The sequence below is a fragment of the Lycium barbarum genome, chromosome 8 (genome assembly GCF_019175385.1).
Source record: "Lycium barbarum isolate Lr01 chromosome 8, ASM1917538v2, whole genome shotgun sequence".
Taxonomy (NCBI): Eukaryota; Viridiplantae; Streptophyta; class Magnoliopsida; order Solanales; family Solanaceae; genus Lycium; species Lycium barbarum.
In genome coordinates this window covers 129,717,969-129,790,057 of record NC_083344.1, presented here as the reverse complement: position 1 = coordinate 129,790,057, position 72,089 = coordinate 129,717,969, and the positions used below count along the sequence as shown (strand labels likewise).

The following is a 72,089-nucleotide window of genomic DNA, read 5'->3' as shown; positions in this document are numbered from 1 at the left end:
GTACCATATTTATTATGTGAAGATAAATAGTAATTAGTATATAGAAAGTAAGGATTTTACAAAGTGCTGTCTTGTAATTAATTTAACGATTCCAGACCCGAAAATGAAACGATGACTAACCGTTTAAAATTTGTGATAAAGTAATGCTCGTAATGTTTTAAAAAAAATAAGAGTAGTGAAAATAATAGTAGTGAAAATAAAGTATTTAGCTCGTTAGTAAATTTAGAAACCCGGGTAAATGAAATAGGAGAGGGACAAAATTGGGTGTCAACACATATTAAACTGTTGTATTTGCTATTCCGCCATGTCATTTATTTGTTATGTTTACTAAAATAAATATACTTAAAGTATTTATATTTAAAAATAAGATAGAATAAGTAAAATGAGTTAAATCGAGAATATTTACCAAAAAATTAAAAAATAGTATTTCTTCGTTTAAATAGAAAATCAATTTCTACTTTGTTTCGTTTTAAACATGTAAAATTAATTTAATAATTTGAATTAGAATTATCCAAATCAAAATTTGATAAAAAAATAATAAGTAGTTTACACCTTTAAATTAATCGAATTAAAATTGAAAATATCAACTGATGCTTAAATATTGCTATTGTTTTATCTCAAAGAGAGAAAAATAGTTTCATTTTAAACAAGTCTTCTCTTTTAAAAAATATTAATAAATTTACCGATTTTGTATTCGCAGCAAACATTAATATAATAAAATTTTAGATACGGATCACAAACTATAATGTTATATTAATCGTGTTTTGAACATAATATATTATATATATAATCACTATTTAAAGACAATTACATACACATAGATGCATTATAATCTAAAGTGTTGGACCCGTGCGCAGCACCGGCATAGGCGGTCTAGTTGATTGAAATATAAGCCCGAATCCAAGATTTTGGTCGTCCTCACGGGGGTGCATATGACATTTCCTAAGTTCCTCTTTGTCTTTGAGTTACGAGGCAAATGCAACAGCCTTTTGATTTCTACATTTAATGAATGACACGTCTTGTACTAATTTCAATATTTGTGATGTTTCTCCATTATTAGATGTTGCTGCTTTTGATTTGTTCAATATTGCCACGTGTTGTATGATTCTAATATTGTTGTTGCTCTATTATTATGTTGCTTTAGTTTCTTAAAGATTGCTTCACTTTTTGTTTTTTAATTAATTTTCATCTGATATTTTATATTCATATTGAAGCCTCCATTAATTTAAATTCGGCCCACGTAAAGCTTATTTAAGGGGAAATAGCGTATTTTTTCGTATTCAGAGCTCGGACCTAAAACCTCCAATTAAGAATGCGGCAATTAAGGGTGAGCATGGTGCGGTATATACCGATCACCATACTGAAACCAATTTTTTTATACCGCGGTTTGGTATTATGGTTTAGTACGGTAGTTGGTATGCAATTCTAAAAATGTTGGTATTTGGTATTTATAAAGAAAATATCGAATACCGTACCGAAGTATATAAGTTACATATACAATTCATATATATTAGTATTGCAATAAACTATTATTACTATAAAACTAATTTTTTAGACATTGAACTTTTGACTGATCTATGTTGATTGAAATGTCATTTTTGTGTAATTGTTTCACAAATAGGATTAATTGTACTCTCTTTCGAATATTTTTACATGTGTATGGTGTTAGTACGATATAATTGAGACGTTTCTTGAATAACCGAAGGCATAATTTTTTATTATATGAGTATTTGTAACTCGAAGTCGAACAAACTATAAAACCAATTTACCATACTGAAAAATACTGAAATAGAATTCAAATATATCAAACCATAACCAATTAATTCGATATGATAATGGTATAGTATTTTTAAAAATCGAAATTATCGTACCGAAGTTCCAAGTACCGTACCATACAATATCATGCCCACCTCTATCAGAGATCCTGTTCATCCCTCCACTAGCCACAACCTTTGCTATGACACAATTTGGTGAATAAGCCACTCGCATTGCATGTACCTGATATTTCTCTAATTTGACTAGAGGTGATTTTTAAAGGTTCGACACATTAAAAAAAGTCAATTAGTAATATTAATTAAGTGAGTTATTTCACTTAAAGATCATTTATCTCTCTTCAAATACATCTTAAATTTTTGTTTAATCATTTACTATACAAAGGTAAAAATAAAATAAAAAAAGAATAATACTTTCTTGCTTTATTGAAATCACTTATTTCGGCCAAATTTTAAAAGCTAAAACTTCACTTAGAAATGAACAGAGAGAGTAGCTTTGGAGCTTGTAGAAAAATAGTATTTGAGGAGTAAGTATCGGCAGAGGCGGACCCAGGATTTTGAGTTCGGGGGTGCTGGACTCAGGAATTTTGAGTTCGGGGGTGTTCTATTAACTATTTATATCTGTTTCCTTTATATTTTCTATACAATTATACACTCCGTGATTAAGTTTAATGGGTGCCGGAGCACCCAAACTTTACACATGGGTCCGCCCCTGAGTATCGGCTAACTCTTTGTTAGCGATCGTGGTAATACATAGAATGCAAGCGTTATTCGAAATGATTGGACGTGAAGTATTTGTAGGTCGCTTTTTAATTAATATTGAATTACTCTTTCAATAATTTGATACACAAAGAACGGGAAAGACATGAAAAGTAATTACAAATTTACACCCTCAATTTCAGAATAAGTGTTGTTTTTAACTTAAGCACACCTCTTAAGAAAACTACTAATTCCTAGAAAGTAAAATTTATTTTTACTAACTTATCCCTAATAAACACATTGAAAATGACGTACAATTTCCTTTATTTAAATAAGGGTAATATTGAAAGAACATCATTAATGCCTACTTGATTATATAAAAAATCAACTTATTTTGAAATAAAATGAAAAGATAAAAGCATTTTGAAATAGAGGAAGTAATTTCTAATATTAGTTTTGGGCCCGGGCTTAGCACGGGCCAAACGTCACTAGTGTAAAGTATCTATATCTATATATTAAAAAAAAAAAAGGTACAAGCAATGTGATTAAGCCAAGTGACAAACTAATAACAAGCCACTTGGCAATTTTAAGACAAAATTAATGAGAATTGTAATAAGACTTTTGAATTTGAATAAAAGATTAAAAAAATTGAAATTAAAGATAAGACTCAATCTTCAAAAGTAGAGTAGATTTCAAACTCTAAACAACATCATAGTCGGATGTTTATCCCCTTTTTCTTTTTTCCATCATCTACTTACATGACAGATACATATGAATCTCCCAAACAATATGGCAACCAATTATAATGATATCAATTTACTCAACACATTGTATTGATTTTTCTGAAACCAAATCGCATCCATAATATAAAAATAATATTATAAAAGTTTCATTACTTAAAATCTATATATATATAATAGGAGAGGTACAAACAATGTGGTTAAGCCAGGTGACAAGCTAATAAAAAGCCACTTGGCAATTTTAAGACAATGTTAATGAGAATTGTAATAAGACTTTTGAATTTGAATAAAAGATTAAAAAATTTGAATTTGAATGAAAGATAAAAAAAAATAAAAAAAATTGAAATTAAAGATAAGACTCAATCTTCAAAAGTAGAGTAGATTTCAAACTCTAAACAACATCATAGTCGGATGTTTATCCCCTTTTTCTTTTTTCCATCATCTACTTACATGACAGATACATATGAATCTCCCAAACAATATGGCAACCAATTATCATAATTGTAATGATATCAATTTACTCAACACATTGTATTGATTTTTCTGAAACCAAATTCCATCCATAATATAAAAATAATATTATAAAAGTTCCATTACTTAAAATATTAAAAAAATTATTCATAATTCAAAACCTTAGTGTAGAGATATAGGTAAATCCAAACCGAAACCGAATTTGATTTTATCTGTAAATCTCTTAGATAAAAATTGTTATCAAATTCAAAATATATTTGACTCGATATATGAGTTTTTAAATAGAAAGATAGAATTTTCTTATTTGAACTTAAAGCTAAAAGAAATTTGAATTTTAATTAAAAGATAAGATTCAAAATTTGAGTGTGGTTATTATATATTCCAAGACAATGACTTTCTCTACAATCATTATCTCAAAGTGCAGTTAGTTTTTTGACCCTCTTTTCTCCTAATCGTGCTTTATAACTTTTTTGATTTTGGCTTGGCTTCTATTTGTTTATGGGAATTGCATGAGGAATTCTAATGCATGGAATTGGACGTGAATCTAGAGCCATCTCCTCTTTAAAGGTATTCTATGTTTTTTGCTTTCGACATCGCCGGAAATCTTTATTCTTGAAAAACCATAAAGGTTTTATCTCAGAAACTTTACCATTTCTGCATATGTTTACTTTTGTTAATTTACAGACTGTTTACAACGTTGCTTTCTACAACTCGGTCAGTTAATTTATAGATCTTTTATCATTTCTGTATATGTTTCCATTTGTTAATCTTAACACTTCTATAAGTCTTATCTACTTCTTATAGGTATATTTATTTTTGACTTGCATAATTTGTGCTGCAAATTTGGCGTAAATTCAGCTTTTATCTTTAAGAGGTGATATAGTGCATGATGCTCAAAATTGTGCTCTTGATGAAGATTATGTGAATTGAAAAGTCTTTATAATGAGAAAGACTAAGAGGTATGATACATCCTTTTTATTTATTTTTTGAATTTTCAATCAAATGTTTTGATATTCATTAAAAAAAATGGTGATAGATAATTTGCTAATAGGCAAAGAAGCTGAAGAGACCCGAGTCCTTACACGCAAGGCAAGGCAAAATTCATGGCAATTTTGATCTTAAAAGAAATTGTTAGTCTCTATGTTTATGCATTTTAATTTGTCGATTCTTTTTTCTCATTATTGTAGATGTTTTAAAGATGTCATTGGCACTGATGAGGCTAGAAACAAAAAAGGTATTGTACCCCTACATTCAAATCGTTTTTTACGGAACGAAAAGGTGTCACAAAATTATTTTATATTTGTGAAAGTATAAATAACGAGGCCTTTATACGTTCATTGCATTAAGTTCTTGGCATCTATATATGACTAAGATCATATAATTTTGAGTGACTGAGATTTGGTTTTTATTGTCATCATAGATATCTTTAGAAAATTTATATGTTATTAACCACTAAATTAAAACTTATAAGCTTAAAGGACCGTCTCCAACATTGTCTAATCTAAATGTCCTAGCAGGTGGGATAGTTTAGTGTTATTATCTACAGTGAAAATGGTGCAGACTAGCCATTTTTCAAGCCTGTAATTGAAAAAGAGCAGCAATTTGTATATAATTGAAAAATAACCATTTTCAAAATTAAGTGGAAAGATGATAAAAAATCACATGACAATGTAATTATACCAATTATATGGATTAATACATTATTGACAAAGAAGGAACAAACAAATATAAAAGTAGGCTAAAATTTTAGTATAAAAGCACCGAAGGATAAGACTAAATATTTAAATTTAATATTAGATTTTTTTGACACGCAATTAAAAGAGAGGCGCTTGCAATATGGTTAAGTCAAGTGACAAGCTAATAACATAGCCACTTGGAAATTTTATGATAATGTTTATTATAAGTCACTGAGTTGTAATAGCGCATAATTTAAATTTAAATGAAAGAAATAGCACTTTAGAAAATTTAAACGGAAGAACGGTAAGGATATGGATTTTAAATTAGAGTTGATGAAGTGATAAAATAGTTTGAATTTGAAATATAGGATCGTATATCTTCTATTAATATTTTGAATTAATTGGTCAGATAGAACCGATTTGAACCTAATCTTGCATCAGATTAAAAAGAAAAGGAAATAAGAAGGTAAAGAGCATTTGAATTATTGATGTAGTCTTCTTCCAATATTTATTTGATTTTATCACTTCTTTTAATATCTTCTTTTTCCTGTTATTTCTTCTCTTCGTCTAAGTTTAGTAGAACTGAAATTTTGAATTCTTAGAGATTTGATTTGTTTCAGGAGATTGGCATGCTGCTACTCAAAAGTAATAGATTCTTTTCTGGAAGGTATACAAACTTGAAGAGTATCTGGTGAATAAAAACGATTTGATTTCTTGAAAATATTTTTATGAAAATAGATCTAATTTCTTGAAAATATTCTTATGATACACAACAAAGTTCAGTAAAGAAGCTTGCATGGACATCCTAATGGTAAGAAAATACGATTTGAAATATCTTCATTTTACACTGATGATATAAAGTACTATATGTTGCAGTATTTTAATGATAGGAAGTAGTTTGGGAAACGTCTACTTTATGTGATAATGTAAATATACGGTTTGCGCATTATGGAGTTCGTTATATCAAGAGCTTTTGCAGGGTATGATGGTTCAAAGTTGAATAATATATTTATAAGTAATTTGCACAAGTTATACTCAAGAGCTTATGCTCCCTCAAAGTATCAAAGGTGACAAGTCGATAACTTAAGAAATGATATACTGGTTGGTGACTACTTTACTTTGAGTACTATTAGTTAGATTAGTGTACCAGTACAAGTTTTGTTAGTTGTTTTAAATCTCAATTTTTTTTTATCATAGATGAGTTATCTATAAGTTATTCAGTATGGTTATTAGCAACTTAATTTAAAATTTTGGCTAATTTTAATTTGTTCTTTTAGTACGTATGAGGCTCCTAAAACATACTCATCACTTTATTGCTTACCTTTACACATATGTGTTTGGTATGTGCTTACGTTTAGATTGACCAGTGATCCGTGCAACTGATAAATCAATAAGAAATATTCCTACTAAAGAAGCCTCCGAGATATATTGCATCAAATGATGTGATGCAAAAAAGTTACATTTGATTAAAAAGATAAAAGTATTTGAATTGAGTGAAAAAGTAATTTAGTTTGAAATTGAAAGACAAACAATTGGTGAATGGTAAGTTTAACCAATAATATTTTTTGCAATCAATATAATAAATATAGAAATGTATACATCAAAAAATATAGCTCGACAAGTGGCAATATGGTATTGGAACACGTGGCAGTAGAAGGTGGAACATTGCAAGTTGTCTTATTTAATTCGAGTAACAAGCTCCGGAGACATCCGGAGCAAATCCACGAAGGCAAATTGCGTGGGGTCATTAATAAGAGAATAACGTTACATGACTTGTCCAGATATGAAAGCGTTACAATCTATAATTAAAGCTGCATTTATTATTCATTATTAGTCTTTGGTAGGATTTAATCACAGCTTAAGAGTTGATGTATTTGCATTATAAAAAGAGCCTAACAACCCTTGAAAAGGCATCGAATAACAATCATTTATAATCATTTCTTTGAATTCGGTCTTTACAATTAGCTATTTTACTTATTCTTTTGCACCGGAATAGTTATCATTTTCTAAGAGCCGGAGCGAATATTTATTCCACCGGAGGAAACCCACGAAAGGATTTGCACCCAGGATCAACAGAGCTCAGACTTAATTATTCTATTATTGCTTTTTTGCCATCTTATATATCTTTTACTCGACCAATTTAATTATCATTGGCTTTATTTCATTCATTTATAACAAAACAAATTGCGTATCATTTAAACCACAAACAAATTTAACTGTTCTCTTTTTAGGGTAAACAAGAAACTTTTTCCATCAGGAGTAAAACAACCTAAGTACTAATCTATTTATATTCTAGACTACTTCAAATTGCAATTTCGAATAAAATATGACATTATTTTAATTATAGGTAAAATGTGAAATAAACAAATTAATTAAAGTATCATGTAGGAAAAAATGTACAGAGAGGGGGGATAGATAATGTAAGGATATTTATCATTTGAATTAAATTAAAAAAAAAAACTAAACAAATAATGTACAAAAAATTTATTGATAAATTTGGACAATTCAAGAATTTCCTAATTGCTTACCATCAAAATATATATGATCATAATGCTAACTATTTGAATATATGTAAGAAAGAAAGAAAAAGTTATGTGAGAAAGAACGAAAAAGTTACTCAACGATTGCTTAATTCGTTTCTTTTAGTTTATTGATATTTGTTATTGGATACACTATAATGAGAAACAAGATAACGATTCAAATTTCGTTAGAGCAAATATAATTTAATAGTTGAATAAGTTATATAGCAATTTGCAATTAATATTATTCTTTCATATGGGCCGCGCATCGCGCGGGTACGAAAACTAGTATATAAAAAAGGAGAGGTATAAGCAATGTGGTTAAGCCAAGTGACAAGCTAATAACAAGCCACTTGGCAATTTTAAGACAATGTCATCTAAGTTATGTAATAACTTAAAATTAATCAATTTAATATTAACTTAATAAAGGACATTTAAAGATAAATATAATAAAATCTATATTCAAAATTTAAAACCTAGAGATTAGCCTAATTTGGTGGAAGAGAAACTATACTAAGTTTATCATTATAAGTAATGAAAACTTAAATATATTTTTATATATAAGAGTCTGTATATCCATTAGATTTTTTAATATTATTTAAGTGTAGTAGTTATCCGTACACTTTTATATGTACATATATATGAATAAGAAAATGATTCTTAATTAATGAAAATAAGTTTAAATTAATAATATTGAATTTGAAGATAATGATTCATTTATTAATTTGAATTTAAAAATAATTTCATAAAGATAAAAGTCGGTAAAGGTTTACGTATTTCCGCATAAAGAAGATCAATGCAGATTAGATTATTATGCATCTTCATTCTTTCAAAGATAAGGATTTACATGTTTTTAAAATACTAAGTACATACTAATTCGTATTCAAATTAAATTTGAATTGACCCAAATTCATATATATCTTTTTAAATTCTTTTGTGATTACCTTGCTTATCTACAATATGAATTTGAGTTTAAAATTAAATTTTGTTACAATTTGAATTGAAAGATAAATATCTTTTTACTTCTTTATCATTATCCACTTATCTTCAATTTGAATTTTGTGTTGAAAAACAATTGTATAAATTAATGAAACCCTAGCATGAGGGACATTGCTCTTCCTAGCCGCATGCCTCCACCATTGTTGGCATTTACACTCTCATAATTAGGTCCAGAAGTTCAATATGAATGTTGTTAAACTTTGTGGTATCATATACAACGTCATAAATTGTTTATTTTTGTATATTTCCACATGAGAATGATCGTTAAATGACATTATAGATTATCTTTTGGTGATATTGCATAGTTTCTCTCTTTTCTTGGAAGGTTTGCTTAATTTATTAGCCATGAGTATTTTTATGTCACTTATTATCTATTATTTTTTTCTTGAAAGCTTTTAATCCCCTTTTACTTTTCTTTATTGTATTAGGATGAATTAAGGTTTCATATTTATATCTATGATATGCTTCTTTTCATATTCTTGCTTAATGTTGATTGACATATTTTTTCTCTTGTGACATCATTTAACTTTTGAATGAATTAGGTGCACGAACTAAAGTCAAATACATTTTAATGGTGGTAGTGGTTGACTATACTCAACAGTGACACAACAGAACTAGAAGGTGGCTCATGGAGTAAAAGAGAAGAATTGTGTACTTACTTCATGCCTTAGTCAGCCATTAAAGCAGACACATTTGCTATGGAGCAGGTTTCTTACAATTTCTTAATAGTTAAATTTCTCTTTTGAAATTCTATGCAATTTTATGGAGTTCAATTAATTCCTTTTTTTGTTAAAAGACAAACTGTCTAGATCATCGGCACAAAGAAGAGAAAGCATGAACAATTAATAGAAAATATTACCTAGCTAATAATTCTAGATCAATAAAGTCAAAATTAATAAGTTGGGAAATCTTATAATCTAACCCTATCTTGAAGCTACTTTGCTACTTATCTAAAGTTAAAAATTAAAAACACAGTTTATATGTTAATTAAATTAAAAAGAGATGACAGACGTAATCTTATGAAAGCTATATTTACAATTGTAAGTTCTAGATTAAAGTCCAAAGGTAAAATAATAGTAATGCTTAGCGACTTCTATACTAAATTGAAAAAGAAAACATGAAAATATTTGCTGATAAACAAAAATTAGCATGATAGTGAACATGTTTGAAAAAATACAAGAGCAAAAAAGCCATGACGAAAATTTTGAAGAAAGAAAAGTATCGAAAACAAATCAATAAATTTAAATTCATGTATAGATAGGATAAATATTACAATTTAGAAATTATCTTGCCTTCTTTCCTTTAAAAACAATAATGTAGCATGTATAAGTATGGTGAGGGTTTAGTCATTTCTAATTGCACGTACATAGCATGTATTAATATGTGATCCTATAACTTGAATATATGATTTTTTAATGTTTGAAAAAAGTATCACTGTTTTCATTCATCTCATATATTTCTGAGTCTTTTGGAATTTGATTTTGAAATGGAATGTAGTTCCAATTTGTTAATGTCTTGCGATCTGGGGTCTCTTTGCTATCTTGAGGCAATTTAATTTATACATTTGGTTTCTTAACGATCATTTGATTTCTAATTCATTTATCCCTTCATCCTTTCTCAAATGCTATAGAAATGCAATACTATAAATCAAGATTATGGACAACAGTGAAGTACGTATTTATGCTCAGATTTACATGTAAAGGTAAGAATTATAAAGAGCTTGGACTTATTAAGAAGCTAAATCTAGATGGAATGAATGCACGGTCCTTGGATTTATTGATTGTCATTTTTCTCGCTGGGGACTACATGTCTTTGACCGTCGAACCATTTTGTTTATTCTATTCAAGCCTAATCTCTTATAACTAGGTTCTAGACAAAGTTTGCTAATTCTCAATTTTCCTACTTTGTGCTTGGGAATTCCAATGGGTGCGGGCATGGGCGGAGCCACCTTGGCTTGAGGGGTGTCAAGCGACACCCCTTCGCCGGAAAATTGCATTGTATATATAGGTGAAATTTTGATTTTATAGGTATGTATACTACTGTTGACACCCTTTAACACAAGTTGAAGGCTTAGTGTAACGGTTAAGGGGTTGCAAAAAGTCTTTAGATCACGGGGTTCAAACCTAGGTCACGACATTTCTACATTTTTTGACACCCCTTAATATGAATCCTGGCTCCGCCACTGGGTGCGGGAAATAAAATGTTGGATCCAAGATATCACCTACTTGATGACAAAAATTAATGTAATATTTAATCAAAGAATGTTTATTTGTGGTAGATTTGTTTGTACATGTTTATTTCATGGAAAAGAATTTGGTGAAATTGCAAATAATATGGGAAAGAGTATATATTATGCAAGAAATAATGAAGATTCAAGTAAATATGCAAGGAAAAAAATTATTTTCATATTGTTTAGTGAATATCCAAACCAGTATTGAAAAAGAATATTATGGGAGAATATATTATGGAAGATTACTTTCAAGATATGTTCTCTAAGCTTAATGGAAGGACTAATATTAGAAATTCAAATTTCAAATATAGAATGACTTACTACACTAAATAAGAGATACTTGAACAATATATTTTTGGAATTTCTATTATATCTCTCCACTCTTTTTTTGTCTTAAACGATCTGCGCATCGCGCGGGTACGTATACTAGTATATAAATAGACACAGTACACGTGGGAACTTACAGAATATCTGATACTCTTTTTGGAGTCCGACAAATTCAAATTTTATAAAAAACTTCGACTTAAGGAGATATAATGCTCTCAGCAAAGGCAATTTCATTTCCAGAACTCAAATCCGAAACCTTTAATTAACTCAAATCCGAAACCTTTAATTAACGATAAAAGAATATTTACCCTCCCACTAGAATCAAATGTTAGTAAGATATTTTTCTCCCCTCACGTAGACTTTACTTTCCTTTTCACAAGCCTCTTTCCTAGCTCAAGGACCCAGCTAGGTTCATCACTTAAAAACTTCTGACTTTTGAGCTTCTAATAGCACATGCAGTTTGAAATGTATTCTATTATCATTTCTTTTCCCCCTTAATTTGTCAGTGAGGACGATTTAATTTAAAAAAGAAAATCCACATGGAGCATTTTTAAATATTACGTGAAAAATGTCACTATCATTTTAAAGCTATTATTCCTTTTGCACTACAAAAAATGAGTAATTTGTGGAGGTTAAAAGTTGCAATTCGCGGAGGTTTTAACCTTCACTAGTTGCTAACGGAGCTCAAAACCTCCGCGAATTGCATCTCTCAACCTCCATGAATTATCCATTTTTTTGTAGTATTGGACGGAGCACATGCAATTCGCAATCTAAACAGAATTTAAAAGTTGTGGGATGTAAAACAAAAGGATTAACAAGTACACTGAACATCTTTAGGAATAATAATTCTTTTTTATGTCTATTTTCTTAAGTTTCTCTTTATTTTTTCTTTACTTTTTATATTGTTTAGATCTTTCTAATCTACGTAAAGTGACTATGATTTTTTGTTTATAGTCTTTGCTTCGCTTTGACAATCAAGGGACTAATTTTCATTTGAAAGAAAATTATGTACCTTTTTTTGTTGAACCACCAGATAAAGTATAGAGAAGTATCTTGGAATCCTGCTTACTACTTAAGTAAAAGGAAAGAAAATAAATATAATTCTTGTATTTGCCATTACACTGACTAAGATAATTTATTCTGAATTTCCTTTTCAACATAATTTAGTAACTAAAGTTAAAAGTCTCATCTAGTTGTAACTTACCCAACTACCTCATGCCAAATCAGACTCATAAATCTTTTAAGAAGTTAAAATAGTCTAGTAATCAAAACTTTTAATAACATTAGAATTAGAATGTTATCCATAAATGTAACATGTGAGGTGATTAGCTTGGTAGCTTTTTTCAATCTAAAAAGTTGGCTCACTATTTACATTTAAATAGCCTTTAGATCTTCTAGTGAGTTAGGCTATCACTTATTGCTTTCACTTGGTACAAAATATAAACATCACCAGATCAAACATTTCCGCAGATACGAGCAAACTTCTATAAATGAAAATCTAAGATAACAAAATTCAAAAATAATTAACAAATCGTAATGTTTGAATACTAGGGTCTTGGCAAAACTTCCTATCACTAATAAATTTATCTCCATATTTTGCCTTTCATGGCTTTGGTCTAATTGCAAGATACGATATCGAGTTAGACGTGCGTTACAGGTTTCAACTCTACCGCGATAGTTTGGCTATAGAAACAAAAAAAAAATCGTTTTTTTTTTTGAAATTTTTAAAGTTGAAGTAGGAGTTGGAGTTGTGTTTGGCCATAGTTTTTGAAAATAATATTTGGTTGTTGAGATGTACTTTTTCTAAAAAACATGAAATATGATTTATACCCCTCAATATCTAAAAACTAGCAAAACCACCCATAACAATTAATAAACATAACTAGTGCGAGAAATATATATAGCAATTATACTCGAGATTACTTTATGAAGTGCTCAAAACTTATGGTTTCTTTCCATCAAAAGACTGTAACTGGGAGGATTATTAGTGTATACAGAAAAATATAAAGTGAAAACGAAAAAAGTAAATAATTCTCATTGTCAAACGGGTCCTAAGTTTTTTTTAAAAAACAAGGATAAACGAATGAATTCATTATCCAAATAATTTTAAATTATATGTTACTGGTCCTCAAGAATTTCTCAAGTAAAAAAGAATATTATCGCGTAATTTTATAATTGCATGATCCAACGAACATGTGGCGAACATTCAGTTCAATAACATGGGAATTTACCGCACAAAATATATGAATTCACCTTCTTTGATTCAAAACCTATTCCTACTATGTACTAAAAAACAAAAAAAAATTAGACTACCTTTTCTTTCTTTCTTTTTTCACCTTCAAATTAATGGAAAACTTATTTATGTTTAGCTAAAAAAGCGTCGAAGAGATTGGATCACCCTGTATTATTGAAGAGTCATCCGACTTCTCAGTGACCAAATAAGAAAAGTCTTTTAATTTTTGTTAGAACTTTCTTTATCCTAATAAGTGAATAAATTCATTAAATGCCTAACACAACTACTTATATAACTCAGTTTCTTAAAAAAGTTTTTCTCTATATATAGAAAGTTCACAATATTAATCTCCAAAATTGGGACTTGTGGGGAAGAAAAGGAAGAAGAGGCAACAAATACACATTTTGTTCTCTTTCTTCCACCTTCATACATCCCCACAAAAGTTCCCAAAAACACACACACACACACTGAAAATCAAAATTTTCAAGAAATAAATCTTGAAATTTGCAAATCTATGATAATTTTCTGTTAGTTTTGACAAAAGGGTACCTTAAAAATCAAATCTTTTTCCCATTCTTGAAAAAATCAAGAACCAAAAATGTTGTCATCACAACTAGAAAAGAAGGGTTTTTTCATAGCTACACTTATTACATTTTGGTACTCCTCAAACATTGGAGTCCTTCTTTTAAACAAATTATTACTCTCAAATTATGGATTTAGATTCCCAATTTTCCTAACAATGTGTCATATGACAGCTTGTGCTGTTCTTAGCTATGTTTCAATTGTTTTCTTAAAAATTGCACCTTTTCAAAGGATTAAATCAAGGTCACAATTTTTCAGAATTGCAACACTTAGTGTTGTTTTTTGTGGTTCTGTTGTTGGTGGCAATATTTCTTTGAGGTATTTGCCTGTGTCGTTTAATCAGGCTGTTGGTGCAACAACACCATTTTTTACTGCATTATTTGCTTATTTGATGACAAGGAAACAAGAAGCTTGGGTTACTTATGGTTGCCTTGTTCCTGTTGTTACTGGGGTTATAATTGCCAGTGGGGTATGTTTGCAAACTTACTTACTTTTTTTGTCCTTCAATAAATAGTTAATTGCTTGTTACTTTGGATTGTTTTTAAGTGATCTGGTCGTAGTTTGGCTTTTGCAGAAAAAAAGATGTCTTTTTTCTTAAATGTCTGACCTTTTTGGGTTTTTTAATTCCACCGCTTTAAAAGTTGATCTATATTTCTTGTAAACAAATTATTGCTCTCGAATTATGGTTGCTAGTTCCTGTGGTTACTGGGGTTATAATTGCAAGTGGCTATGTTTGCAACTTTCTAACTTTTTCTCCTTGAGTAAACAGTTAATTGCTTGTTACTGGTTTGTATTATATTGACTGATCTGGCTGTAGTTTGGTTTGTGTAGAAAAAGAAGTCTTTTTTATTAAATGTCTGACCTTTTTGGGGTTATTTAATTCCTTCCCTATGAAAGTTGATCTATACTTTTTTAACAATGGTAGAATTTCTTTTAGAAGTTTAGATTAACTGCTTGAGATCACATATGAGAATTTATGGATGCTAGTATTGATACATATAGTGCATGGACAATCAAAGGCGGATTTAGAATTTAAATTTGATGAGTTCAACGTTTCCTAAGTATCTACCAAGCCCATATTGATGCCCCGTGCGTAAAATACTTTCCTCTCTGTGGAGAATCCTTATTATTTCTGCATTTTGCAGGAGTTTGCTTTTCTTTTCTATGGAAATTATGTTACTGTCACATTCTGTTTCAATTGTCATAAAGATAATCTTCTTTCTGTTTCAAATGATAACATCTTTGCTTGATGATCTTTGTATTGGGGATAATCAAAGAAATTATCTTTGCGTGCCGTTTCCTCAGTGGAATGTGTTTTTTTGTTTTTGTTTCCAACCTGATGTCCGGTACCCGCATTGAAGCCCGACCAATTTCGGATCGCGCACTGCAGGGCCCATTTCTGGGGGCAGCGCTCCCAACAGAATTTTTTCCATTCCCAGGGTTAAGGGTGGACGGATCCCAACACCACAACCCATGTTGGTAGTGGAATGTGTTTTGATAACACAGATACAGGAGTCCACCTCTAGATTCTAAGCATCGAAGTTTTAGTTTAAGATTTTATTCGATTTTAACCCAAAAAAAAGAGATTTTTTTCTTTTTCTTTTTTGCTATAAGAAAATGAGAGTTATACTGGTATTTACATGATCTCTTTTTGCGTTGTGCTTGAAGTTTATAAAGTTGTTATTGGTTGTTAAAATAAGTTGTATTATCATGTTTAAAAGTTGTAATTTTTATGAAGTTTCTTGATTGATGATAGGGTGAGCCAAGCTTCCACCTTTATGGATTTATCATGTGTATTGGTGCAACTGCTGCAAGAGCCTTTAAGTCTGTTCTTCAGGGAGTCCTTCTTTCATCTGAAGGGTAGAGTACTTTGCTTCTTCTAGCCATCTCCGCAAAACAACTGTGCATTTCTATTCGAGAAAAAAAAAAAATAAGTTATACACACTGATAGTGTAAAGATTTTTCCTCCCTAACCTAACCTGCTGTCATATTTTTCAGGGAATAGTGTAAAGATTTTTCCTCCCTAACCTAACCTGCTGTCATATTTTTCAGGGAAAAACTGAACTCAATGAATCTCCTTCTGTACATGTCGCCAATTGCTGTTCTAGTATTATTGCCTGCTGCACTTGTTATGGAGCCCAATGTGGTAGATGTCACCATGACTCTCGCGACAGAACACAGATACCTTGGCCTACTTATTTTGGTTAATTCTGCAATGGCATATGGTGCCAACTTGTTGAATTTCTTGGTGACTAAGCATACCAGTGCATTGACACTCCAGGTTTGCTCCTCTCCTCCCCCTTTTTTTCCCCTTTAACTGGTGTAGGGTTATGTGGCAAAAAAAAATAAAAAATGCACAATGATAACCGAGTGGTGTGGTGGAATAGTTGGAATCTGTTCACCTTTAATCAGAAGTCTCGAGTTCGAACATGGGAATAGAGAACCTTATTGTAGGTAGCATTGACTACTATAGACCACTTCTGCATTAGCACATGTTTTTGCTCTCTAATTGCCTTATATCTTTAGACTTCACCGCGAAAGATCACGCCTATATACTGTTTGGCCAAACTTTCAAAATCTGCTTGTTTCAAAGTGTGCTTTTTGTCAGAAGTGCTTTTCAAAAAAATACTTTTGGAAAGTAACAATTTGTGTTTGGCTAATCAATTTGAAAAACACTTTTGCCAATATTAAGTAGTACTTTGTGCTTGGCCGATGTTCCAAAAGTGCTCGGGGGAAAAACTATTTTTTTTAAACTTCTGAAAAACAATTCTGCTACTACTCAAAAACACTTATTTTTCCTTAAAAGCTTAACGCTTCAACTTTCTAGAATAAGGCTCAGGCCATGAAAGGTCAATTTTTAATTACGTTGTTTAAGCACAAAACTCCCAAATACCCCTTCTCCGCTTTCAACCAAATATTGTCTTAACGCCTACTGTATTTTTCTGTAATGCTTCTAAATTTTTACCGTCATTTTTCACAGTATCTGCAATGTACATTGCTTTCACCTGTTTGAAACATCTTAACTCTCTGTGAACTGGTGCAGGTCCTAGGCAATGCAAAAGGCGCAGTGGCTGTTGTTATCTCCATACTTATTTTCCAAAATCCAGTAACTTTTATTGGAATCGCTGGCTACACGATGACTGTGATGGGAGTTGTTGCTTACGGAGAATCCAAAAGAAGGCACAAATGAGTTTGAAATCAGGCCATTTTTTCTGGTTTCATAAAGTACCATACTTCAAGGTTAGATGTGTGGTAGAGTTTAGGAAGAAATAGATCCATTGCAATTTTGTAGCCCTTAGACAGATTAAATGGTAAAAGGGAACAAGGGTGGTTGATTTTTTTTTACCATTCTTCTGTTGTATTCTTTTCAATTAAGAGGGATCTCTACATTTGTATCTGATTCTTGTGTTGTTACACAATAAATTAAAATAATGTCTTCTTCCTATGTTTTCCCTTGTATTTGTCCCTTTTTGCCTACAAACTTTCTGTTGCTGGTGAGATTCTTGGACCTCGATTATTTGAACCACATACACAACTTATCAGATGCAAATCCGGCCTAGATTCTTGTTCCCCTTTTTGCCTACAAACTTTCTGTTGCCGCTGAGATTCTTGGACCTTGATTCTTTGAAACACATACATAACTTATCAGATGCAAATCCAGCATAGATTCTTGTTTATTATATGTTCCAAACGGGAATCTTCAACGAATAGAAGCAAATGTGTTGAAATTTGTGAAAAAAACTGGAACATAGCAGGGAATTCACAGGAACAAATTAAACTTAAGCATTTTTTTTTTTTGTATGCTTTTCTTTGCTGCATATGGCTAGCTCCATGTAATTCTGCATAACGCCTATCTAGGAAAAGAATTTAAAATTACTATAGAGAAAAAGGGAACCAAATATGCTTGTTTTAAAAGTACTTTCGACATAGTAATGGAATGTTGTTAGGAACTCTCTAGTGAAAAGGCCAGCACTACCATAGACAAAAAGGATCTCTCTAAGCATATTTGATTCAGAACTCTGATATATCCAAAATTCAATATATCTGACATAATTTCAATGGTTTTCTTTGACTTTGTTCGTACCAACAAATAATTCAAAATACCTAGACATTTTTAGAACATGTCCGAGTGAAAATGACAATGATTCGAAGCACTTCTTTTTACACAATTTCCGATTATCCTGCATTTCTACAATGGGCTATTTTTCACAGCTTGAACTTGTGACATTCAACATTGTGACCACTCTTACCACTACGCCAAGCCCCCCTTTAAAAATTGACCCACAGCCTCTACTGAAGAAAGAAAAAGAAGTTTTAGCTGCCAATATAATCTAAAGTATAATGCTTGAAAAAGGATTCTTCTTTTGCAGGGCAAAGCCAAATAGCAGAGTTTTTATTTATTTATCAAAAATAAAGGGAGCGCTTATATCGTTCAGAAAGTGTATGCATTATTTGATATTGTTTAGCTGATCATGACAATTTTTAAATTAAAAATTAAGTGAGATTCGAGTTTACAGCTGAATTATTGATCTGAGAGTGAATTCAAAAAAGTAGGTACCAACTTTACAAGTTGAAGCTCACTAAATTATCAAAGGAACTTCATCAAGTCTGAAATGTGAATTTGCAGTGCTAAGTTTTGCTTTACCATTTCATCGTCATTTTGTCTCCTAAATTAGTTCTTCATTTTTTTTAATAACCATGGTGTCTGGTCTAGCTTGCGCACATCTCGACTAATTTCACGGGTGCCTGCCACCTCCCACCAGCACATGTATTGGGTAGCTCTATCCACCAGGCTTGGTCAGATGGGATGAAATCTTCTATACCAATCTGAAAAGAGTGAAAAACTGACAACTTCTTTCTACAATATTTTCCAGCAATTGCCATGCATCTAAGCAGGTCAATTTTAATTTTGTATTCATACCAATTACAAACTAAACAATTGAACTAGGATAAACAACTCAGTCAAGTTTAACAGCCATCCACATTATGGATATCTCCAAGCAAACTGGAAGAAAAGAGAAACAGGGAGTACTAGGATGATTTAGTAGCCTAAATATCATCACAAATCTAGGACAGTTGCAATTTTTAATGCAGTGCAAGTAATTTATTTGAAAGAAACTCGCGATACTCATTTTCCCTCTTAACTTCTGAAGTTCCACGAAAAGCAAAAGCAAGAAAACAACCCAAAAATAAATACACTTCAAACATATTGGACAATTGCCAACCAGAAATATCTCTTATACTAGTGTGAACTTAATCATTCAACTTGTGTCCAAAGTTTTTATGTAAACAACTTGGACCAAAATCAGAAACCTCACCAATTCATAACAACCGTTGTGAGATTACGCAAAAGCTCCATACCTCGTCTGAGCTATGCATGCTTAAAGATCTTCATGCTGAGCCAGTGGAAATATATTGCAACAACAAGGATGGGAAGCGTTAATGGAACCAGAAAGCAATAGTATCTGTAACAGAAATTAAAAAAAAAAAAAAAACTCAGCACAAAGGCTCAAACCACTCCTTATACCAACACAAAGCATTAATAATTTGGAAAAGGGGAAAGAAGCATATTTTGTAAACAAATGACACGTGAGACATTCCCGCTGCAAACCCTTATTAAGTATTTAGTAGTAAAATTTTGATCATAGCACGATGATTATATTAGGTTAACAAACCATCACAAAATCAGAATCACATCTTTTAGAATCCTCATTTCCCAATAACAATTCCAGTCATTCACCTCCATTCACACTCTTGCCATAACCATTATTTATTGAGGAAGTCACATTCAGTTAATGAAGTCTCTAGTATAACGGAAGTATAAAATTAAGATAACTCACGTCAACTATCACAAAAATTATCATGCCAGTACGTGATATTACGATGCAAGCCGGCTTATGGCTTATCAGCAGATGTAAGCCTCTAGAATTGAGAATTACCGGTCTGATACTACTAAATCAACGCTTTAAATTGGCTCAATGTGATGTACTAGTAAATAAGTAAGAAAAATGGAAGTGTTTCTATTCCAAATTGATCTTTCAGTATGCACAGTAATCTATAAGTACACATAGCTGGTCAGAAAGAGATCACATAGACCTCTTATACATAATAATTTTTTTATGAAAAAACAAGCAGTGTGATGTGGGATTTAAAAGTGAGCTTGAGAACCGAGTGGTGACTTACTAATAGAGCTACGGGTCGTAAGGAAAGCACAACACACTTCGACCAGGGGCATCGTTTTCTCGGTAATATTTAAAGTATTTCTTTATTTTTCAAAAATAGAGAGACAAGAAAATTGGTAAACAGCCAAAGGTTTCGCAAAAATGGATGCAAGGTTCCCTAGAGATGGCTTAGTTCTAATGGGGGTAGGATTCAAACTAGTTCTCCCAGCACAAACTTTTGCATTTTCAACATGACATACTCGTCAAAAATACAGTAACTGAAAATTTTCTATTAAGATGGTATAAATGTGGTACGAAACCCCCTGCCTACGACAGCAGGGGATTTGCCTTCTGGGTCGAGCTCGTTGCACGGGGCTTGCCTAGTGCGGGTTATCTCTCCTATGTGGTTTGCGAGCTATTACACAGGAGCTGGGTTTACCCAGTGCGCACCCGAAGGGTAGCAGCTGCGGGTTCCCATGTTATAAACAAAAAAAGATGATATATATGTGCCATTATGAATATATATGTGGCATTATGCAAAGTGTTTGCACACCAAGCACTCCTCATAGTCAAGTGTAGGGTGTCCATTTCCACTTTGCTCGCGTTCTTCCTTTTATTTAAGTTTACGGATTGGAAAAGTGAATCATTCCTAGATAGGGACTCCTTATTCCTAAAGCAGATAGGTCATCGGGCACAGACTGAAACTTGAATCTTCAATTTAAATGCAGGATTTCAGCATTGAAACATCAATATTCAACTAAATATGCTCATGACAAAGACGGAAGCTCCTTGATTTCAGACTCCATTCAAAATTTCTAAACCCCCCTCTTTCTTTCATAATTAAAAATTTCTCCACAGTCAACACCCCTTTTCAAAATGAAGAAATTGCTCTTTCCCGAATGAGATTGCTGAGGTTACGCCCCTGGGAGTTTGTTCTAGTTATAACAGCGCAACATGTGATGTGTAAGTTAGGTGCATGTCAAAGGTTTGAATCGTGTTGCAGCAGACTAGAGCAGACAAGAACCTGGTATCTAAGTGGAGAATGGTAGAGCCCGCTACCCACTTGGTTCCGATCCGAGCACTGGCTTTTGGGAGCTAAATTGTTGAGGTTTATATTCATAACATCCCTGATGGTTTCCTAATGAATATTCATAACATCTCTGAAGTTCCGATCGTTATACTCAATTGTCAAATCATATCCACTACAAAATTAAACTGGGCTTCGTTTTTATATATACTACCTGCTAGGTTTTGGTTTCGTGTGTGTGTTTTCATATGGCGGGATTAAAGCCTTCGACATGCCTCTTTTCTACTATATTCCACGCCCTCTCCCCCCTTCTTTTTGGTGGGTAATAATCTAAGGGATCAACATCACGACACTTAGAACATAAATATACCAAAACCGGTAAGTGATGATCTATGAATACCTTTAAGCAATTGGAACTCATGAAAGATCAGAGCTTGTGAACAACTATTACTAACAGGCCAATAAAACACTCTGTCAAGAGTAACAAAATACAGTGAGCAGCAAAAGAACATTCACAAAGAGTAAGCCAACAATGCCATTTATAGTCCCAAATCACTGTCTATAATCTCAATCCCTCAATCCAGTTTACAATCCACACATAATGCCGTAATGTCAATCAGTATATAAGGTAAAACAGAGGAAAATAATCTGGATAATGGCTGAATAACATTTCACTGAGCAGTACATTATAATATTACTCAAAACTAATGAAGAGAACCCATAAGCAAATTTGTCTAAATACCATAAACTGAATAATGGGAAATTCACCTGTCATTCTGAATGGCTGCAAGGATCGGATTATTAAATGGCGGAAGCAACTTGGAAACAATAGCAACATAAACAAATACCAAAAAAGAAATTGACCCAAATGCAAGAAACGCCAACCCTTGAGCTTTCGATCCATACTTGTAAATAGAACACAACGCCATTCTCATACTTTCAAATTCAGACTGAAAAATAGCACAACAATAATACTTCAGATAGCTGCAGCAAAAAAGAGAGTGCTCATTTTGGTTATTTCATAATCGACAAAGCAAAAAAAAAAAAAAAAGTTGTAATTTTTATGGGATTTTCAGTGATACAAGCAAAATGGGGGAAAAAGGCGAAAAGGGTTCAAGACAAACCATGAAAATTTAGTAATTGAACAATCAAGAAAGCAAAAAGTTGTAATCTATCATGGGAGTTTCACTGATCCAAGCAAAATTGGGAAGAAAGGCGACAAGGGTTCAAGACAAACCATGAAAATTTAGTAATTGAACAATCAAGAAAGCAAAAAGTTGTAATCTTTCATGGAATTCTCACTGATACAAGCAAAATGAGAAAGAAAATCGAAAAGGGTTCATCACAAACCATGAAATTTTGGTCATTGCACAATCAAGAGAGCAAAAAGTTGCAAATTTTCATGGCAGTTTCACTGATACAAGCACAAAGGGTTCAATACAAACCATGAATCATTGCACAATCAAGAAAGCAAAAATTGTAATCTTTCATAGGATTGATAAAAGCAAAATGTGAAAGAAAATCGAAAAGGGTTCAAGAAAAACCATGAAAATTTAGTAATTGCACAATCAAGAAAGCAAAAAGCTATAATTTTTCATGGGATTGTTCACTGATAAAAAGCAAAATGTGGAACAAAATCGAAAAGGTTTTAACACAAACCGTGAAATTTTGGTCACTAAACTGCTATTTAAGCAGAGCCATATCTATTTGCTTCTCTGTTCCTTAAAAAGGCGCTTTTGTGTTTTCTGAATCAAACCCACCAAAAGAAACAGTGGACTAAAACTTGTGGAAATCCCAAAACTTTAGAGAACACTGTGATTAGGCGTGATTTCGTTTTGGGGTTTGTAGCCATACTCCGTTTTGCTGCCATGGAGATTTCCTTTTAAAAAAAATGATAAAAATAGTTCCTTATCTTTGAAGTAGTTTCAGATTAGTCCCTTAAAGTATATGCTGAGCAGTTTAGATTCTTTAAATTTTTCAAAATGAGAACTTTTAATCTCTTTTATTTTTAATGAAACTATACCACTAGACAGTCTAGCCGCCTTTTATTAAGAATAAAAAATCATATATGTACAAGTAAGGGGATTAGATCTTATTTTACCAATCCTAATGAAGTAACGAACTTCTACTCATTAAAAAACATGACGAAAATAAGAGCTAAATACTTTTGATCGCCATTGGATATGTTCATAATCGGAGTCAAGCCACGTAAATTTAAACAGAGGGAGCAATTAATAATTAAAATCTCATTGATAGCCTTCATCCATGTCCTAATCAACCTCTATCCGAATCAATAATTTCAAATTGCTGATTGTGTTAAGCCCACGAGGGGATTAAGACAAGGTGACCCTTTGTCACTGTACCTGTTTATCTTATGTGCTGAAGAGTTTTTCAAGCTTTTGAATCAAGCTGAGGACCAAAGGGAGATACATGGTATAAGCCTCAAAAGGGGTGGTCCTACGGTAACTACTTCATATTTTGTTCAGCTAATACTCAAAGTGCTTCAAGATTTTCAAAAAATTTAAAGGCTTATGAACTTTGTTCAGGACAAAAGGTAAATTTAGAAACATCGGCAGTGTTTTTTAGTAGATATACTACTGAGCAAGAAAAGAATAATATTATTGTGGAAATAGGACAAATACAAAAGGATAATTTGGTGTTGTACCTAGGCCTGCCTGCGATAGTTGGTATATCAAAGAAGAAGATGCTATAGTTTATTAACGAGAGAGTTAAGAGTAAGATAAAGGGATGGAAAAGTAATTTCTTAAGTCCTGCGGGGAAAGAAGTGAAGCTTAAATATGTGCTTTCTGCTATTCCTTCATATGCATTGTCATGCTTTCAATTCCCAGATACTCTATGTAAGGAAATTACTACTCTTTTCTCTGACTTCTGGTTGGGACGAAATGAGGAGAACAAGAAAATGCGTTATGAAAATTGACAGAAGCTTTGTTAGGCAAAATCTAAAGGAAGTCTTGGTTTTCGAGATTTAAAATCGTTTAACAAGGCCCTGTTGGCTAAGCTTACATGGAGAATCTTAACCCAAGAAGATCCCTTGCTTCATAAGATGCTAAAAAATAAATACTTTCCAAATACTTCTTTCCTTAATCCAGGATGTCCCTAATCCAGGATGTCCCTCTTCAAGTTGTTGGATTTGGAAAAGCATTATCGGGGAAAGAGATTTATTGAAACAAGGAATTAGATGGAGAGTTGGAGATGGAACAAACGTTAAGGTTTGGACTGACCCATGGATTCCAAATTCGAATGGCTTTAAACCCTTACAAGGGAACACTCAAGTCAATTTGCAGTTGAGGGTCGATGCTCTTATTGATCATCAACACCATATATGGAATATTGGAGAACTTCATAATTATTTTTGTCCTAATGATATTAATTCTATTTTATCCATCCCATTATCTATTACTGAAACTTCGGCTAAAATTATCTGGCATTATACCAAATCGGTTAAGTATGAGGTTAAATCTGGCTATCACTTAGCCAAGGAGCTTGCTCATTGTAGTGATGCGAAAACGAATAGGCCTCAAGCCAGTTGTCATTCTTTTCCCAAATCTTTCTGGGATTTTTTGTGGTCACTGAAAATAAAAAACAAATATAAATGTTTTCTCAGGAAATGCATTCTTAATGTCTTACCTTTCAATGCAAACATTTCTAAGAGATTGACTTATATTTGTGATGCGTGCAAAGTGTGTGGTTTAGAAACAAAAACTAATAAACTATTGACCATAAGTTTTTTAAGTGTCCAAAAGCTCAGTTAGTGTGGAAATTGTGTCCTATCAACTGGCTGGATTTACAAAATATTATTGATTTCTCAAGTTGGTGACATGATTTATTTCGTAATACATGTAAGTACCCTAATTCTATTGAGCTACTGAGATTAAGTGTTTCTATTTTATGGCAACTATGGAAAGCTAGAAACTCTGTCTGCTTTAACGGCTATATATATAAACTTAATAACATTGTTAATAGTCTCTATTTGATTTCCATGAATATAATGATGCTTTGCTAACTTCATCAGCTTTAACTTGCATGCCTAATAGGACTCAGGTTGAAAATATTACTATGGCGCAAGATAGGATTGTTGTTTTTACAGATGCAGGTTTACAGGTGGAAAAAAGAAAAGGCAAGCATTGGAATGGCAGCTATGATAGCTGTGTTAAAGTTGCTTCATTCCCTTGGCAACCCTATTCAATTTGTGGGGAAGGTCATCACTGCTGAAGCATTAGCAATTCGACATGCGTTGGAAAGAGCATTACAAAATGGCCGGTCAAAGATTTACATGCTATAAGATGCAAAGAATGTGATACGAATGTTACAAAAAAAGATGACAGTATCTTGGAAAATAGATACCATCTGCGAGGATATATAGAGATTGATGAGTTCCTTTGAAGAAATCATCTTTGTCTACATCCCTTGCGCATGGAATGTGATAGGTCACAATATAGCTAAATTCTCTATGTTGTTGTTAGATAGGATTTCTTGGGATTATAATTTTTCAAGGTAGATTATAAATGATGCGGTTACATCTTACGAACATCTAAAGCATGTTATGAAGTAGGAGTAATAGAATGCAGTCGTTTACCGGCAAAAAAAATAAAATAATACTCTTTTAACATAATCGTTCAAAATAATGCCTCTATTTGACTATGCCAGAATTTTTTCTACTTACTGGGCGGCCACCCAACTATTAAGGAAAGCAAAAAAGTTTGACGCTCGTGCTTGTTCATTTAACAATGACAGAGTAAAATAAAATAAAATTCTACTATCTGTGTAGACACAACATGAAAAGGCTCAACTTGTTTTATCATCAATTACATTTTAATGTCAATAATTTGAGAATTGTAATGGAGCGATAAGTACTCATTCATTTTTATTTGGAGATTTTAAATTCGAACTCCGGGTATTAAATCGTATTTATTTGGAAGTGCTTTATTCTCAATGTAAAATCTTTCAACGTGAATCCGAATTTAGTCGGGCACAACAAAAGTACTAGAATAAAAAAAAGAAGATAATTGGTAAAAAAAAAACCGAAAAATAATATTTTCGCGCTTTTGACACCCCAACTATCAGTTGTTCTTTTTTTCCTACATTCCTATTACCATCTATGTATTAAAAGCATACCTCAAGCTTAGATATGTATTAAAACATATCTCAACATTTCCTACATGAACTATCGCCATCACCTCAACTAGGTGTGTTTTAATACCTAAATAATGATAATTCAAATAGGAAAATGAAATAATTGGAGCGTAAAACTCGGAAAAAGTGATAGCCAATATGTTTTTTTACCTTTATCTCTAAAAAAAAATTATAATTTTATCTTGTGATATGGGCAATGAAAGAGTCCATCTCTTTGCCACTGCCACCGCCATCCACAACAGATTTACTCAACTCCATAGCCCTTTTTCTCATCTCATCTCCTTCTTCAGAACCCATCAATCTCTTAACACATTTTTCAACTTCAACTGAACAAACCAATTCATCTCTCTTTGCCCAATCCTTCAACGCTACTCCAAGTTTCAACACCTCAGTTACCAAATAAGCATTTGTTGGTTGATCTGAATGCATTGGCCAAGCAACTATTGGCACTCCCATTGATATACTCTCCATACATGAATTCCATCCGCAATGACTCATGAACCCACCTGTCGACACGTGTCCCAATATTTCCAATTGTGGGGCCCAATCTCTTACTATTAGTCCTCTTTTTCCCACTCTTTCTTCGTACCCTTTTGGTAACTCAACTTTTCTACTTTTCCCATTAAAAATGTCACCTGTATCTGCATCTCTCAATACCCATATGAATTTTTGCTGACTTTTCTCCAACCCAATTGCCAATTCTTTAATTTCTTCATCTGAAAGTGAAGTTGTTGTTCCAAAAGACACAAATATGACAGAATTTGGTTCTTGTTTATCCAGCCAATCTATACATATACTGGGTTTTCTTGATTCTTTTTTGTCAAACCGTTTCACTGGGTTTAATGGACCAATAGCCCATTGTTTATGACCTGCGCTATTTCCTTTTGATAATAAATCAAGATACAATCCTTCAATTTCACAGCAAGAATTGTATAAATCACCTGAAGTAACATTTTTTCTGTACTCCCTTTGTACTTTGGAATATTCTAAAAACTCTAGCGTTACACTATCTTTCATGGATGGAAGATTTTTCAAAAATTCATCATTTTCCTCAACAGAGTTAGGTTTATTCCAAGAATGAATAGTAAAAGCTGAGATACAACGAAAGCTATAACACTCAACATTTGGTATATTAGGAGCATCTTGAAGTACCCAAGCTATTAAAGAATCGTAAATAACAATAACTCTTTTGTTACTACACGATAGTTCACGTAAAAGAGAAGTAATTGGGTGACGTAGATGACACGTGGCATGAAAAGAAGGCATTAATTGGGAAGGGAATTTAGTGGTGGAATTTGGATTAGGTGGTGGATTTTCGTAACATGGTGTTGGGAATTCGTGGAATTTAATGTTGGATATGGAAAGTGGGTCCCATCCTTGGACACGTGTCCTTGCTTGGTGGAGGTGCACGGTGGTTCCGGTGAAGTGGAGTGGGAGGTGATAGGTGGAGATAAGGCGGGTGAGGTGGAGGAGTTGGTTTAAATGGCCTTGTGCTGGTAATGGTATCATTACTATAGCCACTTCATGATTGCAAAGTTTGGTCATTGAAGAGATTTTTTTTTATTTTTGAAGACTTGTTGGTAAATTATAGTAGTAGTAGTATGTAATATTGGGTGTATTTATTGACGTGAAGCGGTAGGTTGCTATTGACCAGTTGTGGAAAATGAAATGTTATGGGAATTTTCCTAGGAACATAAGTAATGGCTTGTGTTCTTTTCTTGAAGAGATATAATATGGTTAGCTAGCCAAGTTTGAACGACTTTGCCAGACAAGTAATCGACATGGTCCCTTAGGTTGTGAGCTTATGTCACCACTTACGTTTGACCCAATACATTGGAAAGGCAAATTCAATGTTTATTCAGTTTTAACATGCCGTTTTGTTCCAAATTAGAAAAAGTCAATAGAACTTAGGTGGATGAGTAAGATATAAGTAGAAATCTCGTACTCCCTTCATCCCATTTTATTGGTCCATTTTCTCTTTTCTCTTTTTTTTTTTTTAAGTCAAGTTATATAATCTTTTACCGACATTTTGATATATAATTTTTTCAGCATATTATATGAGAAAATTTGCAACTTGTAGTAATTTTCATGTAATTTTTAGATATCTAAATTATACTTTTGAAATATTCAATTGATTTAATTAAATTTAATATCAAAAATTAGTCAACTCGACTCCAATAACGAAACAGGACAACTAATACGGGACAAAGTGAATATTTGATCTTTACTACAGGTAGAAATGAACACTTCGCGCATTGATGGTCCTTACGCAACATAAATTCTAATAAATTTGAACTCCAATACAATTACAGTATTAGACATTAGGTGGCAAAGTAAAAAAAAAAAAAAAAAACTGCTAAACTACCACACTAATTTGGCCCAAGTTTGGTCACATCTATAAAAAGATCACCATAACATTTTTGAAAAAACCTCAAAATTGAATTGATGAGAGATGATTCCATGTAAATTTTTAATTAATGAACTTTGGGAGGAAAGGGTAGAAATTACATAGATTAAGCATAAATTATTAAATTTAACTTAAATACCCATGTGAATTTATTAAAAGACCCTTATTTTAGCCATTGTGATCAAAATTAGTGTGGCACAACTACCTTTCCGTCAAAACACAAGCCACTACTTATGTTCCTAGGAAATTCCCACTGACATTTTCATTTTTCACAACTTGTCAATAGCAAAGGACCGCTACCTGTCAATAAATACACCCATCCCAATATTACATATATACAATAATTCACCAACAAGTGCTATTAAAAAAAAAAAAAAAAAAATCTCTTCAATGGCCAAACTTAGCAATCATGAAGTGGCTGTAGTAATGATACCACTACCAGCACAAGGCCATTTAAACCAACTCCTCCACCTCACCCGCCTTATCTCCGCCTATCACCTCCCTCTCCACTTCACCGGAACCACCGTGCACCTCCACCAAGCAAGGACACGTGTCCAAGGATGGGACCCACTTTCCATATCCAACATTAAATTCCACGAATTGCCAACACCATGTTACGAAAATCCACCACCTAACCCAAATTCCACCACTAAATTCCCTTCCCAATTAATGCCTACTTTACGCGCCACGTGTCATCTACGTCATCCAATTACTTCTCTTTTACGTGAACTATCGTGTAGTAACAAAAGAGTTATTGTTATTTATGATTCTTTAATAGCTTGGGTACTTCAAGATGCTCCTAATATAGCAAATGTTGAGTGTTATAGCTTTCGTAGTGCGTCAGCTTTTACTTATCACTCTTGGGATAAAAGTACTGAATATGAATTTGTTAAGAATCTTCCATCTATGGAAGATTGTTTAACTCAAGAATTTTTAGAATATACCAAAGTACAAACAGAGTTTAGGGAAATGGTTAATTCTGGTGATTTATACAATTCTTGCTATGAAATTGAAGGATTATATCTTGATTTGCTATCAAAAGGAAAAATTGCAAGTCACAAACAATGGGCTGTTGGTCCATTAAACCCACTGAAACCGTTTGCCAAAAAAGAATCAAGAAAACCCAGTATATGTATAGATTGGCTGGATAAACAAGAACCAAATTCTGTCATATTTGTGTCTTTTGGAACAACAACTTCACTTTCAGATGAAGAAATTAAAGAATTGGCAATTGGGTTGGAGAAAAGTCAGCAAAAATTCATATGGGTATTGAGAGATGCAGATACATGTGACATTTTTAATGGGAAAAGTAGAAAAGTTGAGTTACCAAAAGGGTACGAAGAAAGAGTGGGAAAAAGAGGACTAATAGTAAGAGATTGGGCCCCACAATTGGAAATATTGGGACACGTGTCGACAGGTGGGTTCATGAGTCATTGCGGGTGGAATTCATGTATGGAGAGTACATCAATGGGAGTGCCAATAATTGCTTGGCCAATGCATTCTGATCAACCAATAAATGCTTATTTGGTAACTGTGGTGTTGAAAATTGGAGTAGTGTTGAAGGATTGGGCAAAGAGAGATGAGTTGGTTAGTTCAGTTGAAGTTGAAAAATGTGTTAAGAGATTGATGGGTTCTGAAGAAGGAGATGTGATGAGAAAAAAGGCTATGGAATTGAGTAAGTCTGTGGTAAATGGTGGTGGCAGTGGCAAAGAGATGGATTCTTTCATTGCCCATATTACAAGATAAAAACTTTGCAGTTTTCTTACTAGTTGAGCCTGTTTCATGTTATGTCATACAGAATGAATCGCTAAAGGTTATAGGTCGCGGTGGAATGATAAGTATGTTTTTATTTTTATTAGCGTGTTCGAATTGAATTTCAATTTTGGTATGACCTTGAAAAGGTATAAAGGTCGAGGATTAGGACAAAAGGTTAGTAGGTACCAGAGTGCAGTACTTGTAGTTGTATGTTTTAGATAATTGCGTAGTTATTTTACTTGGTATCGTGTATTGATATTTGTTACTACATTTGCTATTTTGTTGTCTTTTTTCCTTTTTCCTACGTTCCTACATCGGTTACATTTTTTTTGAGCTGAGGGTCTATCAGAAACAACTTCTCTATTCCACAAAGGTAGAGATAAGGTCTACGGATATTCTATCCTCCCCAAACCTCACTTGTGGGATTACACTGAGTATGCTGTTGGCGGTGGTGGTAAGAAGCTTTTATATTGTGAATCTGAATTGATCGAACCCGAAAAGAAATACTGAACACCTAAAGAAAAATCAACAAATTTCCAGAGTATTGGACACCCAATAAATCAACAAAAAATAATCATATGACCAAGTCTTTTATCTTTGAATCTCTTATTAATTTAAGTTTTTCCTTTTCTCTGTTCCTCACGCATTACAATTCTAGTGCTCTGAACTTATAAACACACACACATTCTTTGAAACGTAGGACTTTCGCCGGCAAGACAACAAACACACTAACCAACCAACATAAGGAGACAAATATTGAAGCCAGTTTAGCTTACCAATGACTTGGAACATGGGTGAAGACTATCATTGAGATTTCATAACAAGTTGATGCATCTAAATAATTTTAATTTAAATAAAATTAGTTCCTATAGTCTAATTTATTTATTTTTTAAAAAAGAGACAGCTTCAAGTTCTTAGGAAGAGCATTCTGAAATAATTCGTACGATTCGAGAGTCGTACACAACTCATGTACGATCCGAGAGTCAAGTTCCTGTGCATGAGTTTAGGTCAACACTGGTATAATACTCGATTATTAATTGGAAGCTAGCAAGACGGTGTTGAATTGTAATTGATCTAAACTTTCGATTAGCAATTTATTGCGGCCAGCCCAAAATGCACATATGAATTATAAGAAGTTTACATTATATAATAACATGTTTTTATACTATCAATACAATTTAACTGACTATATTAGATCAACACTCTATTCTTAAGATAACAATACCTGCTTTAGTAGGAAAGATTATGGAGTATATTATTATAGATCAACTTAACCTTGAAAATTCTACCACCTTACTTGAACAAGACATGTTCTATAGGCTCGTACCACTGTATCCTTGAGTTCTAAGGAGACCGGAAATTATTAATTCTGAACGATGAACCATGACCTTTAGATCAGAACGTGATTAAAAGTCCCAAGGCCTTTGGACCTTGGAGCCTTATAGAGGATCGTTCACTCCGACTCGGAGCTGGGATGGTCTAATGGCTATCTGACAGACTCTTAACCTTGTAAATGCTAGTAATATGAAAAAACACACTTTCACTTCCATAGGATTTTTCCAAGTTCAAGCAAGTTTATCTGGTAATATGAGCAACAAAAGAATCCATCTCCTTGCGACTCGACCCATTCATCACCGACTTCTTCACAGCGTCACTCAACTCCACCACTCTCTGCCGTATCTCCTCCCCTTCTGTAGAACCTATCAACTTCCTCACCGCGTTTTCAATTCTCACAGCACTCACCAATTCATCTCGATTTTCCCAATCTCTCACAATGTTCCCAATCTTCAAAACCTTCGTTATCAGCACAGTATTCCTCGGTTGATCCGAATGAATAGGCCAAGCAGCAATTGGCACTCCCATTGAAATGCTCTCTATACAAGAATTCCACCCGCAATGACTCATGAATCCACCAACTGACACGTGTCCCAAAATTTCCAATTGTGGGGCCCAATTTTTTTCTATAAAACCAAGCCCCTTTTCTTTAATTCTCTCCTCATACCCTTCTGGCAAAGCGCAGTTAATTCCTCTTTCGACATTATCCCCACCTTTTTTATCAGCTTGTCGAAGAACCCAAATGAATTTTTGCCCGCTTTGTTCTAATCCAAGTGCCAGCTCGTTAATTTGTTCGTTCGATAGTGTAGTTGTAGATCCAAACGAAACATAAATCACCGAATTCAGTTCTTGTTTATCAAGCCATGCAAAACATGCATGGCTTTCTTTCCTGAAACTTCCAATTTCCACTGGATTTAATGGACCAATTGCCCATTGCTTGTTTTTGCGTTGTTCTTCAAGCAAATCAATGAAAACGCCTTCGATTTCTTTGCATGAATTGTGGAGACCAACTGAGTAAATATCTCTTGACTCGCGTTGCAGCTTTAAGTATTCGATAGTTTCTGAATCAAATGTGTTTTCCCTTGGAGGAAGCTCTGCAATTATTTCAGCTACCGGAGATGGAAGTGGTTTTTTCGTAGTTTCACAGGCGAATGACAGAGCGGTGAAAGCAGAAATAGTGTGGAAACAGTAACATTCTACATTAGGAATTGAAATTGCATCTTGAACAACCCATGACATACCTGCACAGAGGAACCCATAAAATTTATATGAAAAGAATTATGACTTCAATAGATATTTGATCTTGAACTCGTAATTTCAAAAGTGCAACTAAAGTTGATACTATGCGACTTAGAGCCCGTTTGGATTGGCTTATAAGTTGTTTATAAGTTACTTATAAGCTGTTTTCAGCTTTTTTGAGTGTTTTGCTGGCTAGCTTAAAGTCATTTTGTGCTTAAAATAAACTCAAAAAAATAATTGGGACCATTTGACTTAGCTTATCTAAAACACCTTATAAGCTGAAAACAGCTTATAAGCTAAAAAAAATAAGTTAGACTACCCAACTTATTTTTTTTAGCTTATCAGCTTATAGGCATAAGCCCATCCAAACAGGCTCTTAATTTCGATCACTTAAGAATAGGAGGCTTGAGCCGTAGGCCTATTGAAAACAATCTCTCTACCTTCACAGGTAAAGGTAAATTGTGTACACCAACCTTCCACATCACACTCCGCACACCGTTAGAGCAACGACCAAATGGTCTTCCTCAGAGTATTATTGTCACGAAGCATATGTAAAAAGGATAATTTCAATAATATACAATCTAGCATAAAATATTACATCCATGTAGCCATATTTTTAATCTACATCCGCATAGCTACTTTGTTTGCAACTGTGTTTACACGATGTACAACATTATACACTTACTATAGACAATGTAAAAATCTTGTATAAAAGTGTATAATAATGTATAAAAGGGCCATTTCATATAATATTAGAAATATGAGCCATTTCGGGTATATATTTTCTCCAAATAGACATAGAGTGTTATTTTCCCTAAAAAGGCTCTACTTGGTTCTAGTAGTTATACTTTACTAGATTTTTCATTTTCTGTTGAGGTAGTTCCTAATTGTTCATCATCAATTAATCTAGCTCCTGAAATATCTATGATCTTTAAAAAGAAAAATCATTCTTGATCTTTCATATTAACAAATATCATCGGCTGGAATTATAATTGGGTTATCTCCTCTCTCTCTCTGTATCATCTTTTCTTAAAGAGGTAATAAAAGGGAAGCTCGGATCTCTATGATTAAAAAATAAATAAAGATGAAATCCATCAAATTTAAGCTCCCGTTTGGCCATAGATTTTGAAGTTGAAACTTGAAAATTTGAGTTTTTAAAGTTATGATTTTTGAAACTTGAAGTTGTGTTTGGACATTGTCCCAAAAAGGCAAAAACCCAAAAACTGGTGGTCTAGATCAGTTTGTAGAATTCGAAAATATTTTAAAGACAAATTTTCAAAATCTTGATCCAAAATTTAAGACTAAACAAATATTTGAAGATAAATTTTCAAAATCAATGGTCAAACGCTAGCTAAATTTTGAGTCCATTTGTACATACATACCTAAGTCATTAATAACCACTGTCCTTCTATATGTGCTTGAAATTTCTTGCAAGAATTCACGAATGGGGTTACGAAGGAGCAAAATGGATGTGAAAAATGAGCCTATTTTCTCCATTACTGAAGTAGGAACATTGGAACAAGAACCAGGAGATTGAGGTACGAGGTCATGAAAATGTATGGTCGGAAAATCAAGAATGTCCCAACCACATAGTCTGAATTTTGCTTGTCGGTTGCTAGTGTTAGTGCCTAGGAAAAATACAGGAAAGTTGTAAGATGAGAGTAGACGAGAGAGGTTAAGAAGGGGATTGAGATGACCTTGTTCTAAATATGGCACAATTACTATTGCTATTTGTGATGTTTCTTCATTGTTAATTTGGTCGTGTTTTTTCAGATCAAAGGGGTTAGCCATTGAAGAGATTTGAGGTTTTGGTCAAAACTCAAAAGATGTCTATGGTTATTGATTTCCACTTCTTTTTCTACTATCTTATAAGGGAAAAGGGTCAAAAATATACATAATATGCATCTATTTTGTTTTAATGACTAAAAATATCATCCGAACTAATTTGAGGTTATTTATGTCCCTGCTGTTATGAAAGTTAACAAATATATCCTTCATTTGACGGAAATCCTCAAATAGATTCAAATAACCCGATTTCACAAAAAATAATCCACTCCCATATTTTACCTGCCCCGATCGCTCTGGTGAACTCATCTCCGACCAACCACTTCTCCCATTCCCTTTTCAACCACAGACGGCTGCCGCCACATCTCCACTACCTGTTATCGCTACTACAAAGCAAAACAAAAACACCAAGAAATCTGAGCTTTTTCTAATACCTGGCTTCTATGAAATCGGTCGTTTGTTATCTAATGTATTTTGATCCTATTGTTGTTTGCCACTGAAATTTCATTATAATATCTTGAAGTTGCTTTTGTATTGGAAACTTGAAGTGCTGCATATTAGTCTCTTGATGCGTTCTCATGTTTTTGGTCAATTGGTGTGAGATAAAGTGTTGCACCCCGCACTTTCAGAGCATGAGCATGCCACGTACTTCACCGTAATAATGAAGTATCGGAGACGTCTCATGAAGTTTTGGAAGGTATAAGTCATGGGAAGTACGTAACAACGAAGTAAAGGACGAATTACGATCTCGTAAGTCATAACCGAGAAGGACAGTCTTGAAAACACAAATCTTGAAAATACAAGAACATGACCATTATCAAGTATAATAAATGACAAATATCATGTAGGAAGAGTTTTGGAAGATTTCAGGACCAAGCAAATCAAAGAAAATAAGTTCGTTGAAAATTTGGAAAAAAGTTGGTAGAATTTAGGATAGAATTTTGGGTCAACTTTGGAGGGATATATCTCCAGGTATATTAGGAGTTTTATGGTGTTTCAAAAGCCTAAAATGAAGCTCGTCGAGTCTAGTTTCCAACGCAACAAACCGCTCATTGATAGGACATCGGAGTAGAGAATTATGGACGTTATAAGTTAGGCTAACAAAACAGAAACGCATGCTGCAGTACTGCTACAGTACCGACTTGCTACAGTACCGCTACAGTAACTGCTACATTGAACCCGACCCGAATTTGACCCCTATATAAAGGGTAATAACCCCTTTTTTTCACCAGATTTTAACCCAGAAATTTCCAGATTTTAGAAGGGAGAATGAGGGTATTAAAAAGTGAGCAATTTTCAAGTAGCAAAGTAGTGGTTTAGGTCTGGGTAACGCATGGTTGTGATTCTAGTATTGTTTTGCGGTGGATTTTAGCGTGGATATTGAGGATATTGCCATCTTAACAAGAAAAAAAGGTATGAATCTTTCTCTTTTGGTATTATTTAAGGTTTATTTACGGAGATAAAGTCGTTAAATAATTGTATAGTAAGTTGGTTAGTTATAGAAGTTGGAAAACAGCGTGTGGGCTGTTTTATGGCATATGTTGGTGTTGGAAATGATGTTATTACTATTGGTATTGTTGTTGATGTTGTGGTTGCTGAATTGGAATTTCGGGCTAGGCTATAAACAGGGGAGATGCTGAAAGTCTAGTACAACTATACTATGATGAGTCTAATGATAGTGTGAATCCTCTTAAATGTAGACTCACGAATTCGGACGAATAAGTGTGGATAACTGGAGGTTGAACATGTATGTTAAGGCTAGTCCCTTTCTTCTAAAGGCACGATTCCTTTCTTATGAATCCAATAGGTGTTTTCCAAATGTCCTATGATCCCTCTATGTGAATCCATAAATATTTTCCAAGAATATTCTTATTCTCAAAAGCTAGCGATTCATGATTCATGGAGTTCTTATGATGCTACAGATAAACGTGTTTTGTGATGACGATGATCCTATTTCTAGAAACTTCTATGTTATAATTCCTTACATATGTTTCATAACCTCCTTACTTCCAAAAGTTAGAGTTCATGATTCAAAGGCATGACTTTTTTCTTGATAATCCATAAATGTTTTTCAAAATGTCCCTATTTTTCGAGTCAAAGAATTATGATTCTATAAGCTTTTATGACAACAACAACGGACATGTTTTTACAATGTTAATGACGATGCTAAAGATGAGAATGTTTCTATTATGGTTACGACGATGATGATGATTTCATGTTTAAAAGTCCCAAGCTTGTGATTTCAATGTGAATATGAGAATGTTGAGTTATTTTCGTGATTTTCTGGATTTTTATTTATTGTTGTTGATCTCGCCTTATAATAATAGTTCCTTCAAGGTGAGATAAAGCGATGATGATTGCTCGATAATATAAATCGGAGGTTACCGACCTTACGTCACTCCGATAGAGTCGTAGCTTTTATTTGGCTCTCACGCATGCTTTATATATATGTATGTATTTTCTCACACCGCGCCGCGCTATAGTCGGCCCGGCATGGCACGTAGACGTGCACACCACTGCAGTGGGCATGTTATGATATTGCCCCGGACACGGGAGGCCCGGATGCGGGCTAATGATGATAACAACGAGCCTCAATGGCCAGACATGATACTATATATATGACACCTAGCCTTAATGGCCGGGCATGATACTATATATATGACACCTAGCCTTAATGGCCGGGCATGGTACTATGTATATGTATAAAATGTTGTTTTTAAGACTAAGCATGCATGGCATCCGCCTTATGAGGCATCCAGATGTACAAGTTATCTCTCATATTCCATGTTACCTTTCATATCTATATTATGTTGTTATTCATGCCTTACATACTCAGTACATTATTCGTACTGACGTCCCTTCTTGCGGACGCTACGCTCATGCCCGCAGGTAGGCAGGAAGACAGATCAGACTCGTAGGTCTTCTATCAGTGGATTCTCAGAAGCACTCCACTTTCTTCGGAGCTGCAGTCTATTTGGTATTGTCCTTATGATCATTTGTATTCCATGTAGAGGCTCGTAGACGTGTGTGTACAGATAGATGTTTTGTAGCTCCACCGGTTCACATTATGGTATAATATATTAGTGGACTTGTCGGCCTTATTTTGAGCTCTTGATACTTTACTGTTAGCCTTGCCGGCTTTATGATATATGCTGTGTTGTAGCGACCTTGTCGGTCCGCATATGTACATATGTGCTGAATGATCGGATATTCCTATGTTGGGCCTTTTCTGCGTACAGGTGTTCTTTGAGTTATGGTTTATAATATTCAAAGTAACGGATAAGTCAGGTGGTTCCCGGCCTACGGGTCGGAGCCCGTCATACTCCTGGTAGGGGTGTGACATAAAGGTATAGTTGGTATAAAGGTATAGCAAGAAATCAGAGCTTTTTCAACACCATTGATTTCAGGAGGCGGGTCGGGGCGGGTAAAATATGGGAATGGGTTATTTTTTGTGAAATCGGGTTATTTAAATCAATTTGGGGATTTTCATCAAATGAAGAATATATTTGTTAACTTTCATAACAGCAGGGGCATAAATGACCCAAAATTCATTCGGATGATATTTTTAGCCAATAAACCAAAGTAGAGGAATATTTTTTACCCTTTTCCCATCTTATAAAAGGGAGTTAGCTAGCAGGCGCTCAAACATGCTGCTTTGGATTTTGAGAGTACTTTGGTCGTTTCGGTTATTATATTTGGTTTATGTGTTTTGATAACATTGTATTTAAGTGCTTTATTACATGTACCTTTCCTTTATTTGTACCATAAAGCCAGTCCAGTTTACTCCCTCAGTCCCATATTAGTTAGTTGTCCACATTACTAAAAATATTCGTCCTAAAATACTTATTCATTTACAAAATCAAGATAGAATTAATTATATATTTTTTTAATTTTGTCCTTAACATTATGTTTTTTAAAATAACAAATATTGATTAGAGTATACTTTATTGAAGAGAGATAAAGGTAATGTAGTTAAAATACATTTTTATTTATAATTTCTTAAAGGGAGTGTAAAGTGGAAAGTAAATAAGTAATATGCGACGGACGGAGTTATTTGTTTTCTTCCATGTCAGCAGCAAAGATGTACAACTTTTCCGAGATGTGGGACCTAGTTTATTTGGATCTTTACATTTTTTTATACTCCCTCCGGATCAAAAAGAGTGTCCACTTATACTTTTTTTTTATTAAAAAAGAGTGTCCACTTACCAAATCAAGAAAGAATTAACCTTATTCTTCCAAAATTGCTCTTATTAAGTGTTAAGTGATCAAATCTCAATACTTATTTAATTAGAGGTAGTTTAGTTAAATTAACTATTGTGGCCTAGGAGTTAATATTTTTTTAAGAGGTGTGCAAATGGCCAAGTGGATACTCTTTTTTATCTGGAGGGAGTAGTTGTGAAGCTTTTGATTTTGTAGTGTGGGAAGTTAAATCAGATGCAGCTTATAATGTATTATTACATAATATTGTGTAACTTTTGAATATGAAATTTTGAAAATATTAATTTTTTTAATATCTTAATCAGCAATCAAAATTAAATGCATTTATTTTTTATTCAAAACATTAAAAAAAATTGTTTGGGGAAGGAGGAGTACATATTTGGGCTATATCACACATAAAATATGATTCAAGTTAGTTTAAAACAACAACAACAACGTATCCAGTGTAATTTCATAAAAATTGGGTTTGAGGAGGGTAGAGGTTGTTTCTGGTAGACCCTCTACATAGGGACTCAACTTAATTTTAAAAAATAACAAAAAAAGAAATATAAGGTAGAAAAAATAAAGCTAATAAGATTTCAAGAAAATGTTAAACAACCCTATAATTCAATACCCCAAATACAAATTTAAACATCTAAATTGTAATATCTCATGTGAAGACCTTAAATTTTAGAGGGTCATTCGCACAAATGCCTTTATTCGGGGGTGGTCTTTAATGTTTGCCCCTCAAATTGCTGTGAACGTCCACAAAACCAAGCCTGTCTACTGGGTCAATTCGGCACTTTAAGTGGCCGAAAATACTCTTGAGATTCTGGTTTTGAAACCCAGTCGAGTATATAAAAAAAAATCGTAAGGCAGAATTTAAGTTAGACCTTAAGACCTAACTTCTATAGAATCCCAGCAGAGTGAAAAAAAAAATTGTAAGGCAAGTTATGCGTTAAGGCATTGTTTCTATATAGAAGTTATTCCTTAATGTCACGACCCAACCCGATGAGCCGTGACGGGAGTCTGACCTCTAGCGACCAAACAACCCTAAATACTTATCTGGGACATACTGAACATCAAAGGCCCATAAATGGCACAAACTAGTCTCCTAAAAAGGAAACATCAGAACTCTGTACAATCTGCATATGTATACACAACATATGGAAGAACAGTGCAAGCCAGCTAGGCTGCTACATATACTGTACACAAAAGAATAGAAGCTGACAAGGCTACATCATTTAACTACTACATACAAATGTCTACAGACCTCTACTGGAATGAAAGCTGTAGAAAGGACGGGACAGGGCCCCGTCATACCCATATGCATACATATCTCAAATGGGGCATACCAAACTGACTGTAGCTCCGGATCGAATGGAGCGTACTGACCACTGCTAGATCTAGAGGTCCTACTGAGCTAGACCACCTGTTTGTCTCCCTGTACCTGTGGGCATGAATGCAGCCCCCCGAGCAACGGGGAGTCAGTACGGATAATGTACCGAGTATGTAAGGCATAAGAACAACATATACATAAATATACATGAGAATCATGGATAAAATCTGAACTCATAAACTGAAATGACTGATTGCATGTACTTGTATGAACTAGTCTCTGCCTAAATCTGCATAAATCTGCGTAAATGATAATGCCTCTATGGGCACATAATATGAATGCTCATACCTATCAATGATGACCGTGCATCTATATGAGTGCGTATATAACGCCTGATGTATGTGCGTATATAACGCCCGTAAGCCTCTATGGCATCTCGTCATATCATATTGGCTCCTCTGTGGCCATAATCAATATCATCATCATAGTAGTAATGCGTATATAACGCCTATACCTCTTCTCATACTTTGCATATATCTAATATTCGCGTGTATAACGCCTGATATGCGTGCGCATATAACGCCTTCTAGTCACGGGTCAATATACATAATATATAATGAATGTAATGCATGAATAAACTATATGCACAGAACTGGCTACATAAGACTGGGCCCATGAACCGAAGGATTTATCATAAATGGGGTACATGAACATCAAAGACTGAAGTACTCCTAATACTTCTAAGAGTAGAGTAATATGTAATCTCACTTACTCGCTTGTTGGATCATATCATAGGATCACGCCAAAAGAAGGAAAGGTTAGTCTTATCATACCTTGAAGTATACGCAATCACCCAACTTCTACCTCTTGAACTTGCAAGTCTACAATTAAGATAACACAGGGCTTAATTAGGCTATTTACTTCACTTACTAGCCATCCTCAAATGCGTGTAAAGCTCAACGAACTTTAAACAATAATTTCCTTGTAAGCTTACAACTCTCCAACTTCTCATTCGATCCCATATCAACTACAATACTCACATCAACAATGACAACACACACACACACACACACACACACATATATATAATATATATGTAAACCCGTTTCCAATCATCTCCTAAAATAACCCTATATCACTACATTGTCCTTCATCAACTTAACACTTCCACAATTACCTTTTCTTCACTTAACATCACTAAACTCTTGATAACCAACGTAAATATAAGGGTAGAAATCATTTACATACCTTGAGGGGTCAAGAATCCCAAGAATCACTTCAACTTCAACTCCTAAACTCCACAACTTGAAGAAACCCTAGAAGCAACCTTCTTCTTCACCATCTTGGGTTTACGGGGTCCGAGTCTTGTCAAATCTTCACCAATATGATGGAAAATATTGGCAAAGAATATGTTAGGGTTTTCTGATTTTCGGAAGGAAGAAAATATCAAATAGGGTCGTGGACCACCTATTTATACTTGGAAGCCAAAAAGGCTACAGCGGTCCGGTTCGACATCGACGGTCCGTCGACTTGCCCGTCGACCTGCGCCTGCAAATACATGGCTGCGGGATGTCGACGACCCGTCGACGATGACTGGTGTCCTGCAAGTTTTTCTGGTTCAGTTCGGATCACGTCGATTCGATTCGTTCAACTTTTAACTCTACCCTTGTACACGGGGTAAGACATTTTCTACCTCCAAACTCGGTCTCGGGTCTCTATTCCAAGGGCATACCCGACTAGGAAACCATAGGTTCTACCACTACGAACACGAGGGGTGTAACACTTAAGACATAACTTTAACTCTTGTCTAGCATAACTTTTGCCTTAGGTATAACTTAGAACTACAGAAGTTATGCCTTATATGGCCTAACTTTGAACTAAAACATAACTAAGTTAGAGATATTTTCAATCACTTTTTTAGGCAAAAGACAAAAATTAAAGACCTGCATGTTTGAAGGTCAATCCGCGCAAAAAAAATGAATTTTAGATCTCAAATCCTAAACTCTTATTTAATGATACATCTTAAACCCTAAATTGTATTATAAACTTTTAGTCCTCAACTATAAATACCAAAACTACATATATAAAGTTTTGGCAGTAACATATACACATTATTCCCCTCCACTTCATTTTATGTAAATTTGTGTGACCGACCGATTGGACACAAAATTTAAAAAAGAAATTAATGAATATTTTTTAAACTTATATCCCAAGCATGTCATATCATTTGTAAAAAAAAGCGCAACTTATTAATCAAACTACATTTTTTCTTAAACATCAACATTTGACTTTGTTAAGAAGTATCGTGAAATTAGTTTTTCATCATAATTTTCACCTGTGTTTGAGTCCGTCTGCAGCACGGGTTTTATGACTAGTAGTCTAGTACTAATATAGGATGCACATGATGTTGGAAGTAAGTGTGAACATAGCTGACTAAAATACCCCTAAGTAATGAAGTTTATAATCTTAATCTAAGAATTTATTGTATTTGATTTGGTTTAATAACATTTTTGGTCCCTTAATTATTGGTAAATTATGATTTTAGTATTCATGAAATCCTATTAAACACATTAAACCTTTAATTGATTGACTTGTGCACTTTTGATTTTTTTTTTTTTTTTTTGTGAATAGTCCACAAATTTAACATAATTATCGATCCATCCGCTTAATTACACAATAGATATGTTAAATTTGTATTGGTACTTCATATTTGACGGTATTATAGTTCTATAAATAGTCTGATATAACAATTTTCTACAAGAAGGCGTAAATACACACATTTTAATAATTAAAGGTTAAGCATGTTGAGTCATGGACCAAAAGTAGGATTTAAACTGGAGACCAAAACCAAAAGTGCTATTATCTTCTTTAGTTTCAATAAATTGTATCCCCTCTCCTCTGTCAACCTATATAACAAGCTGCTATTTATTTTGGAATCTTAGAGTTTTTATTCCTTTTATTGAATTATATTATTCTGTATGGATTCACAACTTTCAAGAAGCATATTCAGTTACCAATTTTTATATCATGTGGTTGCATTATTCAAATCTTCAAAAGTCGAATGGAATAAAAAAATAGCTAATCTTGGATTGCTCACCAAATGAAATGGTTTCACATTTCAAGGATTTTTACTTAGGGCCTGTTTGGAAAGCCACCGAAGTAATTGGAATTGGGTGTAATTGAGTGTAATTACACAATTTTGCCTGTTTATTTGACCAAATAATTACACAGTTAGGCAGGAATTGGGTGTAGTTGAGAGGATGTAATTACAGGGATATTTTTTAAAAAAAATTTATTTCAATTTCTTTTGATTTTTAATTTCTTTTTAATTTCTATTATTTTAATTTCTTTTTTATTTTTATTTTTTAAAATGTATTTTTCTTTTTATATTATTTATTTTTCATTTCCTTTCTTCTCATTCCCAACCTTTACTTCTTATTGTTTCATGTAATTGATCGTATTTTTTTTTTAATTTTATTCATTTAGCATAATCGTGTTATTATTCTACTTTTTGAAACTACACCTCTTAATATTACTTGACATATAACGAGTGACGTTATTAAAGTATAATTTCGATGTGAATGAGGTTATAGAATTATATTTTCCTTTTATTTTGAATTATTTACTTAAGTTACGTTGGAATTTACTTATGTAATGTTGGAATTTGACATAAGAGTATTATGTTAAACTATTTTCAATTTTAAGTTATTTGTTTTCAGATTGCATGTTGTTTATTTTTCACTTACATTTGATAGATTTTTTGTGTCAAACATTTGAATAATGTTAGTCATTATATTTATAAATATTATTTTTTGTCAAACATCCAATCCTTGACGTTCTAAAAAAAAGTCTTCTTTTAAATTTTACAATTAATTAAAATTAAATATTATTAATTTGAAAAATATATATCAATTATTTTTTATAATATTAGATACAAATATATGATTATTAATTAATATATTTTCAATAAAAAATGTGTTATTAGATAACTAATTTAATATCATTTATAAAGGCAAATATTTTTTAAATATTTTTTTTATAATTATTTTTTTAAAAAAATAAACTAACTGTGTAATTACACTTGTGCAACCAAACAACACGCTTGTAATTACACTGTAATTACGCTGTGTAATTACTACCCTAGTAATCACACCAATTCCAATTACCAGGTGGCTTTCCAAACAGGCCCTTAATTTACTCCTATCTTTGTTATTTCCGCTGCAATTTGAGAGAATACTGTGCTTATTAGTTAATTTTTTAGGTAAAACAGGGCAGTTAAACTTAAGATATCCTCAATTAACAAAATGATCTTTTATATTATTGGTGTTGTTACATCAACCACACAATCAGTGAGGGTCCTACATTCCCACCTCCTTTAATATAAGCTCCTGAACTTTTTTTTTTTTCTTTCGCATTTTAGGGAATGTGCTTTTAAAAGGCTTGAATTATTTGGACTAATTCCAACTAAAATCAACACGACCAATAATTGAATTTATTTTGAACTATCAACGTATGGTGGAACCATGGAACACAATCGCTTCAGGAAGATCATTCAGATCCTGCTGGCTCCAGAATTAAAGGGAGCTTCATATGCCAGTATCGACATAAATTGCCCACACTTCTTGTTTCTCTAGAGAGAATTCTGATTCCGATGACTAAATAATGTGGACGAATTGTCTAGTCCCGTTAGCTACTTTTTTTGTTTAGCTTCTTAATCACGTAGGGTGTTTGGAAAGTGAATAATCTTTTTCTATCTCTTCCTTCGGATACTATGGTTTCTGCCTACAAGCTTTTTCCATTCAACCTTTCTTTATGAATTGAAAAGGAATATTTTGATAATGATCTAACTGTTAGAAAGTAGATGAAGAGAATAGGAAGGAAAGGCTGAGACGTGATATTATTACTATCTCAAAAGAGTAATTACTAGTCTAGGTTAGCAGACAACAGTCCTTTAGCAAAAGTGATCCAAATGGAGTAATTAAGTCTCTATTTATAGAGAAGATAAGTAGTTGAAATAGACACTTATTCGAAAATATTGTGTCAACAAACATGTTCCTTTAGGAAATATTATTTCAACTGCATGTAGTACCCAACATAATTATTTAAATGATTACTCCAGTATTATAAACTATATAACACTAATGAGAAAATGTACTTCATGTCCCAGCTTTTTTTCTCCATGTCATTTCATTCGCTCTTTCATTTTAGTTTCAATATCACTTTCCATACACCGTCATCCTTTGGGCCCTCCACGTACTTGATTTCTATTGTACGCACCACACAGGAAAAGAGCTAACAGAAACTAAGCATCCACCAAATAATATAGAGAACTGTTCCTTCAAGTAAACAAACAGAAAGTAAATAAAATAAGATATTTTCGTGAAAAATTTCTCGTTTAAAGAATTAAAAATCACGATCCATCAGAGTAGGATTTCAACTTCATTAAACTAAGCAACTTAAAGATTACAACATCTTGCAACCTAGGAATTAACCTCTTAAATTCCTCACCCCTTACAATAACTCTATTGCAAGCTACAACCCTTGACTAACTCTAGCCAAGCAACCAAACTAACTTTGACTAACTCAAGCCAAGCACCCAAACACACCTTGACAAACTATAACCAAGAAACCATAATAACTGTTATATCCCGTAATTTTAAACGTCGGATTATTTGTAAGCTGAGGTGGGGCCCACACGTTAAGATTTTTTTTGGAACATGTGACAAGTCATATAAATCACATATGTGAAGTTAAACACAACTCAAGAAGGACCCTTGGGCCAAATCAAAGTGCAAGTCCTCCAAACGAATATTTTTAAGAAAACGTTTTCGGGTGATCTGACTTCTAGGGGCAAAAAAGGTATTATAAGTTTGGAATTTGGAAAAATACCAAGAAATAGAAGTTGTAGATAATTAAATTAGATTTCCAACCATAGGTCGTGGGTTCCCAAGTGACATCGGTACAAGGAGATATGGACGTTTTAAGGTCGAAAGGTCAGTGGGCTAGGCCCAACTCGGGACCAACCGGGTTGGCCCAAAAAAATGAAGAGAAAAATCAGGCCCAATAGGGGACATCCGGCCATGGTCCATAAAAAGGACCCAAGCCCAAGTGAATTATCCATGTGATAATTAAAAAAAAGGGACCATTTAATTGTCTTGAAACATATAGAAGTTTCAAGACAAATTGAGAAAGAGAGAACAAAAGAAACAAGAGCAAAAGAACTAAAGGCCATACGGCCATGGAGAAAAAAAATTGACCCTTTGAAATCTTATCCCAAAAATTATTTTCTTGTGGTATTTCTACTAATTCAAGGGTCCTTTACAACTTGGTGTAATTATTTTGGAAGGAAGAGCACTTGTTTCTTCAAGTTGACAACTTGGTCAAGTGAAGAAGATTGTAGAAAAAGGTAAGAATTAATTCCTTTTTATTATGTTATGAAGGTTGGCTTATGTTGTAGTATGTAGAAATGAGTAGAATTTATGAAAATATGGAAGTTTACAAAGTGGGTTTGCATGTGTGCATGTGTATGTAAGGTTTTATAAATAAGATGAGTTGAATTTTATGTTGTATTCTAGTTGTAGTTGTGGTGGACCTTATATTGGAAATGGAAGAAAATGGTTCAAGTTGGCATGGAAAATTATTGGAAATAGTTATAGGAAATTATGTGATTTTAATGAAGTTTTTATGTAATTATGGAAGTGGAGTTTTAAATGTGAATTATTATGTTAGTTGGTGAATTTGGAAGGATAATAGTCCATATTGGCATGAAAGATTGGTTGTTAAGTGGTTATGAGAAGTTTTGTGATTTTATGGTAGATTTATGTAATTATGAAAATGAAATTGTTAAGATGTGAATTATGATTATGGTTGATGAAATTGGAAGATGGAAATATGTTATGAATATGTAGATTGAAGATTAGAAGTTTTGGATGGATTATGGTTTTGGTGGAAAGTTTGTATATTTTGTACATCTTGTGAATATTTGGTAGAAATGATATGAAATGCTTCCGAATTATATTGTAATGATCTTGATTAGTAATGAATGTAAAAACATTGAGATTGGTTTGGAAATGTGAAGTTGAACTGAAAGCTATTGCATTATGTTGGAAAGAAGACTAGTTGTGTTATATTGTGTTTTGTAGTCATGGTTGTTGTCATTGTGTTGATAGTTTGGCCGGGTTGAATTCCCGGATTGTTGTTGATTAAAAATTGGCTAAGTTGAATTTTGGGGATGGTGTATTTATAGGGGAGATGCTGCCCAAATTTTTGTAGACAAGTATTGGTTAAGATTGAAATCTTAAAGCCTTACAATTAACATTTGGTAATTGTGACCAAATTGTAGATTTTGGCGAACTTGAAACTTGATTTTGGAGACGTGTATGAAGCGGAAAAGGTATGTAAGGCTTCACCCTTCTTTCTATGGCATGTCTTAGACGTAATAAGTTGGGTACGAGCCTCGGGGACAATTCTATTCCCCGGAATCCGCACCTAAAGTTTTCCCTTTTTCATTCAGTGGAATTGAACTAGAAAGTGTGCGAAATGTTGGAAAAACCTCTTAAACCCCTAGAACTTGCATAAATGGGACCCGACTACCCTAAAACCCTCACAAGTAACGCCATCACATGTAACATATGCAAATCGTATACGCTACCTCATTCGGCCCGAGGTGGGCCCCATTGCTCTCGGATTTTCCTTATAGTTCTGTTTGACTTACTTTGAGGATCGAATCCAAAGAAAACCTTTGATCCTAATTTCGTTACCAAATGACAAGTACTATAACTACTCTAACGAGAATACTTCTATGACGATAATGATAACGACGATGTTAGAAAAGAGAATATGCCCATGACAAATATGACCAGAATGATTCCATGACTAAGATTTTTAAGCTAAGGATTCAATGTGAACTTGAGGGTGATAAACTAGTTCTTGAACCTTATTTCTATTTCCTAGCTGTGACACTATTTCCTAAGGATTCCAAAGCCTATGAGTTGACGTCTATGATGCCCATGATTGCATTCTATGTTTACTTCTAACGCTATTCTCCGTTGGTAGTCTCGCCTTAAAATACTTGTTCCTTCAAGGAGAGACAAAGCGATCACGATTGTTCCATAATGTAATCGGAGGTCACCGACCTTACGTCACTCCGATGGCTACATGATTTTTCTTTGGGCTCTCTTGCATGCTTATATGACATATGTATATAAAATATGTATATGTATATAAGATATGTATATGTATATAAGATATGTATATGTATATGTGTATGTGTATAAGATATGTATATGAACATGGGATGGGGGGGAAGGGATACATAGGGGAATGGGAAGGGAAACATGTTTCATTGCCACCTGCTCAGCTGGCTTATCATGCCCGGACGCGGGATATAGGGGCGAGCCGGTATTTCGGCGCTATGTGGGCGAGCCGACATTGTTCGGTGCTATGCTATGACATGATACGCTATGACACGCTATGCTATGACATGATACGCTATGACACGCTATGCTATGACATGATACGCTATGACATAATATACTATGATATGATATGCTACGACATGATATGATACGACACGCTATGAGATGACAGGATATAATATGATAAAACATGACATGATATAAACCCTATTTTCTATGCCTATGAAAAAGGAACGTTTTAAAAAGGGAAAGACAAGCATGCACGGTATCCGGCCTGAAAGGGGCGTTCCTACGTACAGGTCACTTTCTAGCCTCATTATATGCCCTACGACCTCATGATATTGTTAATCGTACTCTATGTTCCTGCTTGTATTATCTTTTATGCCTTACATACTCGGTACACTATTCGTACTGACGTCCCTTCTTGTGGACGCTGCGTTTCATGTCGCGCAGGTCAGCAGACAGGCGGATTTGGTTCCTAGGAGCTCTATCAGCAGTATTTGACAGCGCTCCAGTTGTTCCGGAGCCTCAGTCCCTTGGTACTATTTTTGTGTATATACTCGGACACGGCAGTACTCGGCCCTTTCTGTGTATATGTGTACTATGTTTAGAGGCTCGTAGACAGATATGTACAGTTAGATGTGTTGTATTTTGGAATGTTCACGTCGTCGTATAACGTGATAGCAAAGTTTACTAGTCTATGTTTACGATGATGCTACTAATGTTAATGTCCAGTAACGAAAAAAAAAAATATATGGCACAGTTCCTACGGCCCGCTGAGAAGTAAAGGTAAAATGATAGATAAGGGGTGCTCGGTACAAGTATCGGGTACTCGTCACGGCCCCTAGTTGGGTCATGACAATAACAAAGGTTGAAACCTTCCTACAATGACACCTCTTGAAAGTAGAGTAGGATTACAAATGAAGAACAAAATGATAAAGACTTAACAAACCTAGGACTTTAGACATCTTCAGTTGTTGGGATCTGGTCCTTGAGTTTGATGAAGCTTTGTTCTTGGAGCACTAAAGGAGCAGTGGCGGCTACACTTGAGAGAATATGATTTTCCCATTTTGCAAGTGATAGGTTAAGCATTGTAACATGTTGTATATATATTAGGCAGCATGTGAGAGTCATGTGACCATGGATAGGACGTTTCATCTTTTAGTTTGCCTCTAACAAGCTGCAGCTGTGCTGCTGCGGTTCTGCCAGTCGGAACAGTACCGTAGCTTTACAGCTATAACATTGATTGTACGACGCCCAGGGGACCTGATCGAGTACCTGATCCCTCTCTGGTTCCTCGAATGTTTGTCAAATCATCAAAACACAAAATAACATACTTATCAGGAGCATTTATTCAAGATTACATCCGGCCCTACTTCTTAGTCACCATCTTTTGAGTTTCAATTTCAACCTTTGAAAAGGTTTAGAATGTATGGTAGACTTGTGATTTAATGAGTTTCACCGTGACTTTGAAGTGTATAGAGTTCCGCACCCTCTATAAAGAACATATATATGTTGATGATTCTACATATTTGAGGCATCGCCAGCTAAATGCACAATGATGTTAGCAAAAAAATTGTGTTGCTACAAAGAAAGTTTTACATTGACCTGAACTTTTCATTTGAATCATTTTGAGGTAATAACTTAACAAAATGTGAAGAACTTAAGCATTAAAGATAGTAACTTCATGAAAAAAAGGTTAAAACACCAACGAGGGTGGTAATGGAGTGGTAATTACTATTTTATTCTTAATCAGAGGTCAATTGTTTGAATTTTGGATATGGAGTTGTGTTTGTTAATTTTGGGGGCGCTTTACTTCCCTATGTGAAATTTTCTGACGCGAATCCCGATTTAATCGACCTTCAATCCAAATATCTGAGGAGAAAAAACTGAGGTTAAAAGAAGTACAAATAAAATAATTTTATCAAGTAGGGTATTACTCACCGGTTATCATGACATCAGTATGCTTGATGGAGTAATTGCCAAATGTCGTTTAATTTCACATGTAGATGTAGGGCAAATAGATGGTCACATCAATTGAGATTCAAGATTTTGGTTCAGATGTGAATTATAAATGGATATATTAGTAGTAGTAGTAGTAGTGGTGTTCCTCACGGCTCAAAGATGTATCACACATCCACCAACTTTATTATAAACTTTTATTAAAATATATGCTCATTAGTGATCACTTAGCTTGGCATAAAGAAAGATTTATATATGATCGTAACGTTATGGCTTGAAGAAAATTCAATATAATTTAAATAAAGAAACAAAGTCCGGAGCCAAAATGACACATTTTTACAGTCATTAGCCCAAAATAGGTTGCCCCTTTTTTTTTATACCACAATGGGTATTTCGTTGGATACCCACACAGCACTGTTCCGGTGCCGAACTTATCAGTTGCATTTAGCTACAAGTGTAGCGAAATGCAACAAATTTTTTATTTTTTTTTTACATTTCGTGAATATTAGAACGAAATAGGTTTTTTTTTTTTATATATATTTCGTGAATTTGAACGAAACTGATTTTTTTTTTTGTATTTCGTGAATTAATTCACGAAATATAACTGATTTTTTTTTTTGCATTTCGTGAATAAAAAAACGAAATATGGAATTTTTTTTTTTATTTCATCTAAAACGAAATTGGAAAATATATATGATTTTTTTTTTATTTCGTTCATCTAAAAACGAAATTGGAATATATATATATATATATATATATATATATATATATATATATATATATATATATATATATATATATATATTTTTTTTTTTTTATTATTATTATTTTTTTTTTTTTTTTTTGCATTTCGTTGGTAGATCAACGAAATAGGATAAAATATTTTTTTTATTTAGTTGATATACCAACGAAATAGGAAATTATAATTTTTTTTTTGCATTTCGTGTATTAGAAAACGAAATAGGATAATTTTTTTTTTTGTATTTTTGTATTTCGTTTATATAAAAAAATAGGAAAATAATTTTATTTTCATTTCGTTTCATTTATATAAAACCGAAATAGGAATACATACATATATATATATATATATATATATATATATATATATATGTATGTATGTATGTGTGTGTGTATTCCTATTTCGTTTTTATATAAATGAAATGAAAATAAAATTATTTTCCTATTTTTTTATATAAACGAAATACAAACAAAAAAACTTTTTATCCTATTTCATTTTCTAATACACAAAATGCAAAAAAAATAAATCATAATTTCCTATTTCGTTGGTATATCAACGAAATAAAAAAAAAAATATTTTATCCTATTTCGTTGATCTACCAACGAAATGCAAATATATATATATATATATATATATATATATATATATATATATATATATATATATATATATATATATATATATATATATTTATTTATTTTCCAATTTCGTTTTTAGATGAACGATTAAAAAAAAAATTCATATATATTTTCCAATTTCGTGTTTAGATGAAATAAAAAAAATTATATTTTTCATATTTCGTTTTTTTATTCACGAAATACAAAAAAAAAACAAAAAAAACCTATTTCGTTCATTAATTCACGAAATGCAAAAAAAAATCAGTTATATTTCGTGAATTAATTCACGAAATACAAAAAAAAAAAAAAAACGTATTTCGTTCTAATATTCACGAAATGCAATAAATAAATAAATATTGTTGCATTTCGCTACACTTGTAGCGAAATGCAAACCAACGAAATACCCATTGTGGTATAAAAAAAAAGACAGCTTATTTTGGGCTAATGGCTGCAAAAATATGTCATTTTGGCTCCGGACTCCAAAGAAACAAGAGGGCGACAGCCTCTTTATCCTCAATTAGGCTTGTGTGCTAACTTTCACATTCAAAAAGCATCAAATATTGACTCTCCCTTACTTTTAGTTAAGTTGTTAAAGATTCAATAGAGACTGAATTAGAATTTTGAGTTTATACTGAATTTCGCCGAACTCATAGCTAGAACTTTAGCTCTACCCTCTGTCTAATGGTCTCAACTCTCAACCACATGCGAGAAAAGGAAAAAAACACTATGTTTCTTAATTGAGTTCAACTCTTTCTAATAAGGTTAATAACAGTATTTTTAGTTCCTCAATTATTGATAAATTTTGATTTTAGCCCTTGTGATATTAGACGAAGTACATTTAACCTTTAGCTAATTGCAACGTGCAATTTTGATCATTTTGCTTGTGAATATGATTACTCATTATTCCACCACTTAATAACACATATGTTATATTAATCTTATATTGTTGTTTCGTATTTGCTAATAATATCCTCAAAATAGTACAAATATAATATATTTACTAGATCAAGCTAGGAATAAAAAATATACATTTCAATTAAATGGTAGTTACATATGGTTTGCCGTTTATCACAAGAACTGAAATAAAAATATATCCATAATTAAGGGACGAAGTACTACTATACTTTTAAATAATATTGTGGTTGGTATGGATGGCATCAAATGTTTTTTCAGAAATGTTTTTAAATTTTCTTTCGGCAAAAGCTATCTTCTAGAGTTTGATAATTGGGTTAAATTCAACCTAACTGTAATAATGTGAATTGAATGTGACCAATTCATATGAATTGAGATGAAGAAGATGAAGATTGAGAGAAGATTGTAGAGAGACAAATACTGATATTTTTTATTCATTCAACTGATTGTATACAATGTATAAGTATATATACATGGAAAAATTGGCAAGTGATGGTTACTCATTTTTCTTCTTCTTTCAACATGTGATTAATCCTCTTGGAATTATATTTTAACTAGTCTTAAGCGAACGTGCGTTACACGTGTAAATCGCGTGAATCAAAAAATAATTTATTTAAGAAAATACATTTCTCATTAAAATAAATACCATAATCTAAATGATGAAAGTTGTATCTCACATAATATCTCTTTATAATGACATTTTTAGCATGTGTTATGTTACCTTATATTGTTTTAGATTGCTTTGTTATGATTGAAACTTTTTGTTATAAAAATTGATATCACTTTTGAAAGTGTAACATATAATTGTCATGTATAAAAATGATGTAGCACATATAATGCAACATTGGATATGCTTTTATCACATTAAGAATTATTTCAAAGGAATTCCTTCATTTTTGGAGATGAAAATTGAATTTTGGGGATAAACATGCTTAGAGACATCAGTTTACTTGTGTTGGACGTGTCTTCTGTGACTCACAATAAAGAAGTGTATAAAATATAAAATAAAAACGAATTATTTGGAATAAAAATTGATGTTTGAGATAGATACAACATTCTTTTAAATGAAAAAGGAAAGATTTAATAATTAAAATGTTAGATGATTTAAAAATTTCAATATTAGAAAATTAATTAAATGAATATTTTATCTAGTGTGAAATCTATTTTCAAAAGATTAAAAAGTTTGTGCTTTAAAAGGACTCCTTCGATAGTTTTATTTTGTAAGTTACAACAGTTTTTTATTATTCCAAAATATATATTATTAATGTTATAACAAAAAAGGCCTCCCATGACAATTTCTAATTTTCAAAAAAATATATATATTTAGTGTTACAATTATAACAAAGAAAGGACACCTAAGGCAGTTTTTATCTCCAAGAAATATATGTTACTATTTATTAGTGTTATAATTATAACAAATATAGGATTTCTAGGGATATTTTTATTTTGCCAACATAACGGTAGTTTTTTGTTTTGCAAAACATATATATCATTAGTTTTATATATAATTACAGCTTTATCCAACTTAAAACACACTTACAAAAGGATTAAAAAGAATGACATTTGCTAAGGTGCTTCGTGATCCAGCTTTAGCAACATAGGTCTTTTGAAGGTAGTTCATTAAGTTGAGATAGGATAAATCGTGATCTCTAGAATGTGAAGGTGCAAGGTTATTTCGTTTACCAGATTCATAGTATGATTTTCTGGCTGGCGATGTGTCACATATATTCATAATGGAGTCGGGGGTACTAAAGCTCGGAAACTCATCCACACAATGCTTCGGCTTATCAAATTGTTAGCAAATTTTCAATAAAATAAAAGGAAAAAGGAAGAAGCATAAATTTGACTACCATTATTCGTAATTATCTTGAATTAAACCTTGAGTATTGTTCGGTTTATTCTCAATTATCTCCAACTACCGTTTATCGGATGCTTATGATGACTTTACGAAATGGAGTTGGCGATACTCATGCTCGGAAACTCATCTGCACAACGCTCCTGGGACGCAGTGTTAACAAATTTTCATTAAAATAAAAGGCAAAAGGAAGAAACATAACCTTGACTAACATTATCAATAATTACCTTGGATCAAACCTTGAGTATTGTTCGGTGTATTCTCAGTATTTATGGTAGGACATATGAATTTTTTTTAAAATTAGTCAACTTTAGAAAAAACAAGAAAATTCATGCAATTAAGATAATTAAATTACCTCAAGCAAGACTGATATTCTATGCATCATGCAACAATAGTTGATAGAATACTTGTAAATTAAACAATTCAATTTAAGACATTAGACCAAAGGTATTAAAATTGAATCAAGCACAGAACATTACATACTTACCCTCATTAACAAGAAAAGGTGATACATGCATGAGAGTTTTGAAGAAATTAACCAAAAATAAAATAAAATTGTGGAAGTGGGTTGAAGTCACGTATCTTAGCTTGATGGCTTGATGAAGAATGTAAATTAAACAATTCAATATAAGACAAGACCAAAGGTATTAAAATTGAATCAAGCACACAACATTACATTCTTACCCTCATTATTAAAAAAACGTGATACATGCATGAGAGTTTTGGAGAAATTAATCGGAAAAAAAAAATATTGTGGAAGTGGGTTGAAGTCACATACTTTAGCTTGATGGCTGAAGATTCAAGATAATTTGCCTTAGAGTGATTAATGTAAAAAATATCGAACTTGTCACAATTAATAATAGAATAATGATCGTAATCATCTCTTTGAATAATTGAAGCTTAACAATTTCAGTTCACCTATTAGTATAGAAAAAATTCTGCATCTATGAAACTCGATAAATACAAATCTTTCCAGAAAGATTAAAATATGAAAATAGAAAATAGATTTTGTAAGTAAGTTAAAGTCACATACCTTGACGGCTTGATAACGATTCAAGAGAATTTTCCTTGAGTAACTAATCTAAAAGGGTCAAACCTGTCATTAATAACAAATTAATTATCATAATCAATCTCTTTGAAACTTCAGCTATACAATTTCTTCTTAACTAATAGTATGGAAAAAGATCCTGTAATAACGAAACTGGACAATTAATATATCAAATCTTGGACTCTAAAACTTCAAATGTAATACTGTTACATTTTATTTAATCTTTTGGAGAATAGTCCTCCCCCAAAAAACAAAAAAACAAAAAAAAAAATCAATATCTATAGGAAAAGTTTTGGCCGGATTAAGGACTCTGACAAACTGAATCTACAGCGGGATAGCTTTCCTTCAACTAACTATCTTTTATATATATATGACTAGTCAATTTGTTCGCTCTTTGCGCGATCATTGAAGAAGATAGAGAATTTAAATATATGATGACCATGTAGTAAAACTGGTCTGAGATATTGGAGATAAAATTTACTGTATATGTATAACTCCACAACTCTCCATGATGCCAATTCTCAGATTTATTACATTCAAATTGTAAAAGTAAAAATATAATTATCGTTCAACATTGACATGGTAGCTTCTTCATCTTTTGTGCTGAAAAGCTAGGAAAAAGAAGACAATACATGAACTATTTGCATCTAGCTTGTGAAGTGGGCTACCCCTAGCAACTCTTTTAGTTGTTGCACTATAATAATGACCTTTGCTACAGCGATGAAACCAACCAATGAGAAGAAAACAATGATAATTCCTAACCTGCAAACAATGTTAAACCAGCCATGAATTATCATATATTTAGACTAATTGAGTTAGCAAACACATGACAACAACTTTAAATTTGTAAAACTAAACTTTTGATAACTTTAGTTTACTTTGATACACAAAGTTAGAATGAAAGGGACCCGGGACAGTGGAAAGGACATATACAGGACTCAATACTTGTAAATCCGAAAGGACGCAGGCAGGAGAAAAACAGAGTGATTAAGAATGGGGAATTCGATGGCATAGTGGTTAAGAATGGGGAAGAAACATACCTGGGAGGGGCAGCGTAAGGAATGGTGGAAGAAGAGCGGGTGAAGAGTTTTAAGTTATTTGGAGAATGACGCTCGGAAGAAGAAGCAGAAAAGGAAGAAGAGGGGGAGTTTGTGTGTGCGCGAAGCGACGTCAAGGTTTGCGGTTGTTTTTTTTTAAGGGGAGGAAAATTATTTTTGCCCCCTCAAAAATCTGGAAAAAAAAGATAAATAGTAATCCTGTGATTAAGGGCTCCCACATAAGCCGGTCTTTCGCTTGCTTTTATATATATACTAGATGGCCTATGTCCGTACTGCGCACGAGTCCAATACTTCGGATTATAGTGTATATATGTATATGTAGTTGTGTTTAAATATATATATACTATGTTTAAAATACGATTAATATAACATTGTAGTTTATGCTCCGTATCTAAAATTTTATTTTATTCGTGTTTGCTACGAAAATTTATTAATATTTTTTAAAAGAGAAGACTTGTTTAAAAGAAAATTATTTTCTTCTCTTTGAGATAAAATAATAGCAATATTTAAGCATCAGTTGATATTTTCAATTTTAATTCGATTAATTTAAAAGTGTAAAATACTTATTATTTTTTATCAAATTTTGATTTGGATAATTCTAATTCACATTATTAAATTAATTTTACATGTTTGAAACGAAACAAAGTAGAAATTAATTTTCTATTTAAACGAAGAAATGCTATTTTTAAAATTTTCGTAAATATTTTCGGTTTAACTCATTTTACTTGTCATGTTGTCTTTTGCATGGTTTTTTAAGGAAACGTGAATTAGAATTATAATTTTACTAATTTATATTATTCATTATTTTTCCTTCATTTGATATTAATCTCTTTTCACATTTATTAGAGTAAGAATAAAAATAAAAAAGTAATTAAATTGTATCTAATTTTTTAAATATATATATTTTAAGTATATTTATTTTAGTAAACATAATAACTAAATGACATGGCGGAATAGCAAATACAGCAATTAAATATTTTGAAGAAAAGTAATAATATGAGGTCCATGCTGTGCAATAATTTTATTTGCTCTCACTAATGGGTTAATATGCATGTGGCAATGAATCCACTATTATTGACTTGATGGGGATACTTTGGGAATTACATGAATATTGTTTGATTTTTTAGTATATGGGGTGCACGTTTTTTTTTTTTTTTTGACATTGCCTTTTTTTTTTTTAATATGGGTCCATTTTCTTTTTCATGAGTATTTTAAGTATGTTGCTATACAATAATTTCATTTGCTCCCACTAATGGGTTGATACGCATGTGGCAATGAGTCTATCATTATTGATTTAATTGTTTGATTTTCTAAGCATTTGTTTTTTAACATTGTTTGTTTTATTAATATGGGATTCACTTTTTTTTTTAATATTGCTTGATTCTGTTAATATGCGGTCCACTTTTTTTTCCCGTGAGTTTGGATGTGGTGAGTTCCACTTTTTTTTCTTTTTTTTTATTACTCGGTGTTATTTAGTATGGGGCCCATCCTTTTATTTAAGGGACAACGGACGATGAAGCATGAGTCTAAACCCATGATTTATATAGTTTTTTTTTTATTGCCTGGTGTTGTTTAGTATGAGACCCACCCTTTTGGACATTATTAGTTTGCACTATTTTTATGCATATAATATATATATATATATATATTATGTTCAAAACAAGATTGATATAACATTGTAATTTGTGCTCCGTATCTAAAAATTTATTATATTAGTATTTGCTAAAAATACAAAGTCTGCACTTTTTTTTTTGACACTATTTATTTTTTTAATATGGGATTCACTTTTTTTTTTTATATATATTGCTTGATTTTGTCAATATGGGAAACTATGTTCAAAACACGATTAATATAACATTGTAGTTTGTGCTCCGTATTTAAAACTTTATTATATTAGTGTTTGCTACGAATATGCATGGTGTTTAATATGTGGCCCACATTTTTTTTAACATTATTTGTTTTTTTAATATGCGATTCACTTTTTTTTAATATTGCTTAATTTTGTTAATATGGGATCCACTTTTTTTTTCGGTGAGTTTGGATGTGGTGGGTTCCAGGTTTTTTTTTTTTTAATAGTGGTTGATGTTTAATATAAGGCCCACAATTTTTTTTTAATTATGAGTTGTTTAATATGGGGCCCAAAATATTTTTTTTATGGGGGGCCCACAACGGATGACGAAAAATGAGCCCCAACCCGTGCTTCTTAATAGTCTTAATGATATGATTTGAATACTTACATGTAATAGGCTTTGTAACCGACTTGGAACCAATTGTTGATGTTGGAATATAACGATTGTGACATACAAGAATATATAAAAGGGCAAAGGAACCTTGATCAAGTAGGAACGAGTTTATATAAGGTAAATTAATTAATTCTAAAACCCTAAATTTTAGTTCTTATATGTAGTCAAATAAGGAAAGATTTAATAACTAAAATTTTAATTAACTTTAAAATAACAAATATAAAAAAATAGTAAAATTACAATTTTATCTATTGTGAAGTCTTTTAATGGAACAAAAAATTCAATTAATATTTTTAAGACCCTTTGTATTTTTAATATAATATAGATTAAAGCTTCACCCTATAAATAAATACTCACGTGTGGCTAGCTAGGAATTCTTCTTTTATGAGTCATTCAATAAAGCCTGTTGACAGACAATAAATTGAATTTGAATTGATTGATCATTGATTACGCATGCTATAGCAGCAGAGAATTTGCCACACATATTGTTGAATGGTTTGTTGTATAGGGAAAGTGGGTTATCAAAGTGGGTGATCTCACATCGGTGGTTAAAAGCCGTGATTGATCCTTTTAACTTCTTGTGTACTTCGCACTTTTGCTTCAGAATATTACCATACATTTGGTATAAATTAAATACTTGAATCTTGTTGTTTTATTTTAGGGAAAAGGGTCAAATTTACCTTTTAAGTATGGTTTATAGTTTAAATTTGCCCAATCCGTCAAAGTTTGGGATTAAATTTGCCCTCTCCGTTAAAGTTTGGGATCAAATCTGCCCTCTTCGTTAAAATTTGGGATTAAATTTGCCCTCCAAGTATGGCTTATAGATTAAATTTGCCCTCCGTCAAAGTTTGGGATCAAATTTGCCCTCTCTGTCGAAGTTTGGGATTAAATTTGCCCTCCCCGTTAGGATACTTAATAAATTTGCCCTTATATAGATGAAACTCTGACTTGGAGTCCACAATACAAAAAGTGAGGCACGTTGGATCCACATAGGCTCTACGTAGTCTCCCAATCCCAATTCTCTTAACCCAATTCTCTTTTGGGAAAAAAAGTGCCCCTGCAACATTTATTTTGTCATAGTGAAGGTTTCTTCATGAACTCTTCAGAGCATTTCTGAACAGAGGAAAACATTTTTTCTCAGAATACATTCCTAAACGTATACCGAAAGTAAGATCAGAAAAGTTATGATCCTGCAAAAGTGATAACAAGACAACAAAATAAATTTGTGCAGTTCAGCTTTGAAAATCCATTTTCAGTTCTCTTCAACGAAAATTCATTTTCAGCTCTCTTGAATAGTTTTTGAGAGCTTCTGACAGGGAGGCGACAACAATGAGTTAAGTTAGCTCCATCGAAGTTTACCTAAGATAGATGTCATGTTCAAGAAAGTTTTGCTGGTTAGATAAATTCTATGTTTCTGGAGAGAACAACGAATCCTTGGTCCTATTAAACATTTGTTGTTGCTGCTGCAAAAATTTTCTTGCATGCCTCCTATTTTATGCATTACGTGTGTACCTCGATGCGATTAAAACTCAGGCTTTTCACATTACTACATGTGCCTTAGTGTCAGCAATAGTCTAGACGAGTTAAGAGAATTGGGATTGAGAAACGGATTAAAAAGAGAATTGGGATTGAGAAACGGATTAAAAAGAGAATTGGGTTTGAGAGTCTACTTGGAGCCTATGTGGATCCGTCGTGGCTAATTTTTTTGTGTTGTGGAGTGCAAGTCAAACTTCCATCCATATAAGGGCAAATTTATCAAGTATCCTAATGGGGAGGGCAAATTTTATCCCAAACTTTGACGGATGACAAATTTAAACTATAAGTCATTCTTGGAGGGCAAGTTTGATCCCAAACTTTGACGGAGAGGGTAAATTTGATCCCAAACTTTAACGGAGGACAAATTTAAACTATAAACTATACTTCGAGGGTAAATTTGACCCTTTTCCCTTTATTTTATTTCTCACAAAAAATCAGTTTATTTGAATTTAAATTCAAAATAGAAGGATACATTTGTTTGTGAAATAACGTGATTTATCGGAAAAGGCTTGACTTTTTTCCCTATAAATTAATGTGAGCCCTACAAAGTAAGAAAAGTTTTGAATTTAAATTCAAAATAAAAGGACACATTTGTTTGTGAAATAACCTGACTTTTCGGAAAAGGCCAGACTTTTTTCCCTATAAATTAATGTGAGTTTCCTACAAAGTAAGAATCAGAAAAATTTGCAAGTATCATATTTATGACTTGTTGTATCCCGAAGAAAATTGTCAGTATTTTCCTTAAATCAGTATACCGATAATATCTTCTTCAAGGAACGCCTCAAGCCTTTTTTGTTTTTGTTTTCTTGTGATGGTTTTCTAACACACATGACAAAATGCAGCACAAGTTTTATCTGGCTTGATGTCAGATTAATATACTCAAAGAAAGAGTTTGCGTTTATCGGGACCATTGCTACATGCTTCCAGTCAAAAAACTACAATATCATGGATTTGATTAGTTTTAGGAATTAATCATGAAGCAATACAATTGTGTCTTTCTATTAACATATATTCCTTGTATATAGTAGTAGTAATCTAAAATAAATCTCTTCGCGAGCATGAAGTGCACTTTAACCTTTACAGAAACAGATATACATGTCAAAAATTTCGAGGATGTCACCAAATTTATTAATGCGATACTATGAAACCTCGTTATATTTTTGTCTAGTCTTTATATCACAATTGTTGAGCCGCCAGATTTTCACAGCAAAGAAAAGGGAATTAAATAATTTGACGACGTTATTTTGGACATGTGTGAAGTCAACATTAGATTAGTACCTGAAAAGTAAATTCTCTCAACAAGGTAGTAGCTAGTTATTTATAATTATATCACCTTATAATAGTTCTGTTAATTTCATGAAATTTGATCTTTTCAACAAGACCATTTTCTCCCTCTATACCCACATTGTCATGGGGAAAAGAAAGTAAAATGAACATATTAGAGTTTTGCATCTCCTATTAATTATCTGAAACTATTAATCTATTAAGGGAAAAAATGATCATTTTGGTCCGTTTTGAAGTCAAGCGGCAAGAGATCAAAAGTGATTAGTATATATAGCACTAATATATACGAATCGCCTCAATGTTACACTTTGATAGTTACAAACTAGCTACATCAATTACCTCTATTCACTCCACTAACTCGAGATAAAATCTTATCTGTCTGAGCCAATAAGCTATGGGAAAGGAGACTATTCCCTCCTACCTTATCCTAACCAGGTAAAAACTTATCTGTATTCGGTGTATAGTGAAAGAATTATTTTTCGTACTTTCCTTTCATTCCTTGAATTGGTTAATATACAAAATATCCTAACCTAAAATAGGATATTACAAAATATACAAAATATTCTAACCTAAAATAGCAGATTACAAAATATTCTCTCTAATATTTACATATCTATCACACCCCGCAGTCGAAACGGGAGGTTTACGAACGCTTAGACTGTCTCGAAAATCTTCAAAAAGGACTTGAGGATGACCTATAGTGAAAATATCTGCAATCTGATATCGGGACGGGACATGAAGAACACGAACCTGTCCCAGCGCAACCTTCTTACGCACAAAATGAATGTCCATCTCAATATGTTTGGTGCGTTGATGTTGCACCAGATTTCCGGACAAATATATGACACTCACATTGTCACAATATACCAACGTAGCCTTGCGAACCGGACAATGTAGTTCCAATAAAAGATTGTGAATCCAGCAAGACTCAGAAACAACATTAGCAACACCTCTATACTCCGCTTCAGCGCTAGACCGAGAAAGAGTAGGTTGTCGCTTCGACGACCAAGAAATCAAGTTGTCTCCCAAAAATACACAATACCCCGACGTAGAACGACGAGTGTCCGGACATCCACCCCAATCTGCATCGGTGTATGAGACAAGGTCGGTGACTGAGAAGGGGTAGAAATGCAATCCATGGTCAAGAGCAAGTGATAGCAGTAATTTGATGGCTCTTTTTTCTTCTTTTTTTATTGGATGGCGTTACATTTTCGACACGTGGTACAATAAACATTAGTACTTGAAGAGTAGATTCCCTCGACAATGTGTCTTGTTAAGTACAAAGGCAATGATTTTGTATCCCCTTTCCCTCCCTACAAAAGATTTTTATTTAATGGTATCACACATCGTATTGGAGCGGGATAGATGAAATGAAAGCTCGCATCGGGAGTGTTGTGCGATAAGAAGGTGCCACCTATTCTAAAGGGAAAGTTCTACAAAGCGGTGGTTAGACCGGTTATGTTGTATGGGACGAAATGCTGGCCAGTTAAGAAAGCGCATGTCCCGAAGATAAAGGTAGCTGAGATGCGGATGCTAAGATGGATGTGCGGGCATACCAGGAGAGATAGGATTCGGAATGAAGTGATTCAGGATAAGATCGGTGTGGCCCCTGTGGTGGATAAGATGCGGGAAGGGAGGTTGAGGTGGTTCGGCCATGTGCAGTGGAGATGCGCTGATGCGCCAGTGAGGAGGTGTGAGAGGATGACAGTGGTGGGCCTGAAGAGAGGGAGGGGTAGGCCAAAGAAGGCCTGGGGAGAGGTGATTTGGCAGGACATGGTGTTACTCCAGCTTACCGAGGACATGACTGGTGATAGGAGGGAGTGGAGGTCGAGTAACAGGGTAAAGGGCTAGTGGGGGGCCGCGAGGTTTCCTTTCTCGTATTAGGAGTATTTTATCCTGCTTCTATGTGTTGGTCTTGCCAATCTTTGCTGTTTTATCATGACTTCATTGCTTTTGCTATTTCTCATTTTCGCATTGTTTTGATTTGCTTGTCCGTAGCTGACTATTTTCCCTTGTTTTCCTTGTTTTCTTTTGAGCCGAGGATCTTTCGGAAACAACCTCCCTACCTTCTAAGGTGGGGTAAGGTCTGCGTACAGTTTACCCTTCGCAGACCCCACATTGTGAGATTCAACTGGGTATGTTGTTGTTGTTGGTATCATTTTCGTCGACATGTGGTACATTATATTAATAACCTGATAAAATGATCTCTCTAATAAGGGAAAAATTGAAGAGTGATTAATAATAATAAATTGTCTCCTATGAATTAAATAAGTGACCTGCCTTCTTCCTTATGTCAATTAAAAGAATCACAACATATTAATGGAACTAGGAGCATGACACAAATAGGAATATTAGGCATCAATTCAAGGGGCATACAAAATCTTGATTGAAAGTTCAAGAGATTCTACCTAATTAGTATACTTTTCAGTTTAATGCTATATATACTTCGATAGTGACAAACTAGTTATGTTCACTACTCATATTCGATGTATTAACCCGAGCTTATTCAAAATTTTACCACCTGATCCATCTGACTGATACACTTTAACAGCTAGAGACTAGTTACATTCATTACTCACATTCACTTTCTTAACCAGAGGGTATACAAAACTTTACCGCCCGAATCACTTTAATGTCACACTACAACAACAATAAGTTAGCTACATTCACTGTATTAACACCAGTTATCCAATGCCTTACCAACCGAATCACCTTAATGCTACACTTTAACTACCACAAACCAACCAGATTTACTACTTATATGCACTTATTAACTAGATACAAAGTTTTACCACCCCCAGCTACCTCAATGCTACACTTTAACAGCTACAAACCAGCTAAATTTTACTATCTACATTCACTTTATTAACTAGATACAAAGCTTTACCACCCCAACTACCTCAATGCTAAACTTTAACAGCTACAAACTAGATATACCCACTACCAACATTCACTTTATTAACTAGATACAAAGCTTTACCACCCCCAAAACCTCAATGCTAAACTTTGACAGCTGCAAACTAGTTATATCCACTACCAACATTCATTCCAATCATCTCAATGCTACACATTAACAGCTACAAACTAACTACTTACATCCAATATCTGCATTCACTATATACTAATCAGAGCATGTACAAAACTTTACCACCCAAATTACCTTAGTGTGGCACTTTAACAGCTACAAACTAGCTACATTCACTTTATTAGCTAGAGCGTACACAAAGCTTTACCACCCGAATCACCTTAATGTGACACTTTAACAGCTACAAATTAGCTACATCCATTATATACCTACATTCACTCATATACAAGATTTTACCCGAGGGCGAATCTAACCTATTAAGTGGGGGTTCAATTGAACCCCTAATTTTTGACACGGAACATAAATTATGTGTAAGTAATTATTAAAATTGTAATATATAGTAGATATGAAACCCATAATTTTTAAAATATAAAGTTTTCAATACTAAAAATCTTAAGATTTAACTCACATGATTTAAATCCTGGATCCCTATTCCTACCATAGGAATATCTTTCTTTTTTCTTTCATATCTATAATTTAGGATATAAAAGCAGATGATCTCGTATATGAAGAAAGAAATTATTGACGTTAGTAGACTAATCTATTCATTAATTGGACATTTTTTTCCTGTGACCGTCTTTTCTACCAAAAAGCTAACCCAACAAAATTCAATTTTTTTGTAGGCTAGACCTTCGAAATTCTTTTAGGGTTCATACATGCATTGATCCGGACAATCACCTTAATGTCACACTTCGACAGCTGCAAACAAGCTATATCCACATACCTACATTCACCTTATCTAACCCAAATTTATCGAGCCTTACCATTCACTCATCTCAATGTCACACTTTAACAGCTACAAACAAGCTGCGACAATAATAACTAGATATGGAAATATATCCTCATGTCACCTTTACGGCGGTCAATTTCACTGGTGTTTTCCTTGTGAAGCTTGTAGCATTGATGTCACCTGTGACATATTCTTTGAGCAAGTACATTTATTATGTGATCACTAACCAACCCTGTCCTACATAGAGAACTTTTAGCCTACTATTAGTGCCATGTGACTCATCCTATTGCAATATAAGCAAATTATATTTCTTCATCAAATAAAGTCACCATTCTCCACTCGAGTTTAAGTTTTTTATACCTTCATGTCACATTAATTTATTGTAGCATGGAAGCTATCTTTTAGGGCATGTTTGGAAATAAAGCCACTTAATTGAAATTGGATATAATTGGATGTAATTACACAATCTGATCTGTTCGTTTGATCAAGTAATTACTTGATTAGGTGGCAATTAGGTGTAATTGAGAGGGTGTAATTACACTCTCCAATTCTCAAGGGGGGTTGGAGGGGACTGAAAATTGGGTGTGATTACACCTTGTAATTACATGATTACTTTTTAATTTCTTTCTTTTTTGGTTTTATTTTAATTTCTTTTCTTTTTTAATTTATTTTTATTTCTATTATTTTTACTTTTAAATTATTTGTATTTTAAAAATATGTTTTTCTTTTTATATTATTTAACTTTCACTTTCTTTTTTTCTCATTCCAACCTTAACTTCTTGTGATTCCATGTAATGTTTGTATTTTTTTATTTTATTTTATTCATTTAGCATAACTGTGTTATTATTCTAATTTTAAAACTACACCTCTTAGTATTAGAAAGAAGGCAAACTTATAAATATAACTACCTTATATGAGGCTCTTACTATACGTGTCTTAAATACAAAGAGAAGATGCTAGGAAAAATATGTAAGAAAAGTAATGTTATTGGCTGGGTTCAAACCTGGGTGGAAGGGGCATAGCCATGCCCAATAACCACTTCATCCACTCCAACTTGATGATACATATGACGAAATACAGTTAAATACACTCAAAATATAAGGAAAAGAAGCTAGGAAAAATATATAATAAAAATAATGTTGTTGGTTGGGTTCGAACCTGGGTTAAACCACTCCAACTTGATGTATTTTGATATAGCTACAAATGGTAATTTACAAAATCATTATAGCTACTAAATATAAATAAATTAAAAGATAGTTATTATCAATAATTACTTCTTAGAAGAAGCTACATCAAGTAAAAATTCCTAGAAAGAATAAGTCATTAACAAACTTAACATATAATGAGTGATGTTATTAAAATAGAATTTCATTTTGAATGATGTTATAGACTTATATATTTCCTTTCTTTTAAATTATATTTACTTAAGTTATGTTGGAACTTACTTATGTAGTGTTGGATTTTTGACATAAGAGTATTGTGTTAAACGGTTTTTTTTTTTTTTTTTGGATTTTGAATTTAGGTTATATTTTGGATTTTAATTTATTTGCTTTAGTACTATTGACTTGTTATTTCACATTGCATGTTGTTTATTTTTCACTTACAGTTGATAGATTTTATTTTTGTCAAACATTTGAATAATGTTATGGCATTATATTTATAAATATTAAATTTTTTTGTCAACCATCAAATCCATGATGTTCTCACAAAAAAGTCTGCTTTTAATTTTTATAATTAATTAAAATTAAATATATATATATATATATATATATATATATATATATATATATATATATATATATCAATTAATTCTTACAATATTAGTTACAAATACATGATTTTTAATTAATATATTTTCAAGAAATAATGAGTTGTTAAATACGTAACTTAATATCATTTACAAAGGCACATATTTTTCAAATATTACTTTTAAATTTTGATAATTAAATTTTATTCTTAATTAAACTAACTGTGTAATTACACTTGTGCAACCAAACAGTACGCTTGTAATTACACTGTAATTATGTGATGACAAACAAATAGGTCGTTGTAATTACAATACTGTATAATTACTAGGCTGTGTAATTACTACCATAGTAATTACACCAACTCCAATTACCAGGTGGCTTTCCAAACAGACCCTTAGGTAATCTGATGTAAAAAAAGTTATGAAGATGGCGGGGGCAAAACTAGGGACGCAAGGGGTTCATCCCAACTCCCTTCGCTGAAAATTACATTATATATAATGTTAAAATTATTTTTTATATATATATTGTAAATGTTAAACCCTTAACATTGTTTTATTTTATTTCTTTATATTTTGATAGTAAAAGTTTGTCTTGCCACTCACTCACGGTATATATGACTTAAATTTATCCACAAATGTTGTCACCCTCTCTATATAAATAGGGGAGGAGTTGGGAGAAAGGGGGTACCAAAATATTTTCTCATACAAATGCAAAGCACGTCGTAGTTTAAACTAAAGATTCATAGAGAAGTTAGTTCTTCAATGGCTTCCAATCTCCATTTTTGCAACAATAACCAAAAGAGTCAAAAAGTTGTAGTAGTAATGGTCCCTTTTCCAGCACAAGGCCATCTTAATCAACTTCTTCAACTCTCTTGCCTCATAGCATCTTACAACATACAAGTCCATTATGTAAGCACAAAAACACATAATCTTCAAGCAAAACTTAGAGTTCATTGCTTTGACTCTATTTCCAAAATTCATTTCCATGAATTTTCTACTCCAAATTTCATCTCTCCCTCTCCAAATCCAAATTCTCAAATTAAATTCCCATCCCATCTTCAGCCTTCATTTGAAGCATCCTCTCATCTAAGAAAGCCTGTGAAAAAACTTCTTCAAACTCTTTCGTCCAAAAATCGGAGAGTCATTATAATAAATGACTCTTTAATGGGATCAGTGGTTCAAGATTTTGTGTCATTACCAAATGCAGAGGCTTACACTTTCCACAGTGTGTCAGCTTTTACTCTTTTCTTGTTCATATGGGAGAAAAAAAACAGGCCTTTTCCGATCGACGCAGAAATGTTGAATGAACTTCCTACCCTCGAGGGTTGTTTTAGTCCTGAATTCGAGAGATTTATGAAAATAGAATATGACTCTATGAAGTTTAACTCGGGCAAGATTTATAACACATGCAGAGTCATAGAAAGTCCTTTTCTTGACTTGCTGTCAAAAGAACTGATCGATAACAACAAGAAACAATGGGCTCTTGGCCCGTTTAACCCTTTGACATTTCCCAAAAAAGGGACCAATACCAGAAGCCACAATTGCTTACTTTGGCTCGATAAACAAGAACCAAAGTCGGTGCTATACGTGTCCTTTGGTACCACAACTTCGTTTTCTGACGAACAATTCGAGGAAATGGCGATTGGTTTAGAACAGAGCCAGCAAAAGTTTGTTTGGGTGTTGAGAGACGCCGATAAAGGGAATGTTTTCACCAAAGATTCAAGAAAGTTCAAATTGCCAAAAGGGTTCGAGGAGAGAGTTAAAGAAAGGGGAATTTTGGTAAGAGATTGGGCACCGCAATTGGAAATATTGGGACACGTGTCAACAGGTGGATTCTTGAGTCACTGTGGATGGAATTCGTGCATAGAGAGTATATCAATGGGAGTGCCAATAGCTGCATGGCCAATGCATTCTGATCAACCAAGAAACACAGTGCTAATAACAAAGATTCTTAAAATTGGTCTTCTTGTTAGAGATTGGGCTCATAGAAATGAATTGGTAAAATCAAATATAGTGAAGAAATGTGTGGAGAAGTTAATGGCATCAAAAGAAGGAGATGAGATGAGGGACGGAGCAAAAAATTTAAGTGTAGCCATTAGAAAGTCAGTGGGAGAGGGTGGAGTTAAACGCATGGAATTGGATTCATTCATTTCTCATATTACAAGATACTAGATTTTGATCAAGATCAAGAATTTTCATGAATCTACAAGTAATATTGTATCAAAATTCCATTAGGATTCTACTTATATATGTTGAGAGTGTACAAAAATTTTAAGCTATCAATATAATTTACAACATGTTATTATAATTGTTGCTTGTTTTATTTTTCAGATAGCTAATTTCATTTATTATGAACATTTATGTATGGTTATCTTTCTTTTGTTTTTGTATGTCATCCTAGTATAGGGGTATGCTAATCTTCTTTTGTACCGCTCCATTTTATGGAATGTGTGAAAATAACTTAATAATATAAAATTAATTTATTTTTTATGTATAATATTAAACCGTCATTGACTTCTTTGATTATTTACTTTTTTATATTCTTGAACTAGGAGAAAGTTCTGTCACCTCAGTATCATTCGTAGAAGTTAGATTAAATCCGTTAACTGTAAAAGGGGGACGTAAAAGACAGCTCCCACAGACAAGGATTCCATAGATGATCGAAGAAAAACAGTTCTACACTTCAAATGTCGACAAGTAAAAGGTCGACCAGTAAGCTGAAAATGAACAGCTGAAAAGATGACAAAAAAGAAAATCAATATGCGTAGGAAGCAGAAAGAAACAGCTTGTGGTGTTTGAATAATGGTGTACACTGTACAGTCTATTTATCAGCTTAAAAAAGTGTTTAAAGCGCTTTGTCCCTATCTTCTACGCCCATTGATAATTACTGATACCAGTTTTTTGGTTGTGGAAGAAAAATTCAGGCCTTATCAGTACAAACATCAATGTGGTGAAACGTGGCAAATATTATATTTCGACTCTCCATCTCATATCATTGATCTATTCTAATATATAACTAGATTTATTGAAAAGGATAATGACCTTACTTTTTTTTAATTGTTGCAGCTGAAGATTTTGAATTTGAGACGTTCAACACATAAATATTCTCTTAAGACACAAGTATTTGCTTTGGCACAAAAAAACAAGAACCAAACTCGGTGCTATATGTGTCATTTGGCACCACAGCTTCGTTTGGGTATTGAGAGAAACCGATAAAGGAAATGTTTTTACCAAATATTCAAGAAAGATCGAATTGCCAAAAGGTTTGGAAGAGAGAGTTAAAGAAAAATGGAATTTGGCAAGAGATTGGGCCCCACAATTGGAGATTTTGTCACATTGTTCGACTGGCGGATTCTTGAGTTATTGTAGATGGAATTCGTGCATAGTGTATATCTATGTGAGTGCCAATTGTTGCATGGCCAATGCATTCTGATCAACCAAGAAACACTGTACTGATTACCAAGATTCTTAAAATTGGCCTTGTTGTTAGAGATTAGGTTCATAGAAATGAATTGGTAAAATCAAACATGGTGAAGAAATGTGTGGAAAAATTGATGGCATCAAAAGAAGGAGATGAGACGAGGAACCGAGCAAAAATTTGAGTGTTGCAATTAGAAAGTCAAGTGGGGAGGGTGGAGTCAAACGCATGGAGTAGGATTCATTCATTTCTCCTACAACAAGATACTAGGTTTTGATCAAGATGAAGAATATTCGTGCATCTGCAATTAATATTGTGTCCAAATTGCATAAGGATTCTCCTTTTATATATGTATATATATTGAGAGTGGGAAAAAAAATACGCTATCAGTATAACTTACAACATATTATATATGTTGCTCGCTCTATTTTCCAGATAAGCAAGTTCATAATATTATGAACAGTTATGTAAGTTATTTTCTCATTAAGTTAATGCAACAACACTAACTAGATTTACAATTAAATATATATAGCTATTGCATTTACGTTCACGTAACCAACCCTCTAGCTCGCATCTAAGCATGATAATCCTCGTTTGTACTGTTAAGCTTATATTGAATATGTAAGGAATTATTTCTTTTTGCGGCGTTCATGGTGTATTCGACATCCCGGCCGGTTCGGATTTGTGTTCGAAAGTTTCAACTTGAGGAGTAAAATGCTCCCTAGTCCCTACAAAAGACAACTTGATATTTAAAATTTGAATTCGAAATTTTTAGTTGAACATAAAAAACA

The 72,089-nt window shown here is 32.9% G+C and overlaps 4 protein-coding genes, 1 long non-coding RNA gene and 1 other non-coding gene across 6 annotated transcripts; 5 read left to right on the top strand and 1 right to left on the bottom strand.

The window, feature by feature from the left end:
• The first annotated feature begins 13,959 nt into the window (after window positions 1-13,959).
• Window positions 13,960-17,693, top strand: LOC132607415 (UDP-URONIC ACID TRANSPORTER 1-like). The gene is made up of 4 exons (XM_060321372.1): window positions 13,960-14,717; window positions 16,005-16,108; window positions 16,301-16,529; window positions 17,292-17,693. The coding sequence occupies exons 1-4, from the start codon at window positions 14,265-14,267 to the stop codon at window positions 17,436-17,438; spliced, it is 933 nt and encodes a 310-aa protein (XP_060177355.1). The 5' UTR covers window positions 13,960-14,264; the 3' UTR covers window positions 17,439-17,693.
• Window positions 17,694-26,765: 9,072 nt separating this feature from the next.
• Window positions 26,766-35,166, bottom strand: LOC132608344 (uncharacterized). Its single transcript, XM_060322378.1, has 3 exons — window positions 34,709-35,166; window positions 32,334-33,328; window positions 26,766-28,147 (listed from the first exon to the last, which is right to left on the bottom strand). Exons 1-3 carry the CDS (start codon window positions 35,115-35,117, stop codon window positions 26,768-26,770), a joined length of 2,784 nt encoding a protein of 927 aa, XP_060178361.1. The 5' UTR covers window positions 35,118-35,166; the 3' UTR covers window positions 26,766-26,767.
• On the top strand, window positions 29,202-31,039 carry LOC132607414 (zeatin O-glucosyltransferase-like). Its single transcript, XM_060321371.1, has one exon. It carries the CDS (start codon window positions 29,388-29,390, stop codon window positions 30,741-30,743), a length of 1,356 nt encoding a protein of 451 aa, XP_060177354.1. The 5' UTR covers window positions 29,202-29,387; the 3' UTR covers window positions 30,744-31,039.
• On the top strand, window positions 32,040-32,252 carry LOC132608554 (small nucleolar RNA U3). Its single transcript, XR_009570461.1, has one exon. It is a non-coding gene; the product is annotated as a small nucleolar RNA U3 (small nucleolar RNA).
• Window positions 35,167-46,531: 11,365 nt separating the features above from the next.
• Window positions 46,532-49,813, top strand: LOC132605484 (uncharacterized). Its single transcript, XR_009569199.1, has 3 exons — window positions 46,532-47,053; window positions 47,990-48,040; window positions 49,518-49,813. It is a non-coding gene; the product is annotated as an uncharacterized LOC132605484 (long non-coding RNA).
• An 18,746-nt stretch (window positions 49,814-68,559) lies between these two features.
• On the top strand, window positions 68,560-70,277 carry LOC132607413 (zeatin O-glucosyltransferase-like). Its single transcript, XM_060321370.1, has one exon. It carries the CDS (start codon window positions 68,643-68,645, stop codon window positions 70,050-70,052), a length of 1,410 nt encoding a protein of 469 aa, XP_060177353.1. The 5' UTR covers window positions 68,560-68,642; the 3' UTR covers window positions 70,053-70,277.
• The last annotated feature ends 1,812 nt before the right edge of the window (window positions 70,278-72,089 follow it).

Bases quoted from the DNA above. Each gene is read 5' to 3' on its own strand.
- LOC132607415 (XM_060321372.1), top strand. From the start codon at position 14,265: ATGTTGTCATCACAACTAGAAAAGAAGGGTTTTTTCATAGCTACACTT. The intron at 16,109-16,300 runs GTAGAGTACTTT...CATATTTTTCAG, and splicing joins GTCCTTCTTTCATCTGAAGG to GGAAAAACTGAACTCAATGA. The intron at 16,530-17,291 runs GTTTGCTCCTCT...GAACTGGTGCAG, and splicing joins CCAGTGCATTGACACTCCAG to GTCCTAGGCAATGCAAAAGG.
- LOC132607414 (XM_060321371.1), top strand. From the start codon at position 29,388: ATGGCCAAACTTAGCAATCATGAAGTGGCTGTAGTAATGATACCACTA.
- LOC132608344 (XM_060322378.1), bottom strand. From the start codon at position 35,117: ATGGCTAACCCCTTTGATCTGAAAAAACACGACCAAATTAACAATGAA. The intron at 33,329-34,708 runs GTATGTATGTAC...TCCTCTGTGCAG, and splicing joins AGTGGTTATTAATGACTTAG to GTATGTCATGGGTTGTTCAA. The intron at 28,148-32,333 runs AGATAAACTTGC...CAAAAATAAAAA, and splicing joins CTTTTGTTGCTCATATTACC to AAAATCTCTTCAATGACCAA.
- LOC132607413 (XM_060321370.1), top strand. From the start codon at position 68,643: ATGGCTTCCAATCTCCATTTTTGCAACAATAACCAAAAGAGTCAAAAA.